Source organism: Melanerpes formicivorus, unplaced genomic scaffold (genome assembly GCF_026170545.1).
Source record: "Melanerpes formicivorus ecotype bairdi unplaced genomic scaffold, bMelFor1.0.p_v2 SCAF_27, whole genome shotgun sequence".
Lineage (NCBI taxonomy): Eukaryota > Metazoa > Chordata > Aves > Piciformes > Picidae > Melanerpes > Melanerpes formicivorus.
In genome coordinates this window covers 5,630,661-5,702,749 of record NW_027142379.1, presented here as the reverse complement: position 1 = coordinate 5,702,749, position 72,089 = coordinate 5,630,661, and the positions used below count along the sequence as shown (strand labels likewise).

At 39.5% G+C, this 72,089-nt stretch overlaps 2 long non-coding RNA genes across 4 annotated transcripts; both read right to left on the bottom strand.

Annotated features, from left to right (window-relative positions):
* Positions 1 to 15,713: 15,713 nt before the first annotated feature.
* On the bottom strand, positions 15,714 to 33,188 carry LOC137448958 (uncharacterized). Of its 3 annotated transcripts, XR_010989272.1 has the most exons (5): positions 33,016 to 33,188; positions 32,365 to 32,564; positions 31,862 to 32,013; positions 19,697 to 19,816; positions 15,714 to 16,605 (listed from the first exon to the last, which is right to left on the bottom strand). It is a non-coding gene; the product is annotated as an uncharacterized lncRNA (long non-coding RNA). The 3 variants fall into 3 exon arrangements; XR_010989273.1 differs by lacking the exon at positions 32,365 to 32,564; XR_010989274.1 differs by lacking the exons at positions 31,862 to 32,013; positions 32,365 to 32,564; positions 33,016 to 33,188 and adding exons at positions 22,568 to 22,657; positions 25,562 to 25,786.
* Positions 33,189 to 35,510: 2,322 nt separating this feature from the next.
* Positions 35,511 to 51,712, bottom strand: LOC137448959 (uncharacterized). The gene is made up of 5 exons (XR_010989275.1): positions 51,628 to 51,712; positions 46,261 to 46,406; positions 37,104 to 37,223; positions 36,034 to 36,157; positions 35,511 to 35,663 (listed from the first exon to the last, which is right to left on the bottom strand). It is a non-coding gene; the product is annotated as an uncharacterized lncRNA (long non-coding RNA).
* Between the last annotated feature and the right edge of the window lie 20,377 nt (positions 51,713 to 72,089).

Here is a 72,089-nt window from a genome sequence, read left to right as displayed (position 1 = left end):
GTCTGAGACTTATGTTGTGTGTATTAGTCGCTGGAGCCTCAAATGTTGATTTGATGATTATTTTCCACCATTATATCACTGTTTGCTGGGTTTTTTTCAAGTATTTCTTTCTGTAAACTGATTTGGTACAGTGTTGGAAGAAGAAAGACACAAAAGAAGTGCAAGCACAGTAAAGCTAAGTTGTTTAAATTTAGAACTGGCTGGGTAATCTTCAATTTTCATTCATTAGAGAAATGTTGGTTTGTAGAAAATAAAAATTATTCATTCAGTTCAAGCAATTGCCTGCTAAGGAGAGAATTGGAAAGGGTTTGTAGGCTGTTGAAATACCAAACAAATTAATAGGGTTGTTTGCAGGTCAAGTCCTCTTTCAGTAGTTTTAATTAAAACACAATAAAGCTATAATTAAAGAATAAAGGGTAAGAATGTTAAAGGCACTTCCAAAATCACACAAACTGAAGTTGCTCTGGTTAAATGCATGGGATTTAAAATTAAACAAAAAAAAAAAAAAGAAAGAAAAAAGAGAGATATTACCTTTTATCAGTACTAGGTGTGAAGATGTACAGGTGTCAAGGAAAGTGTCACATCATGGAATAATGGGTGTCCTGCACCTGTCACTTCTAAGGGATCCTGATGGTGATTATGAGCCAGAGCAAACTGGGAGCAGTTCACCTCAGGCCAAATCCAGCTCTGCTTCTACCCTTGTATTGAACTTTGTCTTTCCATGTACTACACAGGGAATTTTTTTGCTCAGATGGCTACAATTCTGTATTCTGAGAACTCACTTTACTTCCCCTTTTGTCTAATATTGGTTCCCCTTTTCCATTAATAAGCTTACTTGTTTTAGAATAACAGATTCAGAAGCTGGGTTTTGGTCCCTTTGTGCTATAACCCCAAACAAGTATTCCAGAGAGCAGGCATCTGAGCTGACGCATCTGCACTACAGCTGGGCTCTGCATTTCTATGCCTCCTTCCAACACGTGGGGTGAGCTGGGACAGCAGAACAGAAATCCAATGTGGCTATTTTCCAGTGGCGCCATGCCCAGGACCTGACAACACTAAGCTCCTTGGCAGCAGCTTCCAATTTCATTGGAGTCAGGCCTGGCCTTAAAATCAGGGAGCTGATCACATCTCTCTACCATCTCACTGGCTCCAAGACTTACTCAGTGCAAGGGAGAATGTGACACCCCCTGCTTTCCAGGAGATTGATCAATCATGATTAACTCTGCTAATTAAACTTGGGCTCCAGAGTGGTAACACTGGTGCAGATGATCAGAACCAGACCCATCAGCCATTTTGGTTCTAATTTTCATTTGGACAAATGTAATTTCACATTGCTTATTCAATGTACTGGTCTCTTTATACTGTCAGATCATGAAAAGTCTCCCAGTGTGGGAGAGATGTAAATCTGACTTGAATTTAAAAATAAATGCATAAAACCCCTTCCAAGTCCAAGCAATAAATCTTTTAAATCTTCACTGTTTGGGACTTCTTGCTTGTGTAATGTTAAGAGTAATTCATGTAGACAATAGTTTACATGTTCAAACCCTGTTTCCACAGCCTCTCATTCTGACCAGGGAAGGGAGTAAGGCACTTCTGTGATAAACATGCTCACCTTCTGCACAGAACAGGCAACAAGCATGCATGTGGAAAATGCCTTTTGTACTTCAGCTGGCTCCCTTTTTGTTTAACTATAATATACTTTTACAACAAATATACACATATATCCTACTCTATTTAGGATAATGTATTCAGTCAGAGAAATATTCATGTGATGAATTTCCCCAAACATATTATGCAAAGAGCATTATTCAGAATTAAACAGGAAGAGTCACTGATTTTGTTGGCTAAGATTACAAGTAAAGTACCATAAGGCAAAATTAGCAGTCGGCAAATGCTATTAAGGGCATCCGTTGACTACAATTAGCCTATAGAATGCAATCAGATGGATACTATTCTAGGCATCTCAAACATGTACATGATTAAGAGTTTCCTGTTAAGGAGCTCACATTCTGTGTTCAGTGTAAGAAAAATAGAAGGTCTGAATTAGAGACATTCTGAAGCTCAGTAGGAAGGTGTCTGACAATACACAATATCCATCTCCAATCTGTTTTATTAGCTGCTGACTTATTCTTCCTAAACACCAGAAAAGGTGATGATTTTGTAACCTCTGCTTTTAATACAATGTTTCCACTAAGCTGAGTGAATTATCTTTGGGAAGTCATGGCTCCTGTACTGGTGACAGGGTAACCCCATAAAAGCAAAGCTTTGCACCAACAGAGTTGTAGGAACCAAGGAGCATAACGCGGGATGTGAACGCTGGTTTATGATATGTCAGTATCTGGTCACCAAGGCCTAAATTAAGTAATAGCCAATCTGTTTTTCACAAGGTGAAATAATAACCATAGTGACAGGAAAGTCAGTATTTTTCAGAAGTAATTGCACCCTTTGATGAATTACAAGTATGGCAATAGCCAAGGACATTAAGATTGCTCAGAACAACTGAAGGAAAGCATGGGGCAACCCATGCTTTTCTTTCACAGCTTGGCAATTATTATGAATAAGTCAGCTGACAGTGGCATTCCCGTTACTTTAGACTTGACTTTGCTTGGTTTATCCTCTAATGTCAAATTAATACTTGCAGAATTTCTGCATGTTTCATATAGAAAATTGACTTTCTCACTTCTGTCTCACCTTTGATGTATATTTTTATTGCCATTTTAATAAATAACATTTTATGTATGACCACAGAAGCACAGAATCACCAAGGTTGGAAGAGACCTCAAAGATCATCAAGTCCAACCTGTCACCACAGACCTCATGACTAAACCATGGCACCAAGTGCCACGTCCAACCCCCTCTTGAAGACCTCCAGGGATGGTGACTCCACCACCTCCCTGGGCAGCCCATTCCAATGGCTTACAATTCTCTCTGTGAAAAACTTTCTCCTCACCTCGAGCCTAAATTTCCCCTGGTGCAGCTTGAGACTGTGCCCTCTTGTTCTGGTGCTGGTTGCCTGTGAGAAGAGACCAACCCCTTCCTGGCTACAACCACCCTTCAGGGAGTTGTAGACAGCAATAAGATCTCCCCTGAGCCTCCTCTTCTCCAGGCTAAACAACCCCAGCTCCCTCAGCCTCTCCTTTACAGGGCTTGTGCTCGAGGCCTCTCCCCAGCCTCGTTGCCCTTCTCTGGATACGTTCAAGTGTCTCAACATCCTTCTTAAACTGAGGGGCCCAGAACTGGACACAGTACTCAAGGTGTGGCCTAACCAGTGCTGAGTATGATGATGCACACAGAATGTGCATGTGCATTAGATACAGACAATGTAGTATACACCATCACAGGCCTTGTGGGCAGGGGATAAGAAAATGGAAAAAAAACAAAAGTAAAAAAAGGAATGAAGAGAATGAAAATGTCAGTTCCTTTGGCCATTCAGCACATTCCAAAATGTGTTTTCTTATGAATTTCAAAAAGCTGTTTTTTTATTGATGGAGATTACTTTTTTCCCCCCCATGAATCATGCAAGAACTGCCTTTTGAAGAAGAGGACATGCATATTTTAATGCATACAATGAATTGTACATTATATTAGAATAGCAAATTCTTTCAGTCTTCCTCTCTACCACTGTTACGAAGGGGAAATCCATGTGACTAATTATATAAACAGGGAGAATGAGAAACAAAACAGTGACAAAATAAAATGCCATCAAGAATTTGTTTCATTAAGATCTCAGTACCATCTTTTATTATCTTTTATTCTCTATTAATGAAAGTGCTTCAATGAGGGAAAAGGGGAGTACTTCTGCAAATCAGAACTCAAGACCTAAGTTTGAATATTACCTTACATTCTTTCTTTCTTTTTCCTATTCCTGAATTATATCACCATGGCAGGAATTTTAATCCTGGAAGTGAAGCACAGAAATGAGCAGCAAACTTGCTGCTATGTTTGATTTGGTTTGATTTGCCCTCTACAACTACCTGAAAGGTGGTTGTAGCCAGGAAGGGGTTGGCCTCTTCTCCCAGGCAACCAGCACCAGAACAAGGGGACACAGTCTCAAGCTGCACCAGGGGAGGTTTAGACTCGAGGTGAGGAGGAAGCTCTTCACCGAGCAAGTCATTCGTCATTGGAACGGGTTGCCCAGGGAGGTGGTGGAGTCACCGTCCCTGGAGGTGTTCAAGAGGAGATTGGATGTGGCACTTGGTGCCATGGTCTAGTCATGGGGTCTGTGTTGATAGGTTGGACTCGATGATCCTTGAGGTCCTTTCCAACCTAAGTGATACTGTGATACTGTAATAGATTCCCTGTGTGGGCAAGTCATACATGATCTGATTCTCTAGCCCTGGCCTACACAGTAGCCATTATTCACGTGAGTAATTCCATCAATATTGATGGGGCTGCTTGTGCACATAGGAATTACTTACAGGGTACAAACCCATAGCTATAATTCTTCTGTATCATTGTTTCCTAGTTCCCTGTTGTAATAGGACTATGGGTACATAAAATGTGCCCAATTTTCAATAGACTGCATGTTTGGTAGAAGTCCATTTTTGTCAATAATTATTTTGTTTCATAAAATGAAAACAATGGGCTGTGACATTTTATGGCTTTAGAATTTCCATGTAAGAACACTGTAGATAATAACACAAAATCACAGTATCACAGTATCACTTAGGTTGGAAAGGACCTCGGGGATCATTGAGTCCAACCTATCAACACAGACCCCAGGACTAGACCATGGCACCAAGTGCCACGTCCAATCTCCCCTTGAACGCCTCCAGGGTCAATGACTCATCCACCTCCCTGGGCAACCCGTTCCAATGATGAATGACTCGCTCGGTGAAGAACTTCCTCCTCACCTCGAGTCTGAACCTCCCCTGGCGCAGCTTGAGACTGTGTCCCCTTGTTCTGGTGCTGGTTGCCTGGGAGAAGAGACCAACCCCTTCCTGGCTACAACCACCCTTCAGGTAGTTGTAGAGGGCAATGAGGTCACCCCTGAGCCTCCTCTTCTCCAGGCTAAACAATCCCAGCTCCCTCAGCCTCTCCTCATAGGGCTTGTGTTCAAGGCCTCTCACCAGCCTTGTTGCCCTTCTCTGGACACGCTCAAGTGTTTCGACGTCCTTCTTAAACTGAGGGGCCCAGAACTGGACACAGTACTCAAGGTGCGGCCTAACCAGAGCAGAGTACAGGGGCACTATGACCTCCCTGCTCCTGCTGGCCACACTATTCCTAATATTCCTAAAATATTCTGATAGAGCTGATATCCAGCTTCTCTGGAATTAAATAGATTTGATTGCCTCAATCCCTTAGTTCCTGTTCAAACTCCCTTTGAAATCCTATCTTATTTTGCTGCTGGAAATGAAATTATACTATATTAAGAAAGCAAAACCTTCTCTCCTCCTTTTAATACAATGCTTCCTAAACTCTTTTTTGTAGAGGAGTAGAGCTGAATGCAAAATGCAGCTTTCACACAGTAAACCAGATAGTTATGGTCCTTAAAAAAAAGCCAAAGTTAAATGGGTTTTCTGACATGAAAAGTAAGCCTGCTTGCAAATGCCTTCAGAAGCAAATACTCTGCATGTACAGTATGAAAAAAAAAAGGGGGGGGGAAAAAGGAAATAAAAAGAAAAGATGAAAGATATCTCAAAATATAGTATCTGAAAGCCATCATTGGGTTGGCTTCAGGGTTTTTGTTTTGCTATATTTTGGAAGTGTGACATTTTGAAAGGAATGGCAGTGAAGGAACTATCAGATAAAGGGATGACTTCACCATGAAATGAGTGTAGTCATTGTATTCAGAAAATGAAAGCACTTTTTTTCTCTTTTCAAGTGTGGCTAATCTTTGTTATTTAAAGATCCCTGTTAAAGTTAGGAAGTTAAGTGCAATGCTTACACATTTTTCTAGTTTCATTGGGAACTGGCCATCTGCATTTTGAAGGGTTAGGAAAGATTTTGAAGATAGTAGATGGAAAAGTGCCTATTTCTTTTAAATGGTTCTATTCTTTTTCTGTTATACATTATACATCAGAGTGATATTTGAAGGCAGATTTATTACACTCCCTGGAAGAATGCTTTGTACATTTATAATGCAAACCTTTTATCTAAAATTCAGAGCATTATTGTAGAAAGAAGGTGTATCATATCTATGAGACAAGATCTATTCCTACTGAGAAGCGTCCATTGGAGTTGAAAATCTGTGGTAAAATGGATGGTTAAGGGAGAGCTGAAAATGAAACCTGTATGGTTTGCTTGCTGCAATGTTGCTTTTGAGCCTCACTATCAAGATCTAGTCACAGATGTCCCTGCTTATTGAAGGGGGGGTAGACTACATGACCTTTAAAGATCCCTTCCAACACAAAACATTCTATGATTCTAAAAGATCCACATCTAACTGCTTGATCTGTGACATATCTAATTGGATAAAGTAAAACTAATTTATATTGTATGCAAATATTGAATCTGTTAGAATTTGTGGAAATATCCTAGACACAGTAGAACTGTCTTAAGGGAAGAAATCCTTAAGCTCTTTCTGTTTGAAATTATTTTTCAACCATGCCCTTAGTGCATGAAAAATTGTTGTTGTAAAGAAAGAGATGGATCCATGGGAGGAGATTGAGCTGTGATTTAATCCTATATTGACAACTAATGGCTGGAATTTCCAGATATTAAAGCATTTGGACAATCAATTCCTACCAACATTTAAAATAGCAGGAACTTTGACACTATGTGGCTTTGAAAATGTAAGCTAATCTGCCTGCCTTCATACCTGGAGTTTCAAAGATCCCTTGTCACTCTGTTTTCACTTTCAGATGTTCCTAGAACAATTCTGAAGCAGCTTGAAAAAACAGAGTTTTTCATCTGAGACCTTCACTCTGTGCCCATTATCATTGTTAAAAACATCAGTCAGTCCACTGGCTTAGGGCTTGGAATGCAGGGAGCTTTTAAAGGTTTATTTTTTCCTAGCATTTCAGTGGTGGGAATTCAGCACTGAACTGAGAAGGGTGTAATGAGTTCTCTGAGCTCATGAGCAGTTCTTCTATTTGCAAAGGAATAAATGTGCTGCTAGTGGAGTCATACCCTGCTAAGTAAAATCCTGCAATAAAAAGGTTAAAAATGTTTGGATTAAACTTAGTCATCTTTAAGAAGTGAATGTGTTAATACTTACCAAAAAATTGTTGAATGTTACTGACAAGTCTATGATTTGCTACAAATGATATCTCTTGGGGCAAAGTAAGAATGATAGTCAAACAGCAATTTTCCATTCAAACCATTAAATAGAAGTAAACTTACTCTTTGTGTACTTTCTGACCACTTGACCCTTCTTTAGAAAGTCATCCCTGTCCACAAAGAGAGTTAACATGTTGGTGTCAAAGCCAAATGCACTGATCCTATTTGCATTAAAGGTTTTATTACTGGAACTAAAAAAATCATCAGTACTTCATTGTGGCAATGATTTCAATGGGACTGTTTGTAAAGTCTACTACTACTACGCCCTACATAGTCACATACTACTAAGCCCTACGAGGAGAGGCTAAGAGAGCTGGGATTGTTTAGCCTGGAGAAGAGGAGGCTCAGGAGAGACCATATTGCTCTCTACAACTACCTGAAGGGTGGTTGTAGCCAAGAGGAGGTTGGTCTCTTCTCACAGGCAACCAGCACCAGAACAAGAGGACACAGTCTCAAGCTGCACCAGGGGAAGTTTACGCTCGAGGCGAGGAGAAAGTTCTTCACAGAGAGAGTTGTTAGCCATTGGAATGGGCTGCCCAGGGAGGTGGTGGAGTCCCCATCCCTGGAGGTGTTCAAGAGGGGACTGAATATTGCACTTGGTGCCATGGTCTAGTAGGCATGAGGTCTGTGGCGACAGGTTGGATCTTTGAGGTCTCTTCCAACCTTGTTGATTCTATGATTCTATGATACTAGGTATATAAGTACCATAATTTGCGTTCCCTGGGTGACCATCTTTTGTGCTGCAGTCTGTGATAAGATGTCCTGGATATGAAATGGTGCAGGACACAGATATGGCCTTTTAATTTTTAAGTTTTTTCTTAAACTTAATTTTCCTCCTGCCTCTCTGAGGCCAGCTGTCTTCTGTCAGGCCATATTGATGAGAGAGACTCAGAAATGTCCACTTTGGAAATACTTCTAAGAGATCCCCACAGCTTCTGGTTTAGATTAGGTTTTGAATTTCTCATTAGCTGTGGAATGGTATCAGTATTTGGAGAGTTTATCATACATGCCATATGGCATAGAAACTTAGTCAAATTTGTCAAGATGAGGGCAATGGTCTGAAATATTTCCAGAGTCCATAAGGTGGACTTAGGAGTTAAAAGAGGTGGTAAAGAACCTAAGCATCAACCTAAGCAGATACCTGTAGGTGCCCTGTTTTTTCTGTAGACACAGATGTCACAAGCTTAAACAACTGGAACTGTGAGACAGTCAATTTCTTACCAGAAATGCAGTCAAGTGTATATAATTAACCATTAGGAAAAAGTAACTAGAGCTGTGATAAGAATTTAGAACAAGGATCAGTTTCTTCCTGAAGGAAATATTACCCACATGTCACCTACCATGATGATTCTGTGGCCTCTGTACTGCAAAAGTGATGGCCGGAATGGACACAGTTGTCTCCGAGCAAAGGGCAGATCTAAGCTTCCCGCCAGCTGCACTGATAAAGGTGTTTTACTTTCCTCTTTATTTATCCATAACTAATTTAATTTTTCTATAGGAAATTTTTCTATAGGAAACAATACTTCCATTTTACTTAATGATGATAGATAAGCAGTTGCTCTTCTTAGTTCTCAGAAAACATACATTTTAATATTACAGCCACTGCTAGCTGCACACTAATTAGCAAATCTCTCATATTAGAGATAGTACTTTGGACACAGAACAGTGTCCATGCTTCAGGAAACTATAGGTTTGTTTTTCTTTGCTTACTTGGAAAAGAAAAATACTGTGGAAGTGCAACATGTCAGAGCCATTGCTCCTGCACAGAATGCACTTTTAGGGAGAATACTTTTTGTCATACTCACCCATATGACACATGTCATACCAGCCACACAAACATTCATCCTTCAGTAGTCCACTTACATCTTTCATAAAGTTTCATGCTTGGTTTGAAAGTTTCACAACTCTCAGTGATACCTTTCACAGGCAGTTCAAAATCCATTGATAATTCAATGTCTGTTGAGCTCTGAAGTAGACTGAAGACCTAGTAATTAATGTCAGGAGAGATTTGAGAAAGCTTATGCACACATTTGTAGACACACTGGTATTTGATGTCAGTGTTCAAACATTTTCAGTAAACTGAACTGTGATTTGGAGCATATGTTTCATGTTCCCTAATTGGTAATCAGGCCCACAGAGGGCAAGATCCACACACTAGCAAGCAGCAAGGGCTACCAGGTAAAGCATCGATTAAGGATTATAGTTGAGATGATGCTTGATGAAGTGAGCATCAATGGGTCTGCACATCTGTTGCTCAGTTCATAGTTTGAAAGAGTTAAAATACAAATGTATAAATTTAGACAGCAATATAATCAAATCCTTCCAAAATGGAATGAAAGGTCTCATCTGATGGGCTGCTTTTGCACTATTTATGTAAACAGCACAACCACTTACAATTTAAAACACACAGTCAAAACAGCACAGATGTAATCAAAACCAGTCAGATTGGTTTGAGTTGTTACTGCTACATGTGTTGTGTGTGTCTATCTGTACAAGAGTTCATCACTTCCAGCCAAGAAAAGCATTTTTATATTTCAGCCCTTCCCTCCTCTCTCACACCAGGCACTGCCTTTGGTTTCACAGTTCTTTATGATATAAATTATGGAAACTCTGAACAAGCACTTCCATAACTCTCTCCAAAAACCTAATGGTAAAGATATCACCAAGCATGGCAAGCCTAAAGGGCAACTGTTAGGGAGAGAGTCATAACTAATGGCAACAAGAGAGAAACTCAGGGGATAAGGAGCAGCTCCTTTTATACTCCTGATGTGAATCTTCCAATCAACAGAAAGAATTTTTTATAGGCAAAGAGTGCTTTCCAGGATGCTCTGCACAATCCGGTTGTGGTGACAAAACTGCCAATAGAACAGTTTTCTAGTAGGAAAAAAAAACGTTTACAGTACTTTGCTGAACAGAAGAAGGAAAATCTTCCCATGGAAACTGCAGCCTTCTCACCCTGACACACACATCACTTGAGTCTTTCCCCATGAAAGAATCAGGTTTGTAATCAGTAAATTCTATAATGACAAAATTTGAAAGGCCCCATGCTGTGCTGCACACTCACTGTGATACCTGCAGGATCTAGAACCATATTTAGTGAGAACTGTTTGGGCCCAAATTCCCTCAGCCTTCCAGTTAGGCTCATCTACCTTTAATGAAAACCAGTAATTTAATCCCCATCTCACAAACACATTATCACCTTCAGAAGTCACCAATCACTAGTGCATGGGTCAGATCACACTCTTTCACTTCGTACTATATTAAGGCAGCAACAATAGTTCAGATTTTAATATTACACAAAATTTCTTCTCTTTCAATTTCATTACTTTTCCTGTACTAAAAGCAGCTGGCAATCATTTGTGCTCTGATTATAAGATATATCTTTATATATGCCTTTTCTCATCATAATGTATGAAAGTGACAAATACAATCTATAAGTAATAAGTATTGTATGAAATTTGACAAGGTCCTTATCATTCTGTATCATTATTCTTATCTTTGTTTCTCTCTCTTTATTGTAGGAATATTGTTTATTTAGTGCATGGGTTTTTTTTCTTTGCCTTTTCTTTGATGACTGAAAATATTCTGCTGCCTAAAATACAAAAAAATAGTTCATGGTCTTTTCAAAATGTTGATTTATATTCTAACCTACTGATTTATTTTTAATGCTTATCTCCCCCTTTGTTTTTCAGTCATTGGAAGAATAGGATAGGATAGGATAGGATAGGATAGGATAGGATAGGATAGGATAGGATAGGATAGGATAGAATAGAATAGAATAGAATAGAATAGAATAGAATAGAATAGAATAGAATAGAATAGAATAGAATAGAATAGAATAGAATAGAATAGAATTAACCAGGTTGGAAAAGACCTCAGAGATCATCAAGTCCAACCTATCACCCAACACCATCTAATCAACTAAACCATGGCACCAAGTGCCCCATCCAGTCTCTTCCTGAACACTTCTAGTGATGGCAACTCCACCACCTCCCTGGGCAGCACATTCCAATGGCCAATCACTCTTTCTGTGAAGAACTTCTTCCTAACATCCAGCCTAAACCTCCCCTGGCACAGTCTGAGACTGTGTCCTCTTGTTCTGGTGCTGGTTGCCTGGGAGAAGAGACCAACCCCCTCCTGGCTACAACCTCCCTTCAGGTAGTTGTAGACAGCAATAAGGTCTCCCCTGAGCCTCCTCTTCTCCAGGCTAAGCAACCCCAGCTCCCTCAGCCTCTCCTCATAGGGCTTGTGCTCCAAACCCCTCCCCAGCTTTGTTTCCCTTCTCTGGACATATTCCAACAATTCAACATCTCTCCTAAACTGAGGGGCCCAGAACTGGACACAGGACTCAAGGTGTGGTCTAACCAGTGCAGAGTACAGGGGCACAATGACCTCCCTGCTCCTGCTGGCCACATTATTCCTGATACAGGCCAGGATGCCATTGGCCCTCTTGGCCACCTGGGCACACTGCTGGCTCATATTCAGCCTACTCTCAACCAGTACCTACCTGGCCACTCTCCAGCCGCTCTGACCCCAGCCTATAGCTAGGTGCATGTATATACTCATGAAATTATTATAACTGAGCAGAAGGTAGCCTGGTCTGTACCCTGACATGCTGTAAACTTTGGGCTAATGACACTTCAGATCATGTCACTATTCTTAGAGGATCTTAGAGGACAGTACTTGCCTGCTCCTCCTACAATGAAGTGGTACTTCTGTACTCACAGGTGTATTTGTTCAGTTGACAAGCAATTACACTTTTTAGAATTGTTGTTTCATTTTGCTTTACTTGTACTTGGAAATCTTAGAATTCTTTGTGAGGGAAAATTTGGAGGAAGCTCAGCTGGTTGGCAGCCATGAGCTACGGAGCCTTTTTTATTACAACGCAGAATAATCTGATTGCTTTTGTCCACAGGTAGTAGAAGCTTTGGGTTAACTTAGTGTGCTGGAAAGAAAGAAATGAAAGAAGCATGCAAGCCTTCAAGTATAGGAAGTCTCAGGTGAAGCAGACATTTGGCTCCTTTTTGGCCAACCAGACTAACTGTAAAGAAAGCAAAGACAGGATGTCAGAAACTTGTGTCAGTCCTCTAAGTAGGCAGGCACAGATCTGGAGCAGGTAAACCAGAGAAACCAAATGAGTTTCAGATTGAAGCCTGTTGAACATAAATGTACTTGCACGCCAGCCAGTGTCCATGAGGTTTGGATTAATGTTCCCTGAGACTTTTTATTTTTAGGGATTTCATTGATAGCCACAGCTTTCTGATCATAATTGGCAAATGAAATCTTAAGACATGCCAGCAAAAGGGTAACATTAATAAAAAACCAGAGCAATCTATGACCTGGATACCTCAATTAACACCTTATTTTTAACAACTCAAGTACTTCTAAAATGCATTTAATTTTGGTGGGGTTTGAGATCTCAGTGACCTACATGGAAACAGGTAGAGGAACACAAAAATGGGTATGCAGGCAGAACTTGCCAAATTTACAGCATCCCTAGAAATACCTCTTTTAGTAGCAACCAATGCAAAAACATGCAGAATATGCAAAATGGATAAACACACAATTATACTAGGAACTCTGCCAAACAGATATAATTGTGGGGATTTAAAAGATACATCTATTGAAAACAGGACCACATAATGACTTGAGATTTCACTTGACAGCACTCTTTCAGGTGTCTCTTGGAACCATTAAGAGATACAGGAAGAAATGCAAGAACAACTCAACCAGATCAAAGTAATGATAGCCACTGATTCAGATCAGTAAGTGAAGGCTCCAGGGAGACCATATAGTGGCCTTGCAGTATGTGAAGGGAACCTACAAGAAAGCCGGGAAGGGACTTTTGACAAGGGCTTGTGGTGACAGGATGAGAGGAAATGGATTGAATCTTGAGGAGTGGAGATTTAGACTGGAGATTAGAAAGAAATTTTCTACAGTGAGGGTGGTGAGACACTGGAACAGGTTGCCCAGGGAGGTTGTGGATGCCCCCTCCCTAGAGGTGTTCAAGGCCAGGATGGATGAGGCCTTGATCAACCTGGACTAGTGGAAGGTGTCCCTGCCCATGGCAGGAGGATGGAATTAGATGGTTTTCAATGTCCCCTCCAACCTAAACCATTCTGTGAATATATGTTTTTCCTTGTGATAAGACACTGGAATACCTTGGCATTGAAGAGGAGAGAAAAAAAAAATGTTGTGGTCTCTGATTAACATTCTAACAGAATAAAAAAGATATTTCAAAGGACAGGCCATATAGATGGCACACTACCATTTGAAGAAAAGCCCTGTGATTATACAGTGCTCAAGACTACAGAACACAGAGTTTTATTAGCAGTCATCAAAGAAGAAATGAAGTCTGCACAGAATATTCATCACTACTATCCAACTATCACAGAAAGGCTTGGCTGTCTATCAGTGGAGACCATGAAGAAAAATAAGGTGTAGTGCACATCTAAAACCACTTACTAGTTACGTGGAAAAGGCAGTATTCATTCCACATGACTGGAGATATCATGCATGGGAGTGTTTGCTATTGGTGATGGGGTTTGAAATTGCAAGTAAGATAAGCCATCCAGAGATTTAACAAACTGAGGTGTCAACCCAGATCCACTCTGCACCTAGTGAATACTGAACCAGGCAGTGGAACAAACCCTTCTGTGTATATATACATAGTTTCCTATACAGTAATTATATTTACATGTGAATGACACTTAGACTGTTGGACAAAGTGGTTCTCATTGGGAGCACATCCAAGCTCACTTTATCAGTGTGAAAATTCTGTAACAGATGCCAAGAAAAAGAAGTTGTGTGAGTAGAACAGACAGAGCTGAGGGGAACGAAAGCTTTTTGCTAATATGAAGACATTGATGTGCTTTAAAAGGTTTTGGCTCAGCCCTTAGAATACATGAAGGACCCACAAACCCATGTGTCAGTTAATATACCAAGAAAAACAACACAGATTTACATTTAGAGATAAGATGAATCTTGAAAAACTCTGGAACACTTTCCCCCAGACTTTGAAGCCCTGTAGCAAATCATTAATCTGGGAAGACTTATGCAGAGAAGTATCATTGGAGAGCTGCCACATAGAAACTGAAGACACATGTTTTCAATTTGCTGTGTGGACACATAGGCCACAACACACTTCAGTAACATTTCGAGTATTACATGCTAACTTAAGGCATGTTCTCTTGCCTGCCCCTAAACAAAAGGGTTAACGTGAATTTAAGGATAAAATTGGAGTAGAATTACCAAATAATTCTCAGTTATGATTACTTATAAAGAAATCCAGTTCTGATGGACTGCTGCTTTATTCTCTTTTCCCAGTGCATTTAAGGTGGCAAAACATGGTTTTCTTAGACATAACCCCCTCTTTTCCTTTCTTTCCCCCTCCACCTTCCCCTTTTGCTGAATCCTTACCTTTTTTTGAGTATCAACATTATTTCTTCACTCCCTCCATGGTTCACAGTGTATGCATTCCCATGCTTCCATGCAGGAAATGCTGTAAAGACATTAAGAACCATAGTGTTATCAATACACAGAAAGAAAATTGTCATTCAGCTTAATCACACAATGGCTGCTACACCAAATTGTATAAATGAAGCATGCATGTTTGGCTCAGGATTTCTTTGCTGATAGCTTAGTTAATGTAAGCAGATCTTTATCACAGCAGAAAAAACCTTAAGATCTCTAAGCTGAGAGAGCTATTAAAATTGTATAGCTTGTGTAAGAGCAAGACCAGACAGCATGAGTAACTGTCTTTACTGTATTAGAACAGACCTGGAAAACACAACAAGGAAGTTTGCAGTATTTCATTCAGGCAGTATTTGACTGTTCTCAAGATTTAACTATACACCTTAGAAGAAAACTATTTTCCAACTGTTTAAACAACAGAGATGCTGTAGGTTTAATCAAGTATTCTAAATGTCAGTAGTATTAATATGAAATATTCTTTCTCCTCAGCTACATTCCTGGTTTTAGAACCCAGCTTTCCTCCTTGTCCTTATTAGGGATGCTTTCCAGTTCCTAATATTGACAGATTTCTTTCCCCAGCATCCCAAAGACCCCTGTCTGTAATCATCAGTCATATTTACGAGTTATAAGAGTTTTAAAGACACTTTTGGAATCTCAAATCACAAAGGTATTCCAAATACAAAGCCATTTTTATACCTTGTTTGTTTCCCCCATGAGGTTCACCTTTTGCCTCTGTAGCTTTGAGACCACTCAGTGAAGAGCAGGCTGCCCCAAGAACATGAATTCAACGTGAAAGAACCTTCAGTAAAGATTCTTCATTAGACAGAAAGCCTAATGGCAGTGCATACCATGGCTCTGCATCCTGCACAAATAACCAAACTAACAGACTAACCATCCAGCAAAACACAACAACTGAGTTATTTCAGTGTTTTCACGACTGTTGTTTGCTCTTTCTTTCAAGTCCATTTAAATAAAATGGCACACAGGCACAGATTTCTGAAATGTGGATTTTACTGAGAGTTATTCCACAGAAAATTTAAATACAAGAGATTAAATAGAAAGTCTTGTCAAGTGAGACCCTGTGAAACTGAGTTCCAATCACTGAACAATGTCTGATGGAATTGCTAATTAGATCACATATTTCTCCTTAGCTGTAGAACAAGGAATCACACCAATGATTTCACTTTTCATCTGCAGGACAAGTTTTCAATCCCTTTTGTAACTGGTTGGTCTAGTACAAGGTACAAATTCCTAGTGATGCTGAACAGAAACATTTATGTATTTGTAAGCTAATCTATGCCTAGGGAACAAAATGCTTCCAACTTTTATTTTTCCAATATTTATCGTCCAGTTAAAACCAGATGGTAGGAGGTAAGCCAGGTTATCTCAGACTTCTTCTGATGGGTTCAGTGGCAGAGACCCAAGCAGCCTCATATGCAGCAGAGCACCTATCCCACTGGCAGGCAGTTTTTTCCACTCAACTCCTTTTTACTCCTTGGAGCCAATCCAGCTCAGTTCAGCTCTTTTGTAGGAACTGAGGAACCAGTATTGATTTCCCATTTAAACCGATCTTGCGTAAGCCCACCGCTGCCTCCCTTGCTATGAATGGGGAGCACTGGAGGAAACCAGCTGCAGCATTTTCAACGCAGAATTGCTTCTTCGAGCTGGACGTGAGCTGAGTTGCAAATCAGAAAAATAAAAAGCAAAAATGGCAGCGTAGATAGGCTTTCTTTTCAAGTCTGATACACATTCAGCACTGCCTTCCTAGAGAGGATTCTCAGAAAACAGGGAATTTGCTTGTTAGAGCGAAAGAAGGAGATTCTTATTATAGGCTTCAGCGCAGTTGTCAGCCAAGATAACAAATCCTTGTACCAAAAGTGGCCTTAGAACAGTGAGGCAATGAGGGCTTTCCTAAAAAAAAAAAATAAATAAAAAAAAGTCAAAATTGAGCAGTGCTTTTTTTATGAAAGTGTGAAAATCTGTTGCAACTGTCTTTACTGAGTGTTTATGGATTTAAGCTGAAGGCTGCAGTGATGTACGAGGATTCTGAGGCTCTGTGCCATGAAAGTTATGCTACCAGATTCTGAGTGCTCAGAAGGCATCCAGTGCGATTGAGGAAAAAGATACCTCCTGTGCAGACATTTTTAGAGACTAACATTGAAGTTTCCCCACATGCTTTCATAGATAAATTAGTGGCAATAACATTGATAGAGACTTCCCAGTCACTCAGCAATATGCTTCTGATATCTAGGGTGCGATTGCTGAAAACTGACATGTAGCTTGGTAAAAAATACGGAGTGTCTAGAGTCATAGAATTGTTAGGGTTGGAAGGGACCTCAAGGCTCATCTAGTTCCAACCTGCCTGCCATATCCTCAAGTATAACGTAGCAATCAAACAAAATTTTGAATTGTAGACTGTAAATGAGGGAAAGAATATTTAACCCTTACATGAAATTACTGAGCTAGCCTAAAAATCATGCTGTTAAAGATCTCACTCAAAGTGGCTTAGCAGCTCTTTGACCTAATTCACATACTCTTGATTCTTGGCTGTTCACAGTCTTTAAAACAGGAATCTATACCTGGAGTTGGTTGGGGAAAATTTGCAGGAAGCTCTTGCATGGAAACAGGTACCTTGTTTTTCTCCTGACATATCTCTGCAAAACACTTATAGTAACTCTCCCCAGACACTGTAGAGTTTAGGAATTACCTTTTCGTGATTTTCATTGAGAAATCAGCCACCAGGTCATGTCTGCATTCTTGCCCCACATAAACACCTTGGTGCAGTGAGATTAGTCCACTGACTGTGATTAGTAAAGACTAAAAGGACAGTTTGCAGCAGCCTGATGGATGGAGCAATTTCAAACTCTACCACAAGTATGTAGGAAACCAGAAATGACTGCGGCTTCCCTACTGTTGTTTTTCAGGCTTTGTGCAGCCTAATGAACAAAGATATAAGCTGCTTCTACACAGAGCTTTCAACTAATGTGGAGAAAAGATTTTTTTTCCTTATGCTGAAATTACACAAAGCAACTGGACAAAATGGAGTCCATCAGGGTATTAGGAAACTTAGCTGTGGGCAACTGTGTATTTTTTTGGTTATATGTTCTTTGTCAGAGAACTTTATGCAAGAAGATTTCCCAAGAGAAAGACACTGAGAGTTAGGTGGATTATTTTCAGGTAGTAGACTCAATAACCTGAGCTTCCTTGGTGAGTGGTCAGAAGAGCCAAATATTTGTAATTCTCAATTCTCAGGTAGCCCAATAAGGGAATAATTAGCAGCCAAAGCGGCAGTGTGATTGATGAGGCTGCTGAGTGATTATTTCTCCAGTTTCTCCTGACTTCCATTCTTGGAGATTAGGGTCAGTGGAATGACAAGTTCATTACAAGTTTTCAGATACCAATATTCAGATTCTTTCTCTATTTATTAATATATTTTGCCTGCATTTTCAGAGAGTGATTTTGGAGGCACTGCTGAGAAGGTAAAGACTTTACAGGGATTTTTGTCGGAGTTTTGCTGAATTTGTGGCATCTGGTAGAGATTAGAAATAATGACAGAACAGGTCCTGCCTAGCAGTAAAAAAGACTCCGAGGAGGAGGCAGTAGTAATATTTGGAAAGAGTGAGAAAGTTGTGGAAGGAGAGATGAACATCAGAGCTTTATTTGAGATGTTGTGCCCAGAGAGAGAGGAATAGGAACAAATGTCAACAGGAACAAACCAACCTTTTGCTTTTTAATGCAGTCATAAAAAACTTATATGTGGATAAGGAATATTTTTAAATGTGCCTCAGATACAAAATGTCATTCACATATACTGAAAAAAGGAGAAAAAAAAAAGGAAAGAAGACTATTGCCTGGAGCTATGCTAATTCTTTAATGTGATGGCATTCCTGTTAGGAGAGCTCTGTAAGCTTTCCAGGCTGCCAAGCATGCTTGGCGCCCATGTCTTCAAGCACTATTCCTGCAAGGCTCCTGAGTACATTTTCATTTTAATGGGTTCTTAAGTCAAGCATCTCTGGCAAAGTTGCCCTCCTGAAATATGAGTGAGAGCTCCTGCAAAGGACAATGACATTCTTTAATATTTGCTGCACTAAAAATAGCTTTTAAAAACAATACAAGGTATACAGGATGTTCTCTCCTTGTTCAAAAATGGCCATTTTTAACAGCATTTGATGGATGCAGTGGGCTCCCGCTAAGTAGAGTTAATATATTCCCTCTATATATTCCTTGATACTAAAGAGACAATTGCTTAATATGTAATCTTGAGTAAATGTTTCCTCAGTTACATTCACTTTCTCTTTTTGATATGCTTTATTTCTGCCTGAGTATTTTTCTGGTTTTAATATTCTCTGCAGGCTGGATTTATGAGCCTATGAAAGGAAAGAATAGGAAGCATCTTCTGAAGCCAGCTGCACTGGTGAACTTACTGAATAGCTGACCGAGTACTGCATGATAATCATACAGAGAGATGAGCAAGAGAAACAAAACGAGGCAAAATCACCTTCATTTAAAAACAACAACAACAAAAAACTTAGAAAGGACCAACACCACACAAAAAAAGACTGAGAGACAAGAAAAGAAAAACAGGGAGAGTGAACCAATAGTTTGTTTCATTTTTCATTCTAACATCATTTCAACCACAAAGAATGACAGTATAAATGATCAAACAACTGTTTGCTAATGCATTATAGATAGTCATACACAATATGGCAGCTTTATACTTGTATATTTACCCACCATGAATACAAAATACACTAAGAGTGACAGGTAATGTAGCCAAAGCTTCTACTCTCTGTAAGCATCTGTGTACTATGAATTATAAATGAGAGTCTTGTGTCCAAAGGTAGCAAGTAATGTAGATAATGCCATCTGAGTAAATGAATAAATGTGAAACAGATGCTTTTTGCATTCAGGGCACACAGGTACAGCCAGAAAGCCACCAGTACAGATTATGGATGCTGGTGAGACAGCTGTTGTCTGCATCCAGTGCCAGGTGCATTCCTACCTGGACTGCATCGAGCTAGTTAAAAAGGCCTTTGTCTTACTCGGTTTTGACACGTTTGCAGAAGGATGAGGTGTCTTCTTATGTCAGTTCCTGAGGTGCTTTGATTTCCTCAAGGCTTTCCTAAAGAAAGACAAATTGGCACTGTTATTAGAAGGGTTCTTTTGTAAGAGGTGGAGGAACTGCCTGAATAGAACATTTAAACAGTCATAAAATACTTTTTCTTCACTCTGGTGCGCTAATACTTTTTTCCTGAAGAAATGTTTTGCCTCCAGACGATATTACATGGCGTAAGAAATTACTGCTAGAAAGGCATTAAGAACTTTTATATTATTTTTTTTACTGCATGTAAATTTGCTCATTTTATAAGCAAAGAGACAAGATTTTGGACTCTGCTTAGGGAAGTGGAAGGGTTTTTGTCAGTGCAGAGTGCCCCCTTGATACCTTGAAGGTAGTTTGAACTCTCCAGGTAAAATATTAAGCCTAACAGTGCTGACAGATAGTTTGTACTTGCGAGACACAGCTACTGCTATTCTTGAGAGTTCAAATAAGTTCATAATGCAATTTGGATTCAGATTGCTCTTGAAACTGGTCTTTTTCTGTGTAATGGCAGACTTGTGCTGTGTACATTTCCATGTTTGCTGAATTTTTAACCACCAAAACCAAAAAAAAGGCAGCACTTAAGCCACAGGTGGCTTGTGCCTATTCTTTTCCATGTCCTTTCTTCCAGCAACTTTCCCTTGCATTTATTTCATTGCAAAAGTTGGAGAGGGGAAGAAAGAGACCATGTAGATTTTTAAGAAGTTTGAGAAGTAATTTGCAAAGTGATAGTTTCTGGTAATGAAGGCTGCTACCTTTGCCCAGGTCTCTCAGTATGATAAAATTGTTTCAGAATGTTAATTACTGAATAATCAGATTCCCTTGAAAATGTAGCCTCAGCTTTTACTGAAATATGATATTCCTGAGTTATACCATAGCTGTAGCACAGTCAAATCGACAATTATGCTAAAAGAACTCATGCAGTCTTTTCTTTGGGATGAGACTCTATTATCTCAAAAGAATTAGGAAAGCATCTATGATGCATAGCCAATATGGAGGCATTTGTCCCATTGGCCTCTATTATTCGAATGGAAATGAGAAAACACTCCCATTACATTTTGCAGTGATCCATGCCTTTCTCTTTTTAAGCCAATAAAGTGTATCTTTCACTGCAGTAGTTTGTGCATGTGTGTAAAAATGGCCTTTGCAATTGGGCTGCTGAGACAAGTGCTGAGAGAGGCGCTACAGGGATTGTAAGAAGAGATGCAAACCATTTTTTTACTGCCAGGCATGTCCTACCATGGAGTGATAAAACAAGGCCAGCAAAGCTCTTTGCTACATGTAATATTTTGTTGTTCTTTGTACTGTGAGTCAGAATTCCCTTCCCAAATCAGTTTTCCATAATCAATTTAATTGAGGTTGGTGCTGAACCACAGAAAAATATTGTGAAGAGAAGGTCCCTCAAGTGGCTCTTGACCTCCGTGCAAGTGCAGTCCCCTCTATCACATCACATGTGTGATGTAGCCTGCTGAAAAAAACTCCTTGAAAAGAAACATAAAGTCAGACTGATTCAAAGAGGAGAGGGCATTGTGGGGAGAGGGAAGAGGTGGCACTCAGCACTGGCTCTCTTTCAAAAAAAAAAGGACACACACACACACAACTTCAGAAAAAGTGCTTTGAAACTGGTGAAATAATCTTCTAAATAAACCACCAGTGGGGAATACCCACAGTCACCGAGGAGAGCGTGCTGTTCAGCTATCAACAAAAATACATTTGGCCTGAGGCAATGCTGAGGGCAAACATATCCCAGATGGACTTGAGAGGCCCAAATACCTTCAGAGATGAAAATTTAATTAGAGGAAATGTCACCACAGTGAACAAAAGGATTGCTTTAGTGATTTTTCATCATTGTTTACCACAAGTGAAGTACAATGGTAAGTGTTAGGACAGGCTAAGTACAGGAATGATCTTAAGCGCTGGAATGGAGATGAAAGGATTGGGTGTTGAAGGTCAGAGACACCTTCAACACCTGAGGACTGATCAAAAGAAGTAAATGATCAAATATTGACAGATAGAATTTTTTAATTGCTTCAGAGATGTCAAAAGGTTTCAAAAGTTGTCAAAGGCAGTACTTTGAAGGCACTAAGGCAGAAAAACTGACCTTGTGCTGTTGGTTGGTTTAGGATTTTGTTGGGGGTTTTTTGGTGGCTGTTGGGAGGTCCCGAGCATGATCGAAAGCTTGGGTCCCTCGGCAATAAATAATCATCCCTGAAAGCTGAGAGGGCTCACTGTCTCTTTACCTCTTTGATAATATTAATTCTGATTCTTGCACAAGTCAGGGGTGAAATTGCTGGAAAAGCAATATAGGAGTAGTTGCAGCACAGTTGCAAAGAATCAGACCCCTTAAATGAAAATATGTGAGTTCTAGCATGAGCTCCAAAAGCTGTTTGGGATAAATTCAGAGGAAATAAGATATTATGGAAGGTCTGTCAGATTACAGCATCTTCTGCATTTAGATTTTACATCTTGAGAATGCAAAGCTGAGATTTTGGCTCTGTGAATTTTTACATCTTTTCTCACATTCAGCCTTTGTTTTGTATTTTCTATCATTTAGCAAAACAAAATCATCACCTTAATTGAGAGGATGCACAGCATGGTTTTCCCATCACAGTATCAAAATAGTGCTAATAGAGCACTATTTTTATTTGTTGTTACATAACAGGAATTGCATACCATTATATACAGAAAAAAAAAAAAGCAAACACAAACCAACAACCAAAAAAACCCTACAGAAATGGTAATTATTACCAATTATGTCTCTCACAAAGGCCATACCAATTTCACATGATTAATCTTCTTAAGAAGACCGTGGAGACCTCTACCTATAGACAGCTGGAGAGGAGATTTACTAAAACGTGCCATGATCTAAGTGAAAAAATGAAGAAAGCATTATACAAGTATAATTATATACAATTATCTATAATTGGCATACTTGCTTGGGCTTAAAACAAACTTCTGGTGTGAGATAAAAGAGCTCATTTTCCTATTTTCATTGTATTTCAATTAATAAACCTCCTATTAGATCTTTGCTACCTTCCTTGGATATTCCTTATGCTGTTGTGCTATATGTTGTTCTGGATCAGACACAGAGATGGATTCTTTTTTGCATAGAAGGCATCAGGGAACCTGGAGCACCTCTCCTATGAGGACAGACTGAAGGAGTTGGGGCTGTTCAGTCTGCAGAAGAGAAGGCTCCGAGGTGACCTAATTGTGGCCTTCCAGTATCTGAAGGGGGCCTACAGGAAGGCTGGGGAAGGACTTCTCAGGATCTCAGGTAGTGATTGGACTAGGGGGAATGGAATGAAGCTGGAGGTGGGGAGATTCAGGCTAGATGTGAGGAGGAGGTTCTTCACCATGAGAGTGGTGAAATCCTGGAATGGGTTGTCCCGGGAGGTGGTCAAGGCCCCGTCCCTGGAGGTGTTTAAGAGCAGGCTGGATGAGGCTCTGGCCAGCCTGATCTAGTGTGGGGTGTCCCTGCCCATGGCAGGGGGGTTGGAACTAGATGATCCTTGTGGTCCCTTCCAACCCTGAATGATACTATGATACTATGATAAGTCTGCTGAAGAATCTTAGCACCCATTTTAGAAGAGTTTGGATCAAGGCTGTGGAGTACCTTACTGAATTATGAAGTGTACTTGGTAACATGTGCCTTAAGTTCAGGTGATTGATTTTGGTCTCAGTGTTGTTGATATTATCACCTGTTAACACTTTCAAATTCTGGCCCCAAGTACTCTCTATATTTCAGCTGCCAGAGGCAGTATGCTTTTGCTGGCAGTCAGGATTGGCTTTGTGTTCTCTTACATTGTTTTATTAGTCCTTCCTCTTTCCCTAACCTGCTTCCTTGTTTTATAGTGTTGGTTCTTTGGGGGTTTATTTTTCCCTTTCTTTTTAGCAGATAGACTTCTACACAAGGTTTAATCTTAAGTGCAAAAATTTGTTAGATGGATGCCAAAGGGCTTGCCCAAAGGCAAGCTCTGAACACATTACTATTTGAAACCTGTGGCAGAGAGTCCAACCAGCCTCTGATTAGGCAACGTGCCACACTAAGCAGATATTCATGAATCTTGGCAACCAAGTATGAGAAATCAGTTTTCTTGCCATCCTTTCTCTGTTACAGATGGTTATCTGGAAAACCATCCAAATAGCAGAAACATACCATATGTAAAACAAAGCCTCTCTTTTTATTTTCAAGTTCACAGACTATCAGTCTATGATTTCACAGTATTTCTTATTTTTATAATTCTAGATGAGAAAATACATCAATATCCAAATACATCTGAATTATGGAACACTGAAGAAAGCAATACTGTGCTTTAAGGGGATGTGATTATCTTATTGATGCTGTGGACTTCTGGATGATCCACTCAGGTTATACAAACTGAGAGGACAATATTTTTTTCTATATCCATTTATCAACGCCCATAAATGAAAGTACCCAGGCCAATAATGCCAGGTGAAAACATGTAAATAGGGGTTTAAAGAAAGCAGCTAAAATGATATTAGATTGAGTTCCTGAGATTCTGAAGATATGTTAAAGGCACACTAATGAAGCAGACAACTATTTTACTGTTTCAGTCTTACCAAAGGGCTGTTGATAAATCCATCTTAGCTAAAAGACAATCCTGAAGGGAAAACTAATTCTCAGTGTGTAGCCTTCTGCTGCTGATTATCAGCAGAGAAGAATGGCCACTAACTATGCACCAATTACAAACCTGAAAGTCAGTATATGTGAGACCAGGTGTGTGACAAATAAACCTCCTTCATCAGATGTAGGTGGTGCTCTCCACAGAGTTGTAGGAAAATTTAACATGGTAGAGAATGTGTGTGCATATATCCACATGTACTCTCTTGCTGCTTTTCTTACTAATAACTATTTTTCTGCAGAAAACATATATGACATTATTTCCCAAGCAACTGGACTAGAACAGAGGAAAACAAATGCCTGAGAGTAAATAAACAGTTCATAAACAGGTAAAGGGGGACTACTGAGAAAAAAGAATTCACAGAAACAAAACCTCTGTATGGGTTGGATAATTTTTTACGTAACTGTGGAGCTGCTTACCTGATTTTTCAAAATATTCTGATGACTTATGCACCATATGAGCCATCTTGTGATGCTCCTACTCACACTGAGCAGTAACTCACTCCAAAATTTGTCTGAGTTCATTAAGTGAAAGACAGCTATCCAACAACAGGAAAGCACTGAAATATGCCATTAAGTGAGGGGAATTGCTCACATTATGTAGAAAGTAGAAAAAAAGGTGGAAGCCTGGTGCAATGGTTTGCAATAGTTTGCCATGCAACAGGAGCAAGAATTTCATATTCCTGACATAAGGGCCATATCCTAAAAAAGCTTCGAAGTGCCAAAACCAGGATGTATGAGAACTTTTGGCATATAAGTCCAAAACTTCACTCTGCAATAAACCCACTCACCATCTGCATAAATCTAAAGGTAATGAAGCTGACTAGGTGCTCTCATCTAAGTCTTCCACAGACCAAAATCCTTCACATCACCCTTTTAAAAAAATGACTTCACTGTCATTTTTCCACCTTGCTTGTCTCAGCACAGTCCTTGCAATGCATGGATGTGTTTTACTGGCTGTACACTACCAACAGCAGGAGGTTTCTGGTCCTGCCATTATCCCTAGAGCATGGTGACTCCTCTACCAAAGTGATAAAATGACCCTCAACCTAGTCCCTCCATTCTGTTGTGCCCATCAGACTTCTTAGCTGCTCCAGAGAGTCTTTTATTAAAAACATCTTTCTCACCTTCTGAAATGTTCAGAAGTCCCAGGTACCTTTTGCCTTTTCAGTTCCAACAGCTATGACAGAGCTTTCAAAATCACTTTTGTTGAAGAGTTTTCTGGAAATACAGTCTCACCCCTCTCTGATGATGTACAGATTCTTAGATAATTAATGCCAGAATTGTGATTTCTGTTCGCTCTGTTGCTAGTGCAAGGTATGGCAAATATCTGGGGAAGGTGGTGTTACAGTGCCAGCTACCTAAAAGTAGAAAAGATGTAAACTCAGATTGCACAGCAACAGTATTACAGTATAACTAAGGTTGGAAGAGACCTTGAGGATCATCAAGTCCAACCTGTCACCACAGACCTCATGACTAGACCATGGCACCAAGTGCCACATCCAATCTCCTCTTGAACACCTCCAGGGATGGTGACTCCACCACCTCCCTGGGCAGCACATTCCAATGACGAATGACTCGCTCGGTGAAGAACTTTCTCCTCACCTCGAGTCTAAACCTCCCCTGGTGCAGCTTGAGACTGTGTCCCCTTGTTCTGGGGCTGGTTGCCTGGGAGAAGAGACCAACTCCTTCCTGGCTACAATACCAACAACAAAAAAAATCATGGGTAGAAGCACACTGGGAGATACTCTATGGATACTTTCCATGAGTATTCCACTGTCTGCTTTTGAGGATTTAAAAGTTAGCTCCACCAGGTGAAAGTAAAGTAACATTTTCTCTGCAGAATATGGCTCTTCCCTAGAGGAACTCACAAACAAGACATACTGTCCTATTAAATTGCTTAACTGTATGAACACTGGCATTCTAAAATGAGTGATGGAAAAGAATCTCTACCCTATGAGCATATTTTGTCTGCCAGAAACAAATTTACATTGAAATTTTCTTTTGATTTTAGAAAACTCACTGTGATCATATTACCTGAGTCCTTTGTTGCTAATAGAGTACACAGCAACATATTTGAGGCCTTTAGTTTCCTTTTACCTTGCCCTCAGGTATTTTAAATCTTTTTATCTCCATTTCTTTCCCCCCTCTTTCATCTCCACCTCACATTTATATAACTTTCCTTCAAAGTGTCTCCCCAGTGTCTCCATCTCATCTCAGGTGTGTGTCTTGCCAGTTTCATCACATAAATTGCTTTCAACTTCCATTGCAAAAGCTGCCCACTCAGTAACAAGAAAGTCATTGTTTTATTTTTATTGCTCTTTCTAACGTTGGAGAAAGCACATGAAATGCATATTTAAAACTCTTCATGAGAGAGGCAGACTACCAGTCTCTATATGCATGTATTGCAACTCATTGTGTTTTCGCTGTGAGCTTCCAACGCAGGGTTTAGCTCTGACAAATGTAACTTCAACAGCTTACTTCTCCTTAAAAAAGATGATAGGAAAAGTTGGATTTTTTAATTTATTTATTTTTTTAACAGCATAGAAGCTGTATATAGAAGCCATATACTGAAACCATATGTGGTGCTTTTGCTTGGGAGTATGCAAAGATTCCTTGGATTTAACTGACATCAAGTTGCACATACCGTGCAGCATGACATTTTTTTCCTCTGTGAATATTGATTTGAAAGAGTTGCTTATACAGACTTACTTGTATTTGTCATATCTTATTTGTTTGATAAGGAAATCAAGGGAAAGCAAATGTTGTGTGGGTTAACTGAGCTTTCAGTTTGGCTCAGGAAAAAGTATTCACATGAATTTGGGTTTTGCTAATTTTTCATATTTTCTCACTTAAATATAATATTTTAAAATCTTCTGTGGATAGTCATGGCAGTTAGGGAAAAAAAACCCTGACACTTAATAATTAATCTTAAAAGTACAACATTTAGTGAATGAATAAGTGGGTGGCAGGTCAGTTTTCTACACTGTATGATTGTGAGTGGCAATGTGTGCATCTAAGGTAATGTAAGGTTGTTAAAGGGATAGCGAGACAAGGGCTCGGAACTTCTACATCTTACAGGGCTGAGCTACTCTTTTAGGATGCAAACATGCATTCAGTCACTAAACCTGTATTTTCACGTCATAACTAGACTCCCCAGGCACCATAAATCCTGTGGAAACACAGGAAGGGAAGGAGTGGAGAATGAAGAGAACAGTTACTAGAGTTTCTTTGCTTTTCAGGAAGTTTTGCAAGTACAGATCTCACCATTTATGCTCAGCAACAACTGTCATGGGGTTGATTGCTTCCTCTGGATTCAATGTGTTCTTCCCTTGGCTGACCTTTTGGAGGTTAACTGAGGCCCAAGCCTCTGGGCTGTTTGATAAATATGTGAATGGTGTACAAGCCTTTGGATCTCTGTGGTTCTGTGAAATCTAATATTCACCTCTGTGAATTGCTGTTTTACTCGGAATCATCTAGACTATGAAAAAGCCTCCCCTGGGCCTTCACTTTTCCACACTGAAAGAGTCAATTAGGTGACAAACAGGAACGTACAGAAAGCAAAGGGATACTGGACAACTTTTCAAACCATTAATGATGACAGCTCCAATTTGAAGGGACTGAAAACATAAAGGAAGTTAATCTTTATTCACAGCGTTCTCACAAATTAAAGGTTAAAACCAGGCAGTGCACGCACACTAGCAGTTGCCAGCTCATATTTAAAACATTGTCACATCAACTTACTCTATTGAAATAATGTCACTACACTCACCCTATACACAAATGTTGCTTATTTCCCTTTGCCATTTATTCAGCATTGTGGCAGTAATTAACAAAGGGTTGTGATTGACTCAGAGAAAACTGAAGACATAAAACAGGAGCATGATGTGAGATGAAATTTATATTATCATATTCACCCCTTCCTCTTACATGGCACTATACAAATCAGAGCTAGGAAGAGAAACAATGGAGTTTTCATTTTTTTAAAGACTCTTAATAATTTTTTCCTCTTTGTTTTAGTTTTGCATTTCACAGTCCACGTTTTTCCTGCCCTGTGTTCTTTTTCCACTCATTTCCCTCTGTATACAGCAATTTTATTCTATCTAAACATTACAATCTGAGCTCCCAAAGCTAGCTAAAAAGCTCTTAAATGTCCCTGGAAGCTACTCCAGATGCAGATTTCTGTACCCAGTAGTTGTCTTGGCACAACTATTCTTATAGCATTAGTGAAACAATCAAGATCAAAGAAATGATTTCAAGAAAGGTTAACATTATTTGCTGTGTTTCTGTTTCAGCCATAGAAGGACAGCATAATTGATTGATCCAGCATATTTTAGAAAGTTCAGGAAGTCATACAAGAAGGAAAGCGACATCAAAGTTAGAGCATGGCAGTAACCTCCACAACTACCATTATTCTCAGAGACTTTAACAGGGAAGCTCACTGTCCAACTTAAGCTCAAACCACTTTGAGTGTGAATTTACTCTTTTGCTGCTTTTCCTGCCATCCCTGGGGCTACCATAAAGTGAAGCACTAAAAACCCAAACCAAAACAAACACAACCCCCCCCAAACAACAAAACAAAAATGAAACAACCAACTAAACAACAACCCCCCCAAAAAAAACCCCAACCAAAACCCCAAACCCAAAATAACAAAAATAAAACAACAAAAGACCAAACATCAACAATAACCAAAACAAACAAATGAAAAAAAACAACAAAAAACACCCCCAAAAAACCCAAAGCCCAAAAAACCTATGCAATTTGCAGGAAAGAAGTTACTTGTGATTCATAGCCTGATATCTTGCATCATACTTAATTGATTCCAGCTAGGCATAGCAGGACAGTAGTATTCTGCATTTTATGGCCTAACAGAAATGTCAGCCATCTGTTTGCACCTGCTGAAGTTGCTGTGGGTAAGCACTACAAATCCTGTAAGCGTCAGGGCCTGGATTTCCATACTAAGAAAGTGGGTTTTGTTGATGACTGTCAACGTGAAGGCATTGATAACTGATGCTAGAGACAGGTTTGAGAGAGAGTGTGCCTTTCAATATGAACACTTTTGTTCCTACCTACATTGCAGAAGGGCTGAACAGACATTTAGTTCTTGCAATTTTGCTGTTAAGTTATGGCAAATGAACTAAAGTGCAGAGCCTATATTACTTGGGACAGATGGGAAATTAGCATGCCATAAAATTCATTAAAAAGTGGTTGATGATGCTGTCTATCTCAAGAAAATGATTACATAATGATTACCTCCTTTGGGAATACCAACAGATTAGCTTCTCTGATTTATCCAATTTAAAAATTTCAGATGTTTGATACCCTTCAGCTAAGACATTTTGCATTGTTAACATCCCTTTCATATACAGTTTTAACCCCATATATTTTTAGTACTGGTAAAATCCAAGTGATACATCTTGTTTCAAATATTTTGCTCTAACTCAGAAACTGATCATTTCTCCCAGTATTTCTTACCTGATACAGTTAAAAAGACGTATATGAAATATTTAGTTTTGTAATAGACCTTGTTTTATCTGGATACCCTAAGAAATTCATGGGGTTCACAAAATTCATGCAGATTTTTACTACTGTCTTAAACAAGTTCAGATAACAAGAGCACTAAAAGTAGGTGGTTAGAAAGCAACCAGTAGTGTATTTTCTGGGCTAAATAAGAAGCAAATCCCAAGTGGCTAGGTACTGTTCTGAGTACAGGAAATGCAGACAACTAAAGCCAGCAGAAATGAGTGGAAAGGAAAGTGTTCTTAATTGATTGGAAAATGTACATTCAGGAAGAATATCAAAACACAAACTACAAACTATGTGCACAGTATTTTGCTTTGCTTTCTGTTCCAGTCAGTATATGTGTTTAATTTTTGGAAGCAGGTCTAACATAAGAGACAGGTGATGTGTTCTGAGTCCGTACCTGTGGAGAAGAGACTAGAGCTAGCTAACTCATCCTGTGGGAGACCACAATCTTGGCACACTCCTGTGGCACAGTTTAGTCCCAACCATTTTGTTGAAATCAACTAATTCCAGAAGAGCTATTATTTCCCACCTGCCCACTTATCATAGATGAGCTTTGAGGCTGAAGAGATGAAACTCTATAATTTACTTTACTGCAAATTTTGTCAGGTTGCTTCAAAACAATCTCATCTTCAATTTAAATTAAGAAGTTAGCTTGCAATGAAACAAATGATTCGTGTTTGTGGAGTTCTGACTAGGTTTGCTGTCAACCAGCTGTGGGAAGCCAGCCAGTGGCTGAGGGATAGCATAAGCTGTTGAACTGACTCTTAGTAAACATATCAGGATTTTCCCTCAGAATCCAGAAGCTTCCTCTGTGTATGTGTGTGTGTGTGTTAATGTTCAGATATTAAACTGCAGTATAATAATAATTTGATGTGCCCTGGAATTATAAATACAGGAAAAAAAGTATCAGCAAGCCTGAAGTTTAAGGGCACTGGTGCATGTGAGGATTTTCATGAATATATTATGAATAGTTAGCAATGCTAAAAAATTAATTTAACTTTTCTGTTTCTCTCTCCCAGAACTCTTCTCCTGTTCTGGGGTATCAAAGATGATCATTATAACTTTAAACTTATTCATAAAGCTAAATAACATAACACAGAAAAGACAATACGTTCAACATCTCCTTTGTGCAAGAAATTAATTGTTAAAAGCTGCAATGAATGAAGTAATTCACTTGAGAGTGACAGACTGCAAGATATTGAGGGGGTCCAATTACAGAGAAATTTTACTGCAAAGTAAACCTGGAGAAAAAGATAAGGTTAATAATATAAAACCTATTTACTTGCATTTTTTAAGTCTGAGGACTGAGAAAGTTCCCCTGCAAATGTTCTACTTTGGAAGGAGGGAGCTCCCTCACTCTTCCTCTGAAAAGCCCTTGCAGTAGCTCCAGTGAAGCAAGGCTGCCCTTGAATGCTAACTATGAAAGCAGTAACAAATATCTACCTGCTTTTTTGTCTGTCTAGAACTATCTGTCATTATAACATAATATAATCAATTATTAGAGGAATTCACATAGCAAATAGTCATCAGAAAATCAGGGATAAAGAAAGTTGGCTGGCTCAGGTTGAATAGCACAGCTAGCGATTAAAAAGAGAGGGAAAGATGTAATAGCATGCAAAGAGAAAACAAAGTGTTATTACCAGTTAAGTGTTGTTCCCTGTCAGAATAGGGTGTAGGGGAGTGACTCACCCTCTTTTTCCTCTCCTCTCCTCAAATCTGGAATGCTGCCAGATGCCTGCTCTGTCTTGTGGTATGTGTGGGTATGTTTTACTGAGTAGGATCAAACCATCTTTTGTGCAAGAAATGAAGGATAACTCTCCAGGTCATAAGAGCAGAAGACCAGAGAAGAGTAGAAGGGCTGCTGACAGTCTCAGAAGTGAAATCAATGGTTTTGCCATACCTGGAGAAGCTCTGTTGTGGTTTTCACCGTGTGATGCTCAGTGTGGTCAACTCAAAACAAGCATTCTCATGTAGCAGTGTCTGTACACCTTGCTGGAGCTACATGCTGGGAATGCCCAGTCTAGGTCCATATGAATCTCTGAAGCACTGGTCCTAGGTGGAGGGGATGAGGATACTGTTTAAGATGAACAGCATTTCTCACATTTTACTGTTTCTGAATACATTCATCTAGGGAGCAGGGAAGATCATCAGCTGAGATCCTCTCAAAGGAAAGAACACTTTTCTGAAAATCCTTTTCTCTTAAAGCTCTCTGAAGTTCTGGGTTTCTCCTGATACCTCATATTCCCATGTTTACTTAGGACTCAAAGAGACACTTTTTTCCCCCCCAGGCATACAAGTGTCACTAACAGCGCTAGCACCTACAGCTGGTCATCACCACTTCTGAGATGGAAGTTATAAACCACCAAAGTCAGCTGGCAAAGCAGAAAGTCAGAAGTCTCTTACCTGCACCAGTTCAGTCAAATTAAGTCAAAAAAGATGTAAGCTAAAATGCAGATTTCAGTGCATGGAGACACAATAAGATGATTGCTTTGTGGAAGCAATTTCTCCATGGGAGTACTGGCTATTAAGGTGTTTAAACTACTCCAGCTCTTTCCAAAAGGAAGATGAACTGCTCCTTCAGTTGCCTTGAAATCTGGTAGGCACTGTAAGAGTGAGGCACCAGATTAATGATCCAAATATGCTGTCACTTAAAGTAAGGACTCTCACAGTACAGTCACCTTAGACACACAGGTGTATAAACACACACACATCAAAGCTTTCCTAAAGATTGACATGTTCTGTCAACTTTGCATACATAGATGACATCCAATCTGTTATTCCAACTAGTTCCCAGAGGTCTCAGTCATTCAAGATTAATATCTCCGCTTGTTGATGGAATCCGCTTTATTTCTGACAAAGAAATACTGAACAAGGAAATTGGAGTTAAGCAGTTCACATAAATATGAACCTCACTTTTTGGAGGAAATATTTTGTGCCCTATTTGCATTTAGCTGACAAAGTTCAAGGAAAGCTATTTCTATACCCATTTACTGGTACAATCTATATGCTGAAATAAGGAATTCAGGATGTCCGTAGGATGTATGCACCTCTTACCAACGTATCTATGCAGTGATTACTCAAAGACCTTCCTCATCTCACATCACAGGTTTTCATTAGTCAGTGTTTTCAGGAAAAACAATTCACTGTTCAGGGAACTCATATGTGAGATAGAACTGCATACGATCTTGTTGATGACAATTCACACTGATTCCTGCCAGAGACTGAAACAGAAGATTTTCAGGATCCATGGCTTTTGGAAGCTCAGAATATTGTTAATACTCTTGATACTCTGGAAGGGCATAAGACAATTAAGTCTGTCTTAATTATAGCTTATTGATGAACTGGGAACAAAGATTTTTCAAATTCATGGTCTGGCTGCATTTTACAGTAATATTTTTCTTGGCCTTCTTAAAAAGGCTCTCAAAGCAAGACTGAAATTGCTATGTTTTCTTTTTTATAAGGCATTTTTTCCCTCTTCCATGTGAATGATACCCTGAGCCGTTTTGTTTCCTGACAAGATTGGGCAGCAAGGTCATTTTGTCGTGTGGTGAACATACAGATGCATCACCTGGCATGGTGCTGCTGGATAACTTCTTATCACATCCGGGTGTGAGCAAGCTGCTTCACGACCTTCCCTTTCTAAACGTAACCCATAGCATCAGGGATGAACATCATGAGGACTACACAACTCATTAAACTGGAAATCAGAAGTCACAAAATAACTGATCTTTCATGTAGGGGAATAAATATCAGAATTTTTACTGTGGTTTTGATTCCCATTAACAGTTAGTATATTTACAGAATACAGAATTAACCAGGTTGGAAAAGACCTTCAAGGCCATCAAGTCCAACCTATCACCCAACACCATCTAATCACCTAAACCATGGCACTAAGTGCCTCATCCAGTCCCTTTTTAAACACTTCCAGTGACTCCACCACCTCCCTGGGCAGCACATTCCAATGGCCAATCACTCTTTCTGTGAGGAATTTCTTCCTAACACCCAGCCTAAACCTCTCCTGGCACAGCTTGAGACTGCGTCCTCTTGTTCTGTCACAGGTTATCTGGAAGAAAATAAAAGTGTAGTCCCTTCTAAGTCAGAAAGCCAAAAGGCAGATCCTTTAGTAATCATAATGTGTGTGTATGTATATATATATATATTCATATATATATATATATATATATAAGGCTGATTCTGGTTTGCATATTCCTTTTGTGTGTAACCATTCTAAACAGCTCTTAAGTAAAGGTCATTTTTTTCCTTCCTTAACATTACTTCCCAGAACAGGCTGTTAAAGGATGATAGAATCACCCCTACTCAAAGGAAATGAATCCATACAATAGATGCATGTCACTAAATTTAAGCATTTGTATTAGGTTTAAAACATACAGGCCGTTTACTAAACAGATCAGTACAAAAGCCGTTTCTGTAATCAAGTTGGCACCAGTTCACAGAAAATAGGATTTTAAAAGGTTCACATTTAAATGAATCTTGCTTTTCATGCTCAAATGTCATTCCAAACTCCACAGATGAGCTATTAACCCTTCATTTGCTTCTATTTAAAGAAACCCAGGGCTGAGCTTGAATAACCTTGACTGCACTTACTCACCAAAATATAAAATGAAAGAAGAAAGCTAACCCTTCCTCCCTGTGACAATGACTTAGAATTCTGATACCAACCACAAAGAGGTGGCTAAACCTACAGTAAACAGCTAAACTTGTGCCCTTAGATTTCATCATGGGTGGGACAGACTGATCTCTGATTGTGTCTTCAGACAAGAGCCACTTAACCCCTTTCAAGAAGCATCTGTTCCACTGTACCTGAGGAGCCAGACAGCTCACACAGGAGCAGTCAGGGCAGCTTCACTTCTATCCCCTCACACATCTAACAGAGGAGAAGGTCAAGCTCATTTAGGACCCCACTCCAGGCAATGCTGACAAAATTATTAAAATACATTTTTTTTCTAACTTATTGCCATTCTGAGGTACTCAGCTAGTCCAAGGGAAACTGAATGTCGGGTAAGAGTACAGGGAAGTCACATATTAAACCCCCACAGTCAGATAGACCACTGGAAATCACACAAACATACATTTTCATGTCAGAGTGTGTGTACATGAGTGCATACACACACACAGACTATATGCACACATTCATACATATATACCAACTCACACATCTCTACACAAAACCTGTTCTGCCGAAAATCCTATCCTTCTGTAAAAATCATGGAAGGAAATGGAAAGTAGCTTCTGGTAAAAACAGTTGTACAGCATGTTCAGCTGGGCAGGAAGATAAGACACCCAGCATGATTTGTACCTTTATTGTCCACTTTGCCCCACAGCAATGCTGGTATGTCATGAGCCTTGAACTCCACATCCATCAGGAAAAGTGGTCTGATACACACCACCTGCTCACAGCAAAGAAAAGTATCAAAAGACACAAAGGTTTATCCATACAGACGTGTTGGCAGAGTCAGCAGTACGTGAGCTTTCTGTGAGCTCTATTCACGGGCTCACTGACCTGCTGTGCAGCCACTGCTTCTTGGGGACACAGGGGCAAACAGAGCTGTGAGCCACTCCATTCGCACTCAGTGAACTTATCGTGCTCCCATGGGCTCTCTTCATTCTCCAGACCTGTTTGCTTGTAACTTTTTTTACATGATGGTACTCCTCATTAGTGGAGCTTTTGAATCACTGAAAGGCTGTGTAACATTTAATTAGTCTTTATCTTTACAAGTAATAAAACGAGCACCTTTTGGTAAAAGGAGGCAGTCTCCGGCGTGCTGCTGCATAACAGCAAGTTTTTGATTTTCTATTCAAACAGCTATCAAACAGATTATAATTTTAGCTTCATTATTTGGCTAATTCATATTTCCTTAAAAGAGACATGAGAGCAGGTTTATAAATATTGAAACAAAGAAGCCTGGAGTCAACAGCAACAGGGGTTTCGAAGCTGACAGGAGAGAACAATACTTCTAGAAATGCAGTTTGTATTAGCTGCAAACTGTTTGGTGTTTGCCAGTTTCATTTAAATACAAATATTCAAGAACTTCTGATACTTCTGCAGTTTACCTGTTGATTATTGACACATCACATCTTTGTTTATATTCATCTTCAGTATTAGCGTCTCATTTTCAAATATTGGAGGACTCCTTCCAATTGGCAACAAGTTTTTAGACTTTGTCTACTAACCAGACTGAAAACCAAAACAAAAACGGCAAAAATAACACAAATTTCACAGCTTCAAAATTAAATTCAGTTCAAATATAATATCAAGACTGGCTTTTCCTAAAGACACATTACTAATTGTTTCTCAAACCATCACTGTAAAATCTGCTCCCTGAAAATCCACCTCAGATGTCACTTTTAATTATATGAAAAATATCTTTGGTTTACACCAGAGAAGATGGAACCAATCTGTTCTGTGTTTGAGTTTTAGAACTGTACAATAAGCAAACTGTACAGAATCTAGAATGAGGTAATGTCCATTTTTGTAACATTTCCCTGGAGTGTCACCACAGGTCACAACTACCAAAACCAAAAGTACACTCCGAGACACACATAAATACACATCCACTGCAAGGTTCTCCAGACTTTTAATGATCAGGCTGAATAAATTCAATTAACACCTACTTTATGCAACTGAATAAATTTGATCTGGTCTAATTCAACTTTTCAATCTAGCCACCATTCATCAAACTGAAAGTTTGTTTCATTGGACTAGTTGGAGAAGAATAAACACCGCTTGGTAATGTGACATAAATAAATACTTTGTAACACTAAAAAAGAGTGCTTTGCTTGATTAAAGAAATAATGGAGCACTTGTCTTTGCAATACACTGAGATACCATATGGAAAACAAAAGAATTTGCAGAAAATCTTCCTGGTGACATATTGAGGTCAATGTAAATCTGTTTCTGGCAGTGCCAGGATAACATTTGCAAACACTTGACTTATGGGCGATGTGAAGGATAAGAAAAAGACTGATCATATTAAATAATCTTGTAGCCAGTCAAGGTCACATAAATACTCTTAGCAACGCACAGTACTGCTTATCACTGCTGCTCATTTTGCACTATTTAGATGACAAATGTTCTTTCCACCATACTGCTCATTGAAGAACAGGTAATGAATTGGAGTTACCTCTTGAATCTTATGTTGGGTTTCATATATGATCTTCTGTTTCGTTTTTGACAACTCTTTTGGTCTGTCCACTTCACCGTTCCCCTTAAATTTAAATGTAGTCCTTAAGGTTAATATTCCCTGGGATAGAAAAAGCAGAGAATATTCCTTCAGTTTCTTTAGGAAAACAAAAAAAAAGAAAAAAATAAGACAAACTGCAGGAACAGGAAACTTAATTTGGCTGCTTTCTGTTTGATACTGGACAACTTGTGCATGTACACAGAAAATATTCCCAGCCTCAATACCATTTCAAAGATATTAAATGGGAATTATTCCCTGAACTCAGTATTTGTAAACACTCAAAATGTGAAAGAAAACTGTGGCTCAGAACAGGGTTTCAATCAGCAATTGGTATAAAAAGAAATGGTGTCGTCCTGATATGTAGCAAATAAAACACGCTAGGCAAAAAATGCAGCTAGGAGCATGGTATTTTTAGAAACAAAAATAGAGAAGGTAAAAATGATACAATTAAATTTCCTCTTTAAAAAAAATCTCCATTTGCTATGGTTCTAAATAGTATAACTTGGCTAAACAAAGCAAGTAATTACTGCTTAACGCCTGCAGGACCTGGAATACAAAAAAAGAGAGATGTTAATTACAGGTGGGAAGGCACAAAGAATACTACACTATTGACAGTGATATCTCTACCTTTGAGTTTGTTTTGTTTTGAAAGAAAAAATAAAAAGTTTACAGTCTAAATTAGAGTGGTAAGCCTTTTCTTTGCAGTGTGGAGTGACTTCTGAAGTGCAGCTCTGTACAATGAGGATGAAAAGGAATTCACTCCCTGCCTTACTATTCACTGGAGCAACCTCAACAGTTTCTTTTGTAGGGCCTTTTCCTCTTTCTGGCTTCTACATAGACATGAGTTCAGCATCTTTCTAGCTCAGGTTGCCCAGGGAGTTGGTGGATGCTCCACTCCTGGATGTTTTTAAGGCCAGGCTGGATGTGGCTCTGGGCAACCTGATCTAGTTGGAAAGTATCCCAGAGCATGGCAGTGGGGGTTGGAATTAAATGATCGTTGGGGTCCCTTTCAACCCTGACTATTCTTTGATGAAAAAAAAAAGAAAAAAAGAAGGTGCAAAGGGAACATTTTATTGCTGCTTAAACATAAAAGATCTGTGGTACAAGACTGCTTTTCCTAGGCTTTGGTCAACACAGGCAATAAACAATAGCTGACAGTCTTTTGAGAGATTACAGTAGGCTCGACAGCTCCAGGATCTGCTAGAAAATACTCTTAAATTCACACATGTGATACTTTATTTTTTAATCAATAGAGATAGCCAATAGAGTTAATTTTTTCCTTTCAAGGCAGTAAGGAGATAGCAGGGAATATTTTAATATTAATAAAATATAATATACATAAATACAATTTAGCCTAGGTAAATGCCAAAAGAAATCTGAAAGCAAGAGCAATATAAAACTCCTGTAAAGATATACAGCAACTAGTGTCCTACAATGTTTGTTCAATGTTTAAAACTCATCTTTCTGTGAGAGATGCAGGTGTAGAGGGAGAGGTAGATGCCTGTTCCTTGTTTGTTTGGTCAAGGTTCAGTTATTGCTTTTTTCAGTGTCCCTATTCTCATACTTGGTAAAAGCTTTTATAAACAAGGCTGTTGTGGTTATTTTTTTCTTTCCTATTTTCATATTGCATAAAGCAGAGAAAGCAATATTGAAAAATTTAAAGGAAATTAAGATAATGCTTGGAAAAGCAATTCACAACTGAACAGGTCGTAAGAGTTTTGGCTTCGGACGCGCTGAATGAGGAATAGAACAGGATAGGATAGGATAGGATAGGATAGGATAGGATAGGATAGGATAGGATAGGATAGGATAGGATAGACCAGACCAGGTTGGAAGAGACCTTTGAGATCATTGAGTCCAACCTATCATTCAACACCATCTCATCAACTAAACCATGGCACCAAGCACCCCGTCCAGTCTCTTCCTAAACACCTCCAATGATGGCAACTCCACCACCTCCCCGGGCAGCCCATTCCAATGGGCAATCATTCTCTCTATGAAGAATTTCTTCCTAACATCCAGCCTAAACATCCCCTGGTGCAGCTTGAGACTGTGTCCTCTTGTTCTGATGCTGGTTGCCTGGGAGAAGAGACCAGCCCCTGCCTGTCTACAGACTCCCTTCAGGTAGTTGTAGACAGCAATAAGGTCTCCCCTGAGCCTCCTCTTCTCCAGGCTAATCAATCCCAGCTCCCTCAGCCTCTCCTCATAGGGTTTGTGCTCCAAACCTCTCACCAACTTTGTTGCCCTTCTCTGGACACATTCCAGCAAGAATCTTGAGAAATTTGCCTTTTTAGCAAAAATCTGCCTTTTAGTTTAAATATGGCTCAGTGGAGAAGACGAGAAAAAAGTTCTCAAGAGCAGAAAAGGCACAACGTAATTTTACAACTGATTATTAAAAAGAAGACAGTTAGAAATACGATTACTTGCCACCTTAACCTTAGGATCATTACTGCCAAGGTAGACTAATAATGCAATTACTTTCAGAAGAAGTTCTTATTTTGCTGAATTAACAGAAACTGGTAGATGTACAATTTAATATGCAAATTGAAAAAGGGGGTTGTAGAATTCTGGCAAGAATTCCCCTTTTATTTGTGTGTGCTCATTATTTTAAAAGGAGCCGAGATACATTTCTTCAACTTAACTAACTCTTCTTTCTTTCTATCAAGTAATGGCTTCTCATCATAATTGCTACAAATTGAGATCTCCAAAATTGCTGAAGGGAGTTAAATGCTCAATTCAGTGTGAAAGCCAGAGGGAGAAGAGCATGTTACACTGAGTTTGAAACTCACAAGCCTTCACCCTCACGCTGTGAAATAAATGCCACCTGGATTTTAATAAATCATTTTTATGAAGGGACTTGAAAGCATTTATGAAAGGTTTCAGATTTTAAAAGAAAAATATTTCATTTTTTTTAGCTAAAAAGAAATCATAGTCTAAGATGATAGGACTAGGGGGAATGGAATGAAGCTGGAGGTGGGGAGATTCAGGCTAGATGTGAGGAGGAGGTTCTTCACCATGAGAGTGGTGAAACCCTGGAATGTGTTGTCCAGGGAGGTGGTTGAGGCCCCGTCCCTGGGGGTGTTTAAGAGCAGGCTGGATGAGGCTCTGGGCAGCCTGATCTAGTGTAGGGTGTCCCTGCCCATGGCAGGGGGGTTGGAACTAGATGATCCTTGTGGTCCCTTCCAACCCTGAATGAAACTATGAAACTATGAAACTATGTTCAGATTCTTCTGGTAGTTCTTGTACTTCAGTTTCTCTCTTGAGAACTTTCAGTATTAGAACTGGATTTTAGATTGCTTTAAAATACTCAAATATGTTTTAAAATTCACATTCACAGATTGCATCAGCTTGGAAGGAACCCTCAAGGGTCATCTTTTCCAACTGCCCTGCAGACAACTGGGATATCTCCTACCAGATCAGGCTGCCCAGTGACACATCAAGTCTCATCTTGGATGTCTCCAGGGACACAGTCTCAACCACATCTCTGGGCATTCCAGTATTTTACCACTCTCATTGTAAAGAACTTCTTCTGTATGTCCAACTTAAATCTACTCTGCTGCAGTTTAAAACTATAGCCCCTAACTCTGTTGCTACAAGCCCTTCTGAACAGTCCCTACCCAACTGTCCTGTGGGTCCCCTTCAGATATCAAAATGTATCTGTAATGTGTCCCCAAAACCTTCTCTCCTCCAGGTTGAACATTCTGAATTCTTCCAGCCTGTCTTCACAGGACAGGTGCTCCAGGACTCTGATCACCTTTGTGGCCCTCCTCTGGATCCACTGCAGAAGGTCTGTGGCCCTCTTGTGTTGGGGGTCTCATAGCTGGGCACAGTACTCTGTTGGCCAAACTTCTTTTGATGCAGCCCAGGATGCAATTTGCCTTCTGGGCTGCAAGTGCACACTGTTGGCTCATGTCCAGCTTCTCATCCACCAAACAATGGCAGAATTCTTTTCATGTTATATGACCCTTGAACTGTACTGTGCTTTAAAACAGACTTGAAGTCCGCTGTAAGAGAACTTTTCCATGTAAAAGGTTTTAAAATGTTTTAAAATCTATTGTCACTGTCTGTTAGCAAAAAGACCCCAACAAAAAAAACAACACAAAATACCCCCCGAAAAAACCCACCCAAAGCATTTGGAATAGTTTCACAGATGTAATTGTGTTGAGAGATAACTTTGGAGATGGGAGGGTCAAGAGTTACTTCTAGCTTTGTAATAAGCTCTAATCTGAAATATGGAAGCCTGATGTTAGTCCAAGCTTCCCCTATTGGAGACTTTTTCATTCAAAAGATTCATTCTATTTCATTCATTTGAAACTGGAGCAGATGCTGAAGGCTGAGTTTCATACATTCCAACTTGAATTATTAAGAACACAATCAAAAGTGCTCTTATTTTTTTCTTTTCCCATTAAGAGAAAACCTGTGGGGTTGACCTGAAGAGCAGGCTGAAGGTCCATAATGTCAGGTGCTTCATTTTTGTATATCTGCTGACATGACACAAACCTAAAACCTCTTTATGCATCAAAGTTATTAATGCAATGTCTGGAGATGGTTTTAAATTCTGACTGATATTTTTACTGTCAGCTTTCCAACAGAAAATGCTTCTGGAAAAGCTCATATAGTTTCTTGCTCTTTTCTCAAGTCTCAGATGTCTGTTTAGGGTTACTGAAGAGAATGCTCCTGGAAAACTCTGCTGGAGGTAGGGAGAGACTTGTTTTCTCTCCTTAAGATTCAGAATATGGTTCTCTTATAAAACATAGCTAAAGAAAGAAGTCTCATCTATTTTTCTAGATTAAGCCCAGGACTGAGTTGAAGCTGCTGCTCACACATCCTGAGGGTATTTTTTCAGTCACTACTTCTTTTTGCTTTTTAAGAGCATGCCTGCACAAATGTGTGGAAGCACATACAGCAGGGTTGATGTTCTGGCTTTTCCTTATGTCCTTAAATGAAAATAGTTACTACTACTGCATTTATGGTGAAGCTCAGTCTTGGATAAAGCATTTTTATAAGTTAACATCCTGTAGCCACATGCTATAAAACTGCTCAGTCTTCTACAGACAAAATTGAATTAGTTGTGCTTCAAAGTCAATTTATTGATACCTGGGGAATATTCTGATTTAAAAAGGAGGCACCTCTGGAGGTCAGGTGCCTCCAGAGTTAGGCAGTAGTTGAGCTAGATTTTAGGATTGCAGTTAGGATTTAGGCATCTAAATTTCATCTCTAGATATCAAGTTATTTCTTTTCAGAAAGCACTATATGGTCTCACCAGTCTTAGTTACACCAATAGACAGAATTTTATGGAATATGCCCTCAGCAATCAAACCTTCACCGTCATGGATTTTCCTGCTTGGCTTAGGTAAAGGCTAGAACTATTTCAATCAAATGGGATAAGTATTTGATCTTACTTGGCCAAAAGTGTCCATCGCTGTAATTTGTGCTTTCAAAACTTTCAAGAAGTTCTATAGTCACAACTAGTGTAGTGCTGTAGCATCACTGGCCCTGCCTCAAGGTATGTGTTATACTCCTACCCTCCTGAAGACTCATCACCCTGCACTTAATAGAAAGAGGAAGAAACAACAGGAATTAAAACCCAAAACCTTTAATTATCCAAGGTACATCCAGAGTCCTAACAGTGCTTAGCAACACCATACAGTTGGTGAAATCACCAAAGTCAGTGAAAGGTAAATTTAGGATTGTGAAACTGAATGCCAACGTTTGCAGCTTTTCACTAGCTACTGTACTTAGATAGTTTTCCTTTTTCTTATTTTTAATCATTTTGTACATATTTTACTGCTTTGCTTCACTCTGATCTTATCCTGCTCAATGGAAGATGTTAATATTTTCACTGCTGTGGGATATTTTCAGGCCAAAAGGGAAAAACTCCTTTTCAGATTATCTCCTGGAGTTTGCAGTTGTAAAAGGATCAGGACTTAGCAAAAGAGTACTCTAAGATCATATATTCATAAGTGTCAAAGGCCTAGATCCTGGAAAACATATCTCATAAATTAGGAGCATCTATCTAAATTTCTGAGAAGAACTCACTCCACTGTAACTTTTCAGCAAGTTAACAGATACAGTTAGAAGGATATATAGAAAGAGACCTTATCTTCCTCTCTGACTATTTTTCCTGCTGATTGACCATAAAATAGCTTGGAATTGGAAGTTATAAGACTACATTAATGGTCATAAGACTGTATTAATGCACTGCTTCTCTTCAAGCTAATTAGCTCTGCCAAGCACCTTGAGTACTGTCCAAGCATAAGTTACTGCAAACACTTACTCCATGTGAAAACAGTAGTATGTACAATAATAACAGGAATCACTTTGATGTACCTTAGAATCTTCTTGTATATAGAAAACAATATCTTTATCACTGGGTTCAGGACCCTTTTGCTGTAGGTGATGTTTTATATGTATGTATATATATATATATATATATATATATACACATATATATATATATATGTAAAACCAGGGAGTGCCAGCTACTTCATGTATTAGTTGGAATCTAAGAAGTAATGTTCTTGTCAGTAGGAACAGCAGCTCAATTCATCTTACTATGCCCAATCACAACCTTGTATAATAATGTTGTGCTCCCCCAGAGAGGAACAGAATGTTTCCTTTTGTCTTCATTTAGTGTTTGCCATTTATCCTTTATAAATAATACGCTGCAGTTAGGAATCCTCATGCTGCTAAAATTAAAACATTGTTTTCCTTTTGGCATCCAGGGATCTGAGAGACAACCTGAAGAACTGGTGCATGTGACCCTTTCCAACAAGGAAAAAGTTGAAAGGCTCTGGTTTAGACTTGGCTCTTAATCTGCCTTGTACCAAATGCCACATTTGTCTTTTACTGCACACATAATATTCCCTGCTCCAGTGATGTCCCTGCAATACCTGTGGGAAACCTACAGCAAGGGAAGAGGGGACTTTACAATAATCTATCTTACTCTTACTGCCTATGCAAAGCTGCAGAGGAGGCTGCTGCAAACCTGGCAGCCTCCAAGGAAATATTATTCATTATGTATTTACAGTTATTGGATTAAAACTTTGTAATGTGCTCTGTTCAATTAATAATAATACAGAGCGGAATGAGCTATGAAATGCACTGTGCCTTTTAAAAGATCTAATATAAGAAAAGACAAGCAGTTTGTCCTAATGAATGCATCTAATTGGTGCACTTTATTATAAAACACTGGAACAGCATTTTGCACAAGGCAGTTCTATTTGTAACAGGCTGTCTCCAGCACGTCAGGGTGTAATAAATGTGCGGCAGACTAGAACTGCTGATCAGCATTTCTGGAAGCCTGGGAAGTTAGTGGAACTTGTTTGCCAGTGCAAAAAGACCTTCTGAATCCTTACGGAGGGACCCGCAGTACTGTGATCCGTTAGGGATACGCTTTCGTGACTGACCTTCCGGAGATCTCTGCTACCAGCCCGTGGTTCTCGTGCTGACTGTGATAACTGAACAGCCAGAACAACAAAGACTTGCTGCTGCTTTGTTGTACCCCTGGTGCCTTCCATAGTATTGATATACAAAAGAGGCTTTCAATAAATACTGTCTTCAATAAAGTAGAGTTTTCACAGCAATAACTTGAGATAGACATATGGTTTATGTATGACTGTAACTCACTGTCCACATCATCCTTTGTTCATTTTTGATGAATGTAAAGAGGAAGGAAGAAAGAAGGGATGCACAGGCAAGATTTCTTTTGAGTTATAAGAAAAAAACAAAAAAGCCCTAGAGGCACTTTTGAAAACACATCTTAAAGCCTTAGAGGAAAACAGTCAACAGTCAATATTCTTTTGGCAGGACCCGTATAGAGAATGACATGATGGCATTCAAGCAAAATAGTTTAGATAATGTTAAATCTATGCAGAAATCAAATCTATACTGAAGAAATAAGAGACTATGAAAGGAGTGAGCTTTGACCCAGGATTCTTTTGTTTGCACTCTCTGTAGCTAAAAAGTAGCTTTTCAAGCCTTTATTTCTGAAAGAGCCGTGCCAGTAAATACAGTCAGTTTTATTTTCTAGCTTTTGAAATAGAGAATACCCTTGGAAAAATAAACCTATTCTTTCAGGTGCAGCAGAGGGACTTCAGTCCTCATGTAAGGAAGCCTTTCAGGCTCAGCAGTAGCCTTCATTTCACTTCACATCCACCTCTGACAGGTGCACCCTGCACTCCTCGCTGGGGCTCGCAGGCCATTAGCCTCAGCATCTCCCAGCTTTATGGTGTTATTCAGCCTAACTGCATTAATCTGCCTTAATACATTCTCCTATAATAAGATAGATCCACCCCATTACTTTTACTAATTTATCTGAAAGAACAGAGGCTTCCACAGTGGTTGCTTGGGCACTGCCCCTGAGTAACCATAACATTCAAAAACCTGCTGATTCTCTCTGATGTAAAGGGATAAATCATAGAGCCATACAGGGAGAGTATGACTGCGTATTTACCTCCATTAATATCCCTGGCCCTGAGAAAGGCAACTTTATGGTCCAGAAGTAGGAAAAACAAGTAAACATGTTTTGTATGTTTCTGTTAGGAGTCTAAGATTTAAATGTTCAAATGAGATAAAAGAATAGAATAGGAATCAAGCAATCATAATCAAGCTACCACGTGCCTTCCTCTGTCAGGCAATGTACAAACTGACTGGCCTCAATCATGCCATACTACCTTTTCACACCAACCAGTGCTTTGAGACCAAATCACTGGGAAGCTGAGCAGAAGTTTTGGATGGTGCATACATCCCAGAACTGTGCTCTGCTCCCTGAACCACCAGCAGTGGCTCGGGCACACATGTAAGATGTACAGAATAGTCCAGGGTGTAACTGTTCACTCAACTCCTGTTTGGGTTTTCACCAAGGCAGCTCATACTAAGCCTGAATTGTGCTGGCAGCAGCACCACTAGGTCAAAGCAAGAGCACTACATAGGCAGGACAGGTGCCCACAGTGTGCAGCCATGATCATCTGCAAATTGCTGTGCCCGGCAGCCATTACCTATTGTCTGTCCTTTTTCTCAGAATCTCAGAATCCACTAACTTACAGAAAGGGATAGACCAAACATGCAAGCTGGAGGGCATAAAACATCAGCTTACCAAAAAAAGCTTTCAAAGTGGATCCAACGGCAGCTGGACAGCTGAAGTTTTCCTGCTTCTCCGTGTGGTACATGGGACACCCTCAGCACAATGGAGGAGAAAGGATGAGCACTCTCACCACCAGCCAGGTAGGTAGTTCTAGTTTTCTGCTCACAGGTGCACAATATTAAGAGTCACAGGTTATAAATTAGGAAATCTTATTATTTGAATGGTGAATAAGTGAATTAACATGATAGACTAGTCTGGGAAAAGGGGATTGGACCGGTTTGTCATGTTTGTTTATTATATTTCCTAATAAGCTCATGAAAGAGAATCTCAATCACAGAGAATGTTGTCCTGTAAATTGGAGAGATCTGAGTGGATCTTGAGACAGGGAAAACTGCAAATCCTTCCCCAGTATCACTCAATCTTGGCTGCCCATTTTTGTCTCAGGATGAAACCAAAGAAGTGTAATTGATGATCTCACTAGAAAAATGGCAGAAGTGTATAATTCACAGCGTATTCACTGTACTCCTGCGACTGCTTCCTGCTCAAGGGTGGGCACTGCAGGAGTAATTATGTTGATTAAAGTCCAAATAATCCTGCATCAGTGAGCTGTGCTTGCTTTAGGCTACTGAAGAGAGTATCTGGACCACTGTCTTCACTATATTAACATAATGGTGTATGTTGATGTGTCTGGATATTATTTTCCCTGTCTTTTAACTACTTGTCTGCTATATACTTTTCAGTGCTATCTACTAATATGGATCCTGATATGTATGTCATTGTGTCTCCAGATGTCTACAGACTTCTATTCTTCCACTTCAAAACCCAATTAGGGGCAGCAGCTAGGACTTGACAGGCTAGAATTGTGGACAAGAATGCATTTGGAAGACTTCATGGCATTGTCTCTTTATGAGACATGAGGCTTATGTTAAATTCCCAAACATTATTTAATGCTGTGTCCCCTATGCTCAGAGGCCCCCCCAACAAACTTGCTTGTAAGACAACAGCCCTTACAGGCAGTTTGGCAACGGGTCCCTCAGGAATCATGGTGTCATGAGGGAAATCTGTATTTCAAGAAATAAACTCTTTATGAGAATACTGAAATTCTTTGGAGACTTCAAAGCCATGACTGTACCCTAGGATGTGTGTGGCCTCTTGACATTCAGTAGACAGCATGAAGAAAAAAAGAGAAAAAACACAAACCAAGTAAAACCAAGAATGAAAGCCTTCCTTTTTGTGCCTTTGATGGCAGGATATAAAAGAAATTGTGAGTTTCCTTTTTAAAAACAGTGGTCCTAATTAGGACTTCTTACACACTGGAAACAATCTGCTTAATAGGTCATAAATAAATTATAGTTATTCCACATACCCAGCCAAAATACAAACTTGAATTAGCTCAGCTTGATGGAAAATGTTTGTGTATTTGTAACTCAGACTGTGTCATCTAAAGGCATATTTTGCCCTGCATTTTCAATTGATTGAACCTGAACCAAAATGTTCCCTTTTGGGTCAGAGGCTGATCTTGGCCTTTTAAGTTGCTGTGCAAGAGCTTCCAGGCCTGAACTTTCTCAAGCATAAATGTCAATACAGTAGTCAAAGTGTTTAGCTTATTCCAGTTAAGATATCTTTTTTTTGGGGGGTGTATTTCCATATATGGGATAACATTAATATTAAAATAAAGAGTAATCCCCAAGTTCTGTCTATTATTTAGAATATATGCCAACATATAGCATAAAGTACAACATACTGAGGAGATTCCCCTCCATGTTATCTCTGGAATACACACACCACTGCAATTTCTTAGAATAAGTGCATAATGCATAAACATTTTTGATGGCAGCTTATAAAAAGGACGTGCATGGTGTATGATTATTACAAACTATTTTTCTATCTGAAAGCTTCATGATAAGTTTTGTTTCAGTGTTGCTGAAGAATAGTATGCATGCATAAAGACAGCTGAAATACATACAGGTAGGTAAAGAACAAAATGGAAAAACACATACTGAAAACAGATGGGAGTTTTTAGTGAAGGAGCTGTTATTTACATTTCAAATATTTTATTATCCCTTTGGTCTGAGATAAATTTCAAGTTGTTCCTACAGCAGAAAGCTTCTCAGAGCCTGCACAAATCATCGCTAGCACAACAGAGATAGAAATGAGCAATAGAAGTGAGTGTCTGCTCACATTTCAAAGTCTCCTGCAGCCATCATTTTACCCCAAAACAACTTAGTGACTAACTATACTCTTAAATTACTGCTCATTAAGCTAGCATCATGGCTTTATGAGATGCCGGCTCCTGTACCTCAGATTGCAAAAACAAACACCTTGACTGATTACACTTCCCTTAGCAAGGTACAGCAGGTACCCTTATATTTGGGGTAGTGACTTGTCTACATTCCAAGCCTCTTGTTTACTGAAACTGAGTAACTATAACACAGAAGAGCTGAGAGGTAGATTACAGGGGTTTATTCTTTGTTGCTCCATGGGTCTTGGTGTTCATTGTTTGAAATATCTTTGCCCTAATTACGATTTTCATCCCTGATGCAAACATGGTCACTTTCTTCTAGGTAACTGAATGGAAACACAGGGGTTTATTAAAGAATTTAAGCATTTAAAGACAAGAGTACAAATATCAAGATAGGAGCAGTGAGGACAGCAATATTAAATAAGTTTCATGGCTATGTTATCACACCACAGTGACTTTATTATACCATATTTGGTCTCTTCTCCCAGGCAACCACCTAACAGAACAAGAGGACACAGTCTCAAGCTGCACCAGGGGAAGTTTAGGCTCGAGGTGATGAGAAAGTTCTTCCCAGAAAGAGTAATTGGCCATTGGAATGTGCTGCCCAGGGAGGTGGTAGAGTCACTGTCCCTAGAATTGTTCAAAAAAGGATTGAATGTGGCACTTAGAACAGAATAGAATAAACCAGGTTGGAAGAGATCTTCAAGATCATCATGTCCAACCTATCAACTAATCCAACCCACCTAATCAACTAAACCATGGCACCGAGCACCCTATCAAGTCTCCTCCTGAACACCTCCAATGATGGTGACTCCACCATCTCGCCAGGCAGCCCATTCCAATTGAAGCCATGGTTTAGTTAGTCAGGATGTGTTGGGTGATAGGTTGGACTTGATGATCTCTGAGGTCTTTTCCAACCTTATTGATTCTATTTCGTTCTATTTCTTATGTGGTTTATGTTTTTAGGTTGGCTGAAGTGCAGGGCTAGGGGACCTTCCCTTTGTTCAGAACACTGTACACTGTGTCACAGCATAATTTTGCCAATATAATTAGTGCAATTAATTTCCTTATGAAGTATTGTGCAAAATCAAAATCATTATCTTGTATGTGGCAGCCAAGCACAAAGATCCTAAACCTGAAGCCTAAACCCTACCAGTATCTAATGAACTCACTGTTGCGTCTTAGGAGTTCGGAAACTGAAATCAGCAGACTCCGTCTTCTTCAATTATTTATTTCTCATCTACAATCCTTCATCTCCAAAGATATGAATGTGGTATCACTCAGCTGTTTATTCCTCACAAACCATTTTGCCACACTTAGGTATGTCAAATCGACATAGAAATCTATAATAGACTTATTAAAACAGGTCATTACAGTCTTCTTATTGCTCATTATTGATAACAGGAGTGAAAGATAATAAAACACGGTGTTTCAAAAGTGAGCAATAAAAAAGTCACAAAAGAACTGAATAAAAATTTTATTATGCTGTGTCAGGAATGCAAATAGTTTCAAAAGTGATACTGTCAAGCCTTTTGGGACCCATTTCATGATGCAGTCTCTCCTGCAGAAGTGAAAATAGAAATAACTTCACAATGCAGACTCATAGTTTATAAAATCAGTGCAGGCGACACAGTACTCAATGATGTCTATTGATTTACACCAGCCCATGTTTTGGGTACTAACCCTAACTACACACTGTAGAGCCAAAATTTGACCTACCACAGGAATACATAACTTTTTTTCCTGTAGGAAGTGACATCCTCACCAGTCCATCCATATATACTCTGGAAAAAATTCTTATTTGCCTTCCAGATCCTTGGAAACATTCCTTATCTCTAGGAGTAACATACCTCTTTTTTATTGCCTGATTGTGTTCCAAGCTTTATTTATGTTGAAAGTCTTTCCAGCACAAATATTTATGCAGGGGCTGATGAAATTCTGTTTCAAGTATAGCTTCACATGGAGGGCTGGAACTGCACTTGTTGGGAATATTTTGGGCAGCAAATGTAGCTGCTTAAGAGTTGCATGTCTGTGATGTATCCAGTACCTGTGTGTGTTTGCCAGCAGAATTAGATCTGGAATGAAAATTCCAGTGGAAAGGATCTTCCTTACTTTATTATTATTACTACTACTACTACTACTACTGGTTGGGTGGTGTTGGATGATAGGTTGGACATGATGATCTTGAAGGTCTCTTCCAACCTGGTCTGCTCTATTCTATTCTATTCTATTCTATTCTATTCTACTCTACTCTACTCTACTCTATTCTATTCTACGAATAAAAATGCCACTTAGGTTGTATTTTAGTCATATTATATGAAAGTCCCTTAATGAAATTTGGTCCTTATGTAACAGTCAGGACTCTCACTGTATTTCTAATATTTTGTATTTTTTCACATTCATTTGGATGCAACAAGTAAGAAAGATGAAAGTGAAAGATTAATTAACGTTGGGCTTTAGCAATTAAATTTAACAGGACGAGGAGGTGATTCTCCCCCTCCACTCTGCTCTTGTGAGACCCCACCTGGAGTACTGCAGCCAGTTCTGGTGCTGAGCAAGTTGCTTTAAAACAAGTTTTCTTTCCCCAGTCTTTGTTTTATGGCATCTGGTTGAAAGATGACATACTTCTTTCCTGTTAAACACTGTGAGAAGTACTGACATATGAGTATAAACTCCACATGTATCAGGGGATAATAACAATTCTGTAAAGAGTGGAGATTGAATGATGAGACTTTGGCTCAAGACAGGAAGTTTTCTGATTAATTAGAAAGGAGGAAAATATATTCTCTTACAACCCAGGAATTTAGGCTAAATTCTATCACTCAGAGGAGGCAACACTTTGCAGGATTACACAAATACCAGTTCTGCAGCTGTTATTCATCATTTTTTTGCAGATACCAGATAAAGCTAAATCAGTCTCTTGCAGTCTTAATTTTTTTCTAAATCCTAGGCCTTTCATTTTTCATCTTGACAATGTTTCTGTAGAGAAATGATACAGTATAAACACACCTTCTGAAGGAATTAAGAGAGACAGATACTTAGAAGTTACACAAAATCCCACATTCTTGCCTGGACAGAGAACATCCCAGAAATAAAAAAGGAAGGCAGCTTCCTTCTCTTGGATTTTTCAAGCATACCTGGTCCAAGAAGCAAAGGGGCCAAGAACAGGAGCACTGGAGGTGAGCATGGCTCTGCCAGTTAAAATAAGAGGGAGCCTGACCTGCATCAAAAGAATTTTAGCACACATCAGAACCATTTTATGTTGTCATGTTTTGTGACCATGATTAAGACACGTCTGATGTTTTAGCAAAACACAGCACAATTTATCTGATAATTTTAAGTGTGCTTTACACATTAAAAGTGCAATTAATAGAACACACACCAAGCAATTAGATGACTTGCTGTGACCTTTCCATTTACTCTGTGACAAAGACACACACTTGGAGTTCACTAGTAAAACATTTTCTGGCTTTTATACAGCTGTTTTAATAGAGTTTGGCAATATTTAAATCAAAAGGGGAAAGATGAAAGCTAATTACAGCCAATGCACTAATGCTCAAATAATTTGTATTAATAGAAAGTAAAAAGAAAGGGGTAAAAAAGGAGCTGGTATTACATGGAGTGAGCACATTTTTCTCTACTAATTTAAACATCACTATGGGATAATTTCTGTGTTGGCCTTTGCTGATTCTGCATTACATTTATTAACATGACAGAGACCACTGAATTTATCTACAGTAGACTGGAAAAACAGACCACATTATTTCTCAACACAGATGAAAACCACACAGGTTCTCACTGCAGATTTTTGTATCTGAGCCACACAGCCATCACCTTCCCAAATCTGTGTCTCCCCAGTGTACTAAATGCTGTATTCAAGGTAAAACACTTACAGAAGTCAGGAGTCAATTTCCAGAAAAAAAGTGCCCTTTTACAAGAAACCCCTCTTTTGCCTGAAGTTCTTCATCACTGCACTCCAGACCCCATCCCTGGCCCCAGGTGCAGGAGTGATGTGCAAGGATATGGCTGCAGCCATTCCTACAGGGCCTCTGGGTGCTCTGGGCTGCCAAGCAGCTCAGCATCAACCCAAGGGCAGGAGCACTTTTATCCTCTGCCCATCACCTGCCAGGGTAGGAAGCCAACACTGTGCCTCTCCTGTTCACCCCTAAAACAAGGGACAATTTCTAGAGAGTCTGTTTGCCTCCACAGCTTGTCTTACCAGCAAATGCTAAGAAATGAGCAGTTTGGGTTTGTTACATGATGGTACCTCTTAGCAAAATTCTTAGGCCTGTTTAATAGGTGGTTTAATCAAAATGTTTCATTATCAAGTTAACAAAGGCTCTTTTTTTGTTTGTTTTGGTTTGGTTTTATTCAGGATGCACTGACTGATGTACCTTGAAAATGAATGTGCTGCGCCCCAGGCTCTGGTGGGGATATAAAGAAATGTTTCCAATTTAACTAATTTTTGTTTGTAGTCAGATGCTCTTTTCTTAACTGATTTAAAACATGAATTATTACAATGATACAAAGGGAATGCACTAATTATGACAGTTCAGTCCAGACAAGCCTCCATTTTGCCAAATACAGAAGAAAATCCTGGGTAACTAAAAACCTGAGATAAGTTACTATAATAATTAACATTGAGAATCCACCATCTAATTGTCATATTTAGAAATCCAATTACATTTACTATTGCCATTCTTCTTATAGGTTCTCCACAAACCAGCTTGCCTCTGAGGATATACACATTCCAGAAAGCTATTTTGTTTATTCCAAGAAGTACCCATTTTCAATGGATATAGTCCATTACTACTAAGAAAACTTTGGTTAAAAAGGTCAGATTTACTCCAGAGGCCAAGACTTTAATGATAATCTTAGCTAAGAAACACAGAATGGTAGGGTTTGGAAACTACCTCTGGGGATCATCTAGTCCAGATCCCTTCTAAAGTAGTTTTTCTAGATCAAGATGCACAGCAACAAGTCTAAGTGGGTTTTAAAAGTCTCCAGAGAAGGAGACTCCACAACCTCCCTGGGCAGCCTAGTCCCATGCTCTGGTACCCTCAAAGTAAAGATTTTCCTCATGTTTATACGGAATTTCCTGTGCCCATTCCCCTTGTCCTATCCCTTGGCACCACTGGAAAGAAATCATGTTTTGAAAACAGATTTACAACAAGGAACAATTTATTAAGGACAGGGGAGTCTTAGAAACCCAGCACTGAACTATGCACTGAAATGATGTAGTGTTTCTCTTTTTTTTCATTCTCTCTCTTTGTGTTGTTGAGGTCACTTAGGGCTCAATTATGCAAGTCAGTGACAAAACTGCCCCTTGACTTCTGTGTTACAAAATCCAGCTTTATTGAATTTCCTGTTTAGAATTCTAACTTGGTTGGTATTCCTGTCACGAAGCCTGTGAATACTTCCAGTACAGGCTGCATGTTTTCAAGAAGAAGGTCATTGTTCTTTTAGGATCATCAAATGATCATGAGTGAATCATGAAGGAAGATGGAAAACATGAGGGGAATGTTCTCCTGGAAGATAAGAAAAGACTTAACTTCTGCAGAGCAAGTCAAATGACTCATCCCAAAGAGGAACACCATTCTTCAAATGCTGGAATGGCAGCCTGAAGATTGGCATGTCTCAAGTCCTGGTTCTTGCTAAACTTTGTCTTGGGACAGCGTGAAGTGGTTTTGTTTCATGCTTAAAATCAGGCCAAATGTTTCTTGTCATCTGCTTAAATAATCTCTTTCCAGACAGATCATCTGTCTTTAGTGAACATGTTGTAAAAGCCCATGCTATGTGGATTTCACTGGTTACACTGTTATTTATTTGAATTTGTTTAATACAGCTTTTGGAAGACAAAGCTCATGTGCTGAAGAGTCAGGAGAGTGGTGGCTACTATTGATTCTTTTTAGCCCTAGGGAGAAGTCAAGGAACTAGTAATTACTATTGTCTTCTAGAATCTATATTTGCCATCTGTGTCTAGAGGAGTTTCATACAAGGTTATCTAACTGTACTGTTTGAAATACAGTTTGTTCTTCCTTAACCTTGCTTTTTTTCCCTATGAAATATTTAAACTGAATTGTTCAAATAATTAATCTTGTCATAGACTGCCAGAAACTCTAAACCACTGTAAATTCTTTTGTCCTATAGTATTGTTCACCCATCCCTCAGTCAAAAGAAACTGCCCTATGTTTTTTAAACTCTGATTGGACATTAACCCTTTCTAGGCTTTTAAAAGTATGTTTATCTTTTCAATGATGAAATAAGAATGTAACTTTACATTAAGTATCCTACTTCATAAGGTAAAGGTGAAAAAAGAAGTCTGTAATCTAGAATGAGACCCAAAAAAATATTGAAACATTGGGGAAAAAGTTACAAACAGCAATACAATTTGTATTTGCATGGTCTACATCATAAAAGTCTTCAGGTTTCAGGGAGGGTGGTAATTTAATGCTTTGCTTATCTCTCATGCAGGAGAGAAACTGCTATCTGAAAGCAACAAACACGAGTTTGAACTGTAGTGGTAGCTGAGCTAGAAATCACAGAAACATCTTCATAATAGGAGGTAGTAAGATGCTGGAGTAGATTTTAGAGGATGATATTCCAGGGACATTTTGCAATCTTTGAAAGTGAACATGTGAAAAAAATAAAAAAGGTTAGACAAACATCTTCCAGAGGTTTGTTTCTTCAGGTAAAGGATTAGCTGACCCCATGGCATCCCTTGCAGCTTTAAATGTTCTTTAATGAGTATCTAGAATGTTTTCAAGGTTCTTAGAAACGCAGCTTTATCTTAGGCTTATTCTTCTCATTTTAACAATTCTTTATAAGCTTTTCAGGGTAAGTGGGAAGACAATCAATAGCTCCTCTGGATGTCTTTTTCATCTGGTGCTTCTCTGGTATTTCAGGTTTTGTGTTCTCCTTGTAATTTGCTGTTCAATATCCTTTTTCCTTAATCCTCTGCTCTGTAGCTAATTGTATTTCCAAAACTTGAAATCCTCTCAGACATTCGAAGGAACTTCTTAAATTCATACTAAAAAAAGCCCCAAATCTCAAAAAAACAGTAAACAAAATCTCTGCAGCTGATTAGGCAAACTTGTGTTTTCTCTAGTTTTACACAGGGTTAAGGACCTCTTCTTGCCAGCTGTTTAAAATATGTGGATGTCATAGTTTTAGAACAGAATAGAATTAACTAGGTTGGAAAAGACCTCAAAGATCATCAAGTCCAACCTATCATCCAACACTACCCTATCAACTAACCATGGCGCCAAACTACCCATCCAGTCTCTTCCTAAACACCTCCAGCAATGGTGACTCCACCACCTCCCTGGGCAGCACATTCCAATGGGCAATCACTCTTTCTGTGAAGAACTTCTTCCTAACATCCAGCCTAAACCTCCCCTGGCACAGTCTGAGACTGTGTCCTCTTGTTCTGGTGCTGGTTGCCTGGAGAAGATACCAACCCCCACCTGGCTACAACCTCCCTTCAGGTAGTTGTAGACAGCAATAAGGTCTCCCCTGAGCCTCCTCTTCTCCAGGCTAAGCAACCCCAGCTCCCTCAGCCTCTCCTCACAGGGCTGTGCTCGAGGCCTCTCCCCAGCCTCGTTGCCCTTCTCTGGACACATTCAAGAGTCTCAATGTCCTTCTTAAATTGAGGGGCCTAGAACTGGACAGAGGACTCAAGGTGTGGCCTGACCAGCGCTGAGTACAGGGGCAGAATGACTTCCCTGCTCCTGCTGGCCACACTATTTCTGATGCAGGCCAGGATGCCATTGGCCTTCTTGGCCAGCTGGGCACACTGCTGGCTCCTGTTCAGCCAGCTGTCAGTCGGTACCCCCAGTTCCTTTTCTGCTTGGCTGCTTTCCAGCCACTCTCACCCCAGCCTGTAGAAGAAACTGACTATGCAGCCAGTTTATATAGAAGATAAAGATGCAATATTAAGGGATGGAATAGCATAACTTCCAATGCCATCCTCCTTGGGATGGATTGACTGTCCAGTCCCCCAGGAGGACCTCTCTAGAGCTGGACAGCTATTCCTTAACCCACAACAATGGATTTTCCAAAAGCACTGAGTGGTGCTTACAAGTCTCCAATCAGGCTCTTAGGACAATATGCTTTAAAATTGCATGTAACCTACATTCTTGGTCTTGGGTGGGAAAAAACATGTCAATTTTTTATGACCTTTAAAGCAAACTCATGATGCAATAGAAATGATCAAGTATTTATAAATAGATTTGCCTTCTGTGGTTCTATAAGTTGTTAGCATCTTTTGTTTGACTGCTTGTGATTTGGACATGGTAACAAAATGACTGAATAATAAAACCCTTCAAAGAGGCACTGGGTATATACCCAATCTAGTAGTCGATGCTTTGAGATGCTGTGACCTACTCATTTCCAGCTGACCAACAGGAGGAAGATGGAACAGACAGGCGGAACAATGCTGGTTCACATCTAAAATTCACTCTCAGAAGAGAATCAGTGGTTTGTGGCTTTAGCTCATCATCAGTGAGCTGTGTTTCATTCACAGGGAGTGGGTTAGCCACTTCACCTCTTCTGCCTTCCTATGGGCTTTCTTTCACGTGTGAGGTATTTGAAGAGCAATCTTGGTGCTCCACACAGTCTGCTGCCAAAACCCCTTTGAGCTACAATACTGGTGTCCATCCACCCGCTGCTACACAGCCCCTGCTGGGCTGTTTCTAACTGAGCTGCCTTAGTGAGGGTACAGGGGTGGTGGAGGCAGCAGTTGAGGAGGAGAAGACATCACGGGGCACAAGGGTGTGAGGACCAGAGCTGCCCTGCAAAGGCTGGGGGCATGTGAACACACTGCAGTGGGCAGGCCAAGCACACAGCTCAGCCCACCCTGTTCCTTGAAATCTTTGGGCAGGGCACATTGGCACATGTGTGAGCCATCACAGGAAGAAGTAAGCAAGGATTCATTTGAGGTCTAGTGCCTTTTTTTTATTTAACTAGCCAGGTGGCAACCTTATCCTTCTGCCAATTTACAAATCTGGATTGAGGAACCAGCTGAGACCTCTCAGCCAGAAAGCCACATTGGCAGCTTTCAGCACCTATTCTTGGCCGCTGTTGGCACAGGGAGTACTCTTGAACTCATGAGAGAGGGATTTGATTACAGAGAGCAGCTCTGAGACAACTCCCAATTGTACCAAGAACTGCCAGGCCCTAGAAGGTCAGCAGACATGAAAAGATAACTCCCTCTGCAGAATTATCCACATTTATTTATTGATTATTATTCCTATTGTCCTTCCCCCACCTCTGAATTAACATCTCCCGTCACAAAAACATCCTGCTGTTTTATCATCTGTAATTTCATCCCCTCTCCTACAGATACAACACACAAAGCATTTTACCATGAATTAAATTTCTCTGTAAGTTCCTAAATGCAAGTAACTTTATTTTAACTGGGATTTTGTTTTCCACTTTGTCAGATCACTAGCTTACTGGACTTGTTGGATTGCAAGCAGCCAATGGTAGGTTTGTCTGATGTACAAGTTTTCAGAGCCTCCTCAAGGAAACTGTCCAGGCTCATTTATGCTGTACCAGTGGAAGCCACCAAAGGCATAATCCAAGGTAGGAGTTAGATCTATATCTGCACTGATTAGCATATTGCCATTTATAATCCTACCTTAAAATGGCATATATATGATGCACAGAATGATCTGCTTTGTTCTGAACACATTCAGAAGGCTGTACACAACCTAGCTATGCTGTGTTATGAAAAAACCAGATCTCTCCTTCTCCCTAGAGTCTCTGACCTATCAAGACTTATATTCTTATATTTATTTCTTACGAGCCTTTTCCTTTTGGGGTCCATAAAGTTTCTGTTGATTTATTTTGGTGAAGGCAAGATCATGTCTATGTACTCCTCTTCATGGCTTGTACTTCTCTTACCCGTCTGTTAAATGGTTTGTAAGTGATATATGCCTACCAAACATTGCTTGTGGCAAGTTACATTTTCCTGTTTTACTCTTTCTGATTCTGTGGTTTATTAAAAGCCTTACACTGCCCAGGGACAGTAACATCAGTGGTTCAGATTAATTCTTTTTGGTCTTTAGCCAACCAACCAGCTAATTTTGTCACTTGGCTAATTTAGTGATGTGCCAGCAAAATTCATAATTACAGCTAAAAGTATTTGTACTCCTATTGCTTGCTAAGCTAAGGTGACTTCATGAGTGCCATGTACTCCTCCTGCCCTTCAGTCCAGAGGAACATGTCTAATAAAACAACACAGAAACAGAATCTATCATCTATCCATTTAAAACTTTTATTGCTTTTGTTTTTCTTAGCCAGACTCTTTGCCATTTTCGACTCTAAGTTACAAAGGGAGATATCTAAGGAAAAGATTGATTGCCCTGGCTAGGAAATACACCTTGCAAATAGACTATTTTAGATGGTGTTTGAAAATCATGCAACTGAATATTTCAGATAAAGCTTGCTTATTTGAGGGGAGAAAAAGCCATTTCATATCATGGCCTTACTGAGATACTTGGTAATTTGTCACATGAGAAACAAGGAGAGCAGTCCATACAGAAGGTGTGACTTCAGGGATGTTTTACTAAGCCTCTCTATTTTCACATGGGTAAGAGTTTCCAGTAAAGTCTTACATCCAAACAAAGAAATACCATTTCCATAGAGACCTTGCTCTAGACGATAGTATTTAACCTACTAACCTCATTAGAGATACTGTTTCACATCAGGTTCACTGCCACCCCCATCATCACCAAACACAGCTGCAACATGGGCAGAAATTTTCTCCATACATATTATTATTGTAGGATTTCCAAGTGACAATATTTGATAGACACTTAGCAGTCAAACTGGGAGCCTATTTGATAAAATACACCATAGATTTATGAAGACTTGATAGAATTACTCAGGGTTTTTTTTTGGCACCTGAAAACTTCAAGTACCCAAAATCAAGCCTCCAAAACCATTAAACTACTTTAAAGGGAGAAACCATGACAGTATCTGGTGGGGAGTTTCTTTCCTTAGCAATTCTGTGAATGATAATTTCTCTTTGCCCTTCTTATTAAGCACAAGTCTAAAAGAGAGGCCAGCGTGAAAAGCAGAGTAGGTGTCTGGAGAGGAGAGACTGGCAGGGAAAGCCCCACAGCACAGGCCAGGAAAGTGCAGTTCCTCAGGCTGAAGCCAGGAACAGCAGGTTTGGTACAGAATTAATCCCCGAGTACCTTCTGCTGCCACTGAAAGTGTATGGCAGTGCTAAGGGCTGCACATGTTCACAGGCTGCTTCCCCAGCTGCTTTGAGATGAAAACCTATCTCCAAAGTACATAAGATACTCCAGCACACTATGTCCATGTCTGCAGAGAGCACTGAGGGCCCATGCTGGTCTGCCTGAGGGAGCTGGAAAGCATGGCTCCTTCTTCTGCAACTGGGGAAGTAGAGCAGAGAGACCTTCCAAACTGTCAGAGGTCTGGCAGCCTGTTCTGGGGAGTGAGAGGAGGGATGATAAAGGCCCCACAGAACAGGGAAGCAGAAATAAGGACTGTCAGAGGATTACGGAGGAGGGCAGAAAAGCACTTATAGTGTGAAAAGGAAGAGCTCCAACTTGTTCATATTGCTGACTCTGACTTGATTTGGAAGCTTAGCTGTCATTATGAGAATTGGATCAGAAACAATTTTGGAAGATGATGATATTTACTTGCCAAGCCAATCCCTAGCACTTATTCTGAGTGCCAGCTCCCTCAGCTCTCTGAAGTAGCCTTCTTAATTTTCTTCAGGCTGGAAGCAAATACCCATTCACTGGGAGTTGTGGGTTCTCAGCACTTTTCAGCACTAAGTATTAGCTGCATGCTGAACTTAAAAACTGACATATAAATCAAGCTGGTTTGTTTCAGTATTCTGCCTTCTCTAGAAAACAAATTGTTGTAATACAAATTGTGCTTCTCACTTTGATGGCTTATTTTAGCTGCCCATGCTGATGCTCTGGATAGCTCAAATAGGCAGAATTTGACACTGATGTTTTCTGGCACATCACTTCTGGCGGAGCTGTGATTGAAGTGGCACAGCAGTCCTTCAAAGGATTCACTGAGGGTACACAGACTTCACACAGTCTGCTTACAAGCACAGGTACAGAGAGATTTTCAGTGACACCAGAAACATTCATCCTCTCTCAGCCAAGTCTTGTGAACTTCCCCTTTCTGATTCCGCCAATTAAAGGTGCTATCTGTGTGTCTTTGTAAGCTTGTCATGAAAGATTTAGATGTTTATCACAATAATAGGGGTGCAAATGAAAAATAAATACATAAACAAATCCAGTGAAGGCTTTACAGGTCTGCTTTACATTGCTGTCACCTTACTCTGCACGTGGTGCAAAGACAAAGTACCAAAGTATGAGGAAACAAACCTGCAAACTGAATGGATATTTTCACTGTTACCACTTCTTTTCTGTCCTGAAACTTTATATTATTCTTATCTGTTCATCCACAGCACTGTGTGACTGTATCAAAATATGATCCTAACTCTGGCTGTAATTGTGTCATTCATTGGATTTTATTGGTAGGGAATCAGGACAAGATATTCTGAGAGAGAGCTCATCAGGTTTACATTGGCAGAAACTCCAGACATTACAAGTCTCAAAAGGTAATGTGTTTTAGGTAACATTAGGGTCTTAGTTCATTTTCTAAAGAATGTGTTCAGCCCTAAAGATATTTCAGTCTTTAGTCTTAAGTAAATGTTTGAGTGTTTAGCCCTACTGTCTCCAGTAACCCTGAGTCATGTATTTAAGGTACAGCCCTACACTATGTCAGGGATTTGAACTAATCACAGTTACTTCAATTAAACTAATGCACTAGGTAAATGGCACTTATCTTCATGAATGTAACAAATGTACTAAGTAGTATATAGCTTGCTGCAACCTGACCTTGGAGGAAGGGTCCACAAGAGGCTCTTTAGTGATACCAAGGAATGAACGAGGCAAACTGACACCTAAATGGCTAGAATGGTTGGCAGTGTATTAATCACAAGTTAGTGAAGATTGCTTGGATCATGCAGTGGTTCTTAAAGCACATCTTAGACCACGATGTAGTACTTCACAGAAAGAGAAAGAAAAATATGAGAGTGAGTGAGAGAGAAGAATGGAACGCAAAGTGAAGATCAGAAGTAAGAGGAGAAAACTCCAGGTTCCAGAGACATCCTGTGTGTTTAATTTCTTCTTGATGGAGGGTGTGCACACCAACAGTGAGTTCCCCTTCATTCCCTTCTCAGGGGTAGTTGATAGAGGTATTCCCAAAGCCACCCATCTGATGGCACAAATGTATTGGGCACTGTGGCGGTCACTTTGTGAGCATCTCTAATATTCTGGGTGACTATCACTACACCTTTGTGCGAGCTCAGCTATGAAGCAACAGCCTTGAGTGGGCCCCAGTGAGGTGGAGGCGCACAAGCTGTGCCTGAACTGCAGCATACTGTTCAGGAGCTGCCTGTCACAGATGCTTGAATACAAAGAAAGGGGAGCAGAGAAGCAGTCTGAGACAAATTTCTGTGATAGCAGAGAAACAGTTTGTGTAAAACAAATTTCTATGGAGATGTAGCTTCCACATAGCTGAAAGAATAACTTGCTAGCAAATGCACTTTGTGGGACAACATGGGACAGAAGTCTCACACCTCTGTGATGCACACTGTGGCTTTTGGGTTTCACTCATGTTCTTAAAAAGTATATGCTGTGTATTAGGATAAAAGTTCATCCAGCAATGGCATTTGTCAAATTGGAAAGGAGAACAAGAAAGAAGGAGAGGAAGAAAATTCTGTTGTAAATGTAGTACTGTCCATAATAACTGTAAACAAATCATAAATGGGGGAGAACAAATAAAAAGAATGGGGGAGAGTGAATTGTAAACTCACCAATTCTTCAAGGAATAACAGAGCTTTTATCTCTGTTCCCACCTTTTTCATACTGATATTAGCATACAATATTCCAGTTGACAAAAGTGGATGTTCATGGTTTTCTTTTCTTTCTATTAAAATTTTCAGTGGATTTATGGATTTGATATCATTTATGCGAGTATAATTTCTCCAATAATCAATACATTTTATCTCCCTGAGAAGGAAACTATCTAAACCTGAATATTTCAAACTCTACCGTAATCAATAAACATCCAGGCACAATATTTTAGGGAGTCTAATTGATGACTTCTAATCATACTTTATTGCTACCAGCCAAGCCCTGTCAACTAACATTAGTGGACCTCAGACCTAAGATGGTTTACAATCTTCAGTGGAGGATTCAGGAATTAATTACTGCAAGTACTCTACCCATGCAAGTGTCCTGAAATGGATCTGTAAACTTCTAGTCAGCAGGATTTGGCTTTTCCATTGGAGTCGCTGTAAAGTAGCAGTCTGCAGGATATTTAGCTTGATTTCATCCTGCTTCTCTTTACTATCCCCCTCCTTCCCTCACCCTCCAGGCATTGTAACAGGCTGCCCAGGAATGTGGTGGAGTCACCATCCCTGCAAGTGTAGATATGGCACACGGTTTAATGGCCATAGTGGTGTTGGGTTGACAGTTAAACTTGAGAATCTTAAAAGACTTTTCCACCTGAAATGATTCTATGATTGTACAATTTGTTTGGGGTCTTGTCATTCTGTCTCTCAGCTTCTTTGATATTCTTTCTTTCTTTTTTCTTTCCTCCCTCTGTTCTAATGCCTTTCATCTCTTCTAAACCACCTTGCAGATGCTGAGTCCAATTCAGTCCCTCACTATTAAGTCCTTCTCCATTGCTAACATTTTTCTCATCTTGCTTTCACTTTGGCTCTATCTACTCACTTAAATTTCAGCATTTCCTTGCCCTCACTCTGTCAGCTTTCATCCTTCAGCCAGTATACACCACACAGTATACAGCTTAGCAGACAGCATCTTCAGTGGCTAATTATGCCAAAGAGAATATATTTCCTAGTCACAACTGAAATCCCGATAACCATAATGTTTTTCACTGCAAAAGTGACAATAGAGACTCTGTCAGAGGTAGTGGAAGAATGTATTGGTCTGTTTGGTTTTCCTTAACAAAGCAATCACATTGAATATCTCTGACAAATGATAGAAACATAAACCATGCAAGTTTCTTATACCATTTGACAAATACCTGTTACTTGTTTCACAAAAGGGGAAGAGAGGGAAAGGAAACACTGTGGAACTCTGAAATGGAGCAAAAGGAAAAAACCTGAAGAAAGAAAAAGGTGCTTCTCGGGCAGAAAGGAAAGGGGAGCATCATCCTTCCAGTAAATGAAGGGTTGGTAACATCAATTGCAATTGCTGATATGTCCAGAGACACCCATGCAAGCAGTGGGAACTGAAAAACTACTTCCACAGTTTTACCTGCTTTCTTGTGACCCAACTACAATTCTGTGTGGCTTTCTAGAACATGTGGCTATCAAGAAAGTGTTTGCAAGGCAGGAAAGTGGCAGACCACTGACTGAAATTCTTGATGCAGCTAAACAGGAAAATGTGTTGCTCTTGGTCAAAGAAACCAACACCGCAGCTCCAGTTTTGACCAAGCTAGCAGTACCCAGAGGGGCACGTTTGGACAGGATGCATTCAGTACTTGCAGAGGTCAGTGCTAGAGAGGCATCTTCAATCCTGAGATATGCCATGTGCAATGCTAGCTGGTATAGCACTCAGAGAATGCCATTTCCAGCCAAATCTGAAACTGCAGGTCTTCTGTCAACCTTTTAGTATTCATTCTCAGAAGCCACTTTTGTAGGCATGCAAGCTTTAACTTTGTTGACTTGGCAATGACCAATCCTGTTAATACTGTGGACCCAGTTCAATTTCCTCTGCCTCTTCAAGTGGCTATAAGCATTCTTAATTTTCTGTCTCAAACTGTTAGCTGGCTGTGGTGTGAACTGTTAAGCTGTTTTCACATTTCATCCCAAAGGTATTGGTATTACACTGACTGATAAAGTGTGATCCTTTAATTTAAAACTTAAGGGACAGATATTGATAGCACTTTATCCCATAAGGGAATCTACCACTCAACTCATTATAAATAAGTTTATCAGAATCTAGCCTACACAGTATTGAGCTAAAACATGGTACTGCACAAAAATGTTAGGTTTATTGTAAGTTTTGCTGTGCAGGTATTGACAGGTTGCTGTGATAACAGAAAAAGCCCAGCACTTGACAAGAGAAAAGAATTAGAGAGCAGGCGCATACTACCATTACAGGGGTGGAGGGAACATGGCTGTAAAAAATTCAGATAGAATCTTTATGCTGTTAGAAGAGATAAAGTCTTCAAAATGACAGAAAATAATTGCCTAATAAAGAGCTATAGTACTGCCCTAAGCTGCAGAATAAAACAATTCTTTTTATGTAGCTCCTCGTCGGCAGAATCTTAAATTCTTTTTGTTGTTCTCTCATCTTTCCCTTGATCTGTTGGAAGATTTCTTCCTGTACATTTAACAAACATTTTTTGTTTGTTTTCTCTACCCCCTCCCTACATTGCTTTATCTATGATGGTTCTCTGTACCTCACCTCTCCAGTGCTACCTTACTGCCTGTAACATCACACCACAGGCCAGATCATTACCACCATCTGTTATCCAGCACAGCTGACATATTAACCTACACATGCCCCCTGCTCTCTCCATTATTCTCACAGGTCAGTATGGTTCAATGGTACCCCCTGATAGATGATGCAAAAGCAGAGGAGATTAGAGCATCACTGGCAGGAGACTGACTCTGAAGCTGATCAGTTTAGGCAGAGGGGATTTCACGTGATCCTAAGATACAGCTGTAGTACAAAACAAGAAATACTTCTTCATGTCTGTCATAGTGAGTGCAAAGTCCCAAATGAGCAGAGACACTCTGGGCAGTTGCTCATTCAATTAACCTGCCCTGACTTTGTCAGTTTCCAGGGTCTAACGTCATTTGATAGAGTTTTCACTTTGTTTCTTAGATGAGGTCACCCATGCTGGGACAACCTGTGAGCCTGTATCTGTACTGTATTTCATGTAAGAGCTCAAATACATCTCATCTTCAAACAGCCTGCATGCTCCTATGTATCCAGACTGGAGAACACTTGTTGGCTTTTTTTCTATCTGCTGTTCAATATAATGAATAAAGCCCTAGTAAGCCTCTATTCATGAATGGGCCAAATATTTCTGGGCACATCCTAACAGCTTACAGTGCCCTGAGGGTGCAGTGGTGAGCACAGTGGCTAATCAGGTGGAGAAGCACTAGAAGCACAGCCTCCAGTCCTACAGCTGAAGTGATATGTGGGAGAGAGCTGCAGGTTCAGATCATAACCCTTTTCTGTAATCATTTTAAAAATACTTTCTGTAAGACTCACATGTATAACCCCCAACCTCTAATGTTAGATGGGAAATTCTTTATGTTTTGTCAAAGTAACAGCCTATGAGTGAATGCCCCCTGCACCTGGAAGTGTTCAAGGCCAGGACGGATGAGGTCTTGAGGAACCTGATCTAATGGAAGGTGTCACTGCCCACAGTAGCTTGGTTGGAACTAGATGATCTTCAAGGTCCCTCTCAACCCAAACCATTCTTCTAATCTGTAAAACTCCTTGATGTTACAAAATGAGCTTGAACCCCCAGTGTAGTCCCTTCTCAATCACTACAGAAAGACTTCAGCACTTTTGAGTGGATGCAGCAGCAAAGAGTATTTCCTAAGCCTACGCATGCATGGAAGTCTAAGTTATTATTTCCAGTGTATATTATGGTCATGGTGTGTCCTTTAAAATGGGTTCCACTGAAAACAACAGAGATCTGAAGCACAATTGTCACTTGCATGATCTCAATGAGAGAGCTTTTTCTTTTCTATTTTCTTGATTAGAAAACAAAAAATATTGCAGCTGAACAAAGAATACAAAGTGGATAATGTGGCCTACAAATATTACCCTAATTTACTCAATCTTAATTTTCTGCTTTTAGAATATTGGCAAAATGGTAATGATTTCCTGAGTGTATTCATTATAATTTCTCTGGATCATTTCTTAAAGTATCTAAAATTCACTATCCAAGTTGTACATTTCAGTTGCCACTGGTCAATCAAATCACATGGCATCTTATCTGTTCTCTGACTGGCGGATGAACAAAAGAGAATAAAATATGTGGAAAAATGAAAGATCTAGTTCTTCATATCATAGAATCACAGAATGGTTTAGGTTGGAAGCCATATGGAGATCATCTATGCCAACCTCCCTGCCATGGGCAGTGACACCTCTCAGACTCTGCTGCTCAAAGCCTTGAACACCCCGAGGGAGTAGGCATCTACAACCTCTCTGGGGTAGCCTGTTCCAGAGTTCCACCACCCTTATACTGAAGAACTTCTTCCCATGATCCAGTCTAAATTTCAAGGTCACTTCCAACCCCTAACATTCTGTCATTCTGTGACATCTGAAAGTGTGGAGATTCATTCCACCTTGCCTACAGATACTGAGCACAGACCACAGTTAGCACAGCTTCTGGGACCCTTCCACATAGATCACAGAAGCATTCAGGTTGGAAAAGACCCTCTGGATCAAGTCCAACCCAGAACTGTACTCTACAAGGTTCATCCCTAAACCATATCCCCTGCTCTCCCTCAGCTTAAAACCATTTCCTCTTGTTATATCACTAGGCACCCTTATGAAAAAGTCCCTCTCCAGCCTCCCTGCAGGATCCCTTCAGGTATTGGAAGGCAGCTATAAGGTCCTCCCAGACTCTTCTCTAGGCTGAAAAAGCCCAGTTCCCTCAGCCTATCCTCATAACAGATGTCTTTAAACTCTTTTTATGTCTGCTTATGAAAAAAAACATTTGTATTACAAAGACAATTGACATCTAAAAAGCCTAAAAATGGGAACCAAAATGCATTACTTTCTGAGGTATTAATTGAAAGGGATTTACAGTATTCCCTCAAACTAAGATAACAAACTCTCCATCATACTCAGAGGAGTTTTGGTTCTGGCTAATGAAATTCTTTGACAAAGGTAACGGCTGTACGTGACAGCAGACTAACTACCAAATTTTCCCAATGACTGATTAATGAACTAAATACAAATTCCAGCTTGTTCAGAAGGTTTGAGGTAGAAATAGATGATGCCTTTTGTTGCCACCCAAAAACCATTGCACAGATTACAACAGATGTGGGAAATTTTACAGTCGTCCTTTTCGTGTCCTACTATCCTTTGTTAGAGACTAATACTTACAACCCTTGCAAAAAAAGAATGCCAAGTTATATGAACACAGGACCACATTATGAGCAAGAAGGTCATACATTCATAAAAGCTACAGAGAAAATCTTTAGTCTAAAATCTGAGTAATACAATTCTGGGCTCATTGATTTTAATGGGCTTAGGAATCAGGCCATTATTTCTGTTGTGATGACAACATCTATATAACCTACTCATTTTTACAATCATGACAGTGAGTTACTATTTGATAAGTGTTTCTAATTTTAAAGGGGAAAAAAAATGTGTCATTAGTTAAAGATATTCCTTGGCATTAATTTTATAAAGTGTGCTGTAGAGCTCTTTTTCAAATTAAGAAAGAAAATCTATGCCAACAGAGTGCCAATGAAGAACTTGTTACGAGTTAACAACCCTGCCTAAAGATGAATAGGAGACATCTCAGCTTCCTGTTTAGTTTTGTCTCTGTACTGCTCAACCTTTCTTTAATAGCTCCATCTCAGCAATGTGCCCATCTAAAAATACATTTCTGCTTCACTGCAATCCAGATTTTCTGGCTCTAACAAATAATTTCTCTGTGTCAGGCTGATAGTACAAAAGACTAGTACAGACCCATTTGCCTCACTGTCAGCCACTTTGGCTGATTGGCTGACAATAATTGAAGGACATTTTTTTTAAAGAAAAATTGTTTGTTGCTACCTGAGTTTATAATGGTTGAATTTCAGCCATCTGTTTTAGTTTGTGAAAGCAGCTGAAAACCATTTATCTCATTCCATAAGCAGTGCATCCTTTCCCCACCTGAGAACCACCAAGTGAAATGCTTACTGCAAGTCACAATGACAACAATTACAACATCCAGAACAGACTAATTCAACATTTTTGCTCTGAAAAGTATTAATATCACCTGTGGGATATTGGCTGGAAAGAACAGGAAGCAGGTAGCAGGAGGGAACTGGTAGCAGGAAGGTTAATGGTCATTACTGATTAATTGAAAGACTAAGGAATCTTTTGAGGAGAGAATCAAATCTGAACAAACCCCAAATGCTGAATCTGTCTTACAAAAGGAAAGAAAGGGCCCTAAATACAGATCTTTTCCATTAATGCAGCCAAAGAGCATTGTATGGCAGATGGGTCACAGTGAAAAGTGTCTTAATATCAGTAATAGGAAGTTATCTGTGCTAATTTAAGCAATATGGAACTGTTAATTTAAGTAATAGGAAGATATAATCACTTGGGCTTGTTTCAAGGATGATTTCAAAGAAACTGACACATATGGAAATATCCTGTTCCTTTGGGTCTGGTGATCCTTCAGCTCAGGTGGTAGAAGCATTTGCAATACTCACCACACTATTATGGGATGAAGTCAGTGGTTTAAAACTAGACAAAAAATCAAACAAGGAATAAAGAAAAATACACTATTTGAGGGAAGACTAGTACCATCTGGGAAAGCTGCTGAGAGTGCCAACACATTTCTTAGTCAGGAGTCTGCGTGTTCACACGAACACAATTCGGCCACAAATATGAGGCATTGTGCTACTGTTCTTTGCACATATGCACATCTGGTTTTGACTCATTCTCTTAAAGCTGAGCCTCAAGAATGGAGAACAAAATCAGTGGGCTTTAGATCAATAGCCATTTTTTTCTAGTTGGAATGGAATGGAATGGAATGGAATGGAATGGAATGGAATGGAATGGAATGGAATGGAATGGAATAGAATAGAATAGAATAGAATAGAATAGAATAGAATAGAATAGAATAGAATAGAATAGAATAGAATAGAATAGAATAGAATAGAATAGTAGACCAGACCAGGTTGGAAGAGACCATCGAGATCATTGTGTCCAACCCATCCAACACCATCTAATAAACTAAACCATGGCACCAAGCACCCCTTGAGTAACTTTGCATGGTTACAGTCACTCCTGACTTCAATGATCCACAACATACCCTGAAAATTACTAATTTTCACTTTCTCAGACCTTAGAAATGGTTTCCTCATCCATTGTTTACATCTGTAGTAGTTTATGTAGAAATTACACAGTCAAAAGACAAAGAACTAAAACATAAAACACATAAGGTATCTTCTCTCAGCCTGAAGAAACACAGTAATTTTCCACCAGAACCAGTGAAGTAGAAGTTCTGATTTATTGATCTTAGAGGTCAAATGTAGATGTTTTTAGTTGTCTTGTTGATTTTTGGTTTGCTTGTTTTGTTTCTCACTGCCCTTTTGAATTTATGGAAGGTAAGGTTAAATGTTAATGCATTAATTCAGTCAGTATTAAAGAGCCTCTCTTACATCTTTCTGAGTATCCTTCAAAGCTGACATCCTGTTTAATATCTGTATCCATCATCTCTGAAAAACAATGTCATTTTGGAACTTTAAACTGCCATATGATAGCAGACAGTTGTGGTCCTGATTTTATTTTAGCAGAGTTTCACAAGCAAAAGAATAAGAGGGAGAAAACCCTGAAGGGGAGAGAGATAAGTTTACTTTCTTGAAAAAGAAATGTCCTTTATTAAAGACTCAAGCTTCAACAAATCTCATTGAATTAAACTTGAGCAGTGTGAACACCACTCTTTATGGCTTGCAGCAATTTCCAACTGAAAGGCAGGTAACAAGTATAATAGGCTTATATCTGATATTCTGGCTTTTTGTGCACCAAGGACTTAATTTGCAGAGGACATGTAATTTTGAGCTCCATTTTCCTACAATTTTGGTCTTTTCATGCCCAAATTACTATGTCCTTTTGGAATAGCTGCATGGCATTACAGCATCGTAACCTTTAGGAGCAATAGTAAATAAACCAACATTATTACTGCTTTAGAGTTGGTGAAACAACAGGCTGGTGGAGTTTCCAAAGTGCCCAGTGCTCTTGTGTGTGATTTGTCAAAATTTCCACAGAAAGAAGAAAAAGCAACTGCTAACCTCTGTCTTGATATTTGAGTAAAACTTAACTAAATGCAAGTGCCTCTTAGTGCTTCTGGTTTGGATTTTTCTCTTTGTTTATATTTATGTACTCCATGTACACACAGAGATGTATAAATCAACAATATTTCGACTCCATGGTGCTTTCCCAGATCACTGATTTAGATTGAAAAATACCACTTGATATTTCTTTAGGGTGAAATCCATCGTTGCATGATGGCCTACAAACTACTTGAGGCCCACTTATTTCAGGGTTTAAGTAGCACTTCAGTGAGGCATAGCCTTGTACAGAGAGTATTTTACCTGCAAGGAGCCTCCCACTTCTTTTCTTTTGATAGTTTAAACTATGCAGTAGGACTACAAGTGGTTTATAAAACAATACTGTGAAATGTGATGTTTCCCTCCCTCTTAGTTATATATGTTCTTATTCTGAGTGGATTTTTTTCTCCCTCTGAAAAATTCAGCAAATAAATTAAAAAATAAAGGGAAAGGGGGATTTTAAAGCACAATATAATCTTTTTTCCTTCATCAACTACTAGTGCTGATATTACAAATCTCATGGTGAGAAGTGAGGTGCAATCTGCTGTGTAAAACTGAGAATTAACTTCACTCCTTCCTAATCACGCTATTGTGCACCCCTGACAGTAGTAAAATCATCCTTTTTTCAGGAACCAAACAAGTACAGGAGTATTCTGAAAGACAGTTGGTGCACACATTCATTATCACCATAGCTGGGCATAGCACTTTGAAACCAGGCTAAGTTTCTTTTCCTCAGAAAAACAAACCAGATGTTATCCAACACAGAGTGGAGCCAGTGGAAATCTTTCCATCAGCTTCAAAGAAAATGGAATGGAGCCTGCAATGCACAGACTAGAAGAAGATGAAATAAGATCAGAGAAATATGTGTGAAAAGCACTAATTGAAGAACAGGGGCACTGAGAAGAAAGGTTTAAACACATTATAAATCCAATGCACAGGGAATTGCTTCATGACTACAAGTTACTCAAAAACAATTGCTATGCTGTACAGAGACTTCTGTTCCACAGTCCTGCCTGGGCAGGAGTCTCAATACAAAGCAAGCTTTTTTCCACTAGGTCCTGAATAGTACCTGAACACCATGCTTCAGACTGATAGAAGAGGCATGTGGGCAAAGTGAATTTCAAGTAACCTTTCAGATATAGAATAGACTAGACTAGACTAGACTAGACTAGACTAGACTAGACTAGACTAGACTAGAATAGAATAGAATAGAATAGAATAGAATAGAATAGAATAGAATAGAATAGACCAGGTTGGAAGAGACCTTCAAGATCATCGTGTCCAACCTATCATCCAACAACACCTAATCAACTAACCCATGTAACCAAGCACCCTGTCAAGTCTCCTGAACACCTCCAGTGATGGCGACTCCACCACCTCCCCGGGCAATCCATTCCAATGGGCAATCACTCTCTCTGTGTAGAACTTCCTCCTGACCTCCAGCCTGAACCTCCCCTGGTTCAGCCTGAGACTGTGTCCTCT